Source organism: Helobdella robusta (assembly GCF_000326865.2).
Source record: "Helobdella robusta unplaced genomic scaffold HELROscaffold_5, whole genome shotgun sequence".
Lineage (NCBI taxonomy): Eukaryota > Metazoa > Annelida > Clitellata > Rhynchobdellida > Glossiphoniidae > Helobdella > Helobdella robusta.
In genome coordinates, this window is record NW_008705254.1 from 2,021,312 (window position 1) to 2,093,400 (window position 72,089).

At 32.7% G+C, this 72,089-nt stretch overlaps 9 protein-coding genes across 9 annotated transcripts in view; 4 read left to right on the top strand and 5 right to left on the bottom strand.

Moving 5' to 3' along the window:
• Positions 1-8,365: 8,365 nt before the first annotated feature.
• Positions 8,366-15,965, top strand: HELRODRAFT_189162 (hypothetical protein; the record flags this gene model as incomplete). Its single annotated transcript, XM_009027194.1, has 9 exons — positions 8,366-8,390; positions 10,426-10,577; positions 12,820-12,906; positions 13,549-13,713; positions 14,101-14,286; positions 14,471-14,683; positions 14,811-14,930; positions 15,009-15,149; positions 15,771-15,965. The coding sequence occupies 9 exons, from the start codon at positions 8,366-8,368 to the stop codon at positions 15,840-15,842; spliced, it is 1,161 nt and encodes a 386-aa protein (XP_009025442.1). The 3' UTR covers positions 15,843-15,965.
• A 1,649-nt stretch (positions 15,966-17,614) lies between these two features.
• HELRODRAFT_163279 (hypothetical protein) lies at positions 17,615-18,918 on the bottom strand (the record flags this gene model as incomplete). The annotated part of the gene is made up of 4 exons (XM_009027195.1): positions 17,615-17,773; positions 17,903-17,995; positions 18,225-18,398; positions 18,874-18,918. 4 exons carry the CDS (start codon positions 18,916-18,918, stop codon positions 17,615-17,617), a joined length of 471 nt encoding a protein of 156 aa, XP_009025443.1.
• Positions 18,919-19,634: 716 nt separating this feature from the next.
• HELRODRAFT_189163 (hypothetical protein) lies at positions 19,635-22,302 on the top strand. Its single transcript, XM_009027196.1, has 8 exons — positions 19,635-19,995; positions 20,436-20,480; positions 20,554-20,689; positions 20,752-20,859; positions 20,926-21,010; positions 21,117-21,261; positions 21,454-21,593; positions 21,889-22,302. The coding sequence occupies exons 1-8, from the start codon at positions 19,746-19,748 to the stop codon at positions 22,195-22,197; spliced, it is 1,218 nt and encodes a 405-aa protein (XP_009025444.1). The 5' UTR covers positions 19,635-19,745; the 3' UTR covers positions 22,198-22,302.
• Positions 22,303-22,730: 428 nt separating this feature from the next.
• On the bottom strand, positions 22,731-23,591 carry HELRODRAFT_163281 (hypothetical protein; the record flags this gene model as incomplete). Its single annotated transcript, XM_009027197.1, has 3 exons — positions 22,731-22,865; positions 23,022-23,166; positions 23,350-23,591. The coding sequence occupies 3 exons, from the start codon at positions 23,589-23,591 to the stop codon at positions 22,731-22,733; spliced, it is 522 nt and encodes a 173-aa protein (XP_009025445.1).
• Positions 23,592-26,172: 2,581 nt separating this feature from the next.
• On the bottom strand, positions 26,173-33,633 carry HELRODRAFT_67579 (hypothetical protein; the record flags this gene model as incomplete). Its single annotated transcript, XM_009026860.1, has 3 exons — positions 26,173-26,276; positions 26,722-26,805; positions 33,450-33,633. Coding segments are annotated over 3 exons (372 nt in total), but the record flags the coding sequence as incomplete, so codon positions are not given.
• Positions 33,634-42,906: 9,273 nt separating this feature from the next.
• On the bottom strand, positions 42,907-45,604 carry HELRODRAFT_189164 (hypothetical protein). Its single transcript, XM_009027198.1, has 3 exons — positions 45,508-45,604; positions 44,137-44,509; positions 42,907-43,817 (listed from the first exon to the last, which is right to left on the bottom strand). The coding sequence occupies exons 2-3, from the start codon at positions 44,443-44,445 to the stop codon at positions 43,311-43,313; spliced, it is 816 nt and encodes a 271-aa protein (XP_009025446.1). The 5' UTR covers positions 44,446-44,509; positions 45,508-45,604; the 3' UTR covers positions 42,907-43,310.
• A 1,094-nt stretch (positions 45,605-46,698) lies between these two features.
• HELRODRAFT_67965 (hypothetical protein) lies at positions 46,699-47,574 on the top strand (the record flags this gene model as incomplete). Its single annotated transcript, XM_009026922.1, has 2 exons — positions 46,699-47,188; positions 47,255-47,574. 2 exons carry the CDS (start codon positions 46,699-46,701, stop codon positions 47,572-47,574), a joined length of 810 nt encoding a protein of 269 aa, XP_009025170.1.
• A 5,843-nt stretch (positions 47,575-53,417) lies between these two features.
• On the bottom strand, positions 53,418-57,575 carry HELRODRAFT_163285 (hypothetical protein; the record flags this gene model as incomplete). The annotated part of the gene is made up of 9 exons (XM_009027199.1): positions 53,418-53,528; positions 53,815-53,875; positions 54,575-54,705; positions 55,256-55,382; positions 55,498-55,593; positions 56,614-56,708; positions 56,986-57,115; positions 57,274-57,341; positions 57,495-57,575. The coding sequence occupies 9 exons, from the start codon at positions 57,573-57,575 to the stop codon at positions 53,418-53,420; spliced, it is 900 nt and encodes a 299-aa protein (XP_009025447.1).
• Positions 57,576-71,516: 13,941 nt separating this feature from the next.
• Positions 71,517-72,089, top strand: part of HELRODRAFT_189166 (hypothetical protein) — a gene marked incomplete at both ends in the record, with an annotated part of 8,956 nt that continues 8,383 nt past the window's right edge. The window contains 2 exons of the mRNA XM_009027200.1: positions 71,517-71,657; positions 72,054-72,089. The exon at positions 72,054-72,089 is cut by the window's right edge and continues 101 nt beyond it. Of these exons, the coding sequence (XP_009025448.1) occupies positions 71,517-71,657; positions 72,054-72,089 (177 nt within the window). The remainder of the gene's footprint in view (positions 71,658-72,053) is intronic.

The window sequence follows — 72,089 nt, forward strand, 5'->3', positions numbered from 1 at the left end:
GTTGGTGTCTAAAATTTTTTGATTGACTTCTCGGATAGCACTTGCTAACTTATGAAACAGTTGCATCTTCTATATAAATTCAGTAGGTACATCAGACAATTTTCTAGAGTGAGTCTTGATTGCCTAGGAATAATTTTGACGTCTTTCCTGCTTAGCATGAGTGCAGGGCCTGACTGCAAAGTGTTTAAGTACATATACTTAAATAATCATCATCGTCGTCTTCTTTATCGTTGAAACATCATCTTCATTATCATCATTTTCATCATTATCATTTTATTCATCGTTACTACCATCCTGACGTTGATAATATTTAACTCATACATTATATTATTATTATTAATATTATTATTGTTGTTGTTGAATCTCAATTTACTTTTAAATTGTTTTTAATATATAATTAATAACTGCATGCAATAGAAGTACTTGTGAACATTAAAATGTGTTTGCCATCCCATCAATCAATCAATGAGTTGATAAATAATTCAGTATCCAATTTGGCCTGCTTACATCAAATGCTTTCCTTGATTAAATTTCACAAAATTGATTTTATTTATTATGTTGATGTTGTCTGACGTGTTGATGTTTTTTAAATGTTGATGTTATATAAAGTTGGTATTATTTAACGTGTTAATATTATTTAACATGTTAATATTATTTAATATGTTAATGTTATTCACTTTTTTGTTGCTATGTAATACGCTGATGTTAATGAAACTGTAATGTAATAAGTTGTGATGAAGTTGAATGCTGCATTATTATATTAACCGTCCATTATGATTGCTGATGCTGTGTTTGTTCAATGTTTTCCCATTTGTCCGTGGGGATCAATCCATACTTCGTTATAGTTCTGCGCTGTGTTGTACTTTGTTGTTCTGTGTTGTACTCTGTTGTATTGTGTTGTTTATCGTACTGTTTTGATACATCTGATGGTAACGTGTCATGCCTAATTACATAATGTTCCTTGTTCGTTTGTTTGTTTATTGCAGACAGCCTGGTCAGTACCAGCATCATCATCAACAACAACATCATCATCATCATCAGCAACGTCACTTCTCACATCAGCCGCAGCAACAGGCCACTGAGAATAGAAGCACATCATCAACACTTCATCATCATTACAGCAACAACAGCAACAACTTTAATGATGACACTGACAACATGGCAACATCAAGTAAGGAAAATGTGGAAACATTAATTATTATTTGTTCGTTGCTCTCTTTCTCTCTCTCACTCTACCCTCTTTAATCTCTTCCTCTCTCACTCTCTCACTCTCTCTCTCTCTCTCTCTCTCTTTGCAAATTGGTTCCAGTACTTAATTTGATTCATGGAGCTCGTCATGTTGTAACTGTTTTTTAATGTTAACAGCGTGAAGATGCATAACTTTGAAATTTTTAAGCATACATTTTGTTTTCCCTGCCAACTTTACGGTCAGTCTGGTGTGGCGTTAATCATCCTAATGACCATCCAATGTTATTGGAGGGGACCTCCAATGCAGTTCTTTTAAGCGGTTTTTACATTGACATTTGTATTTATGATGGAGTCATTTTAGTACATTAAACAGCCCCAGTGAATGGATGAATAGCTCTACTGCAGGGCACTGTGTGAATATTTTCTTTTCAATTCATCACTTCTTTACAATTTATAATTTCTTTACAATTCATAATTTTTTACAATTCAACATTTTTTTAAAATTCATCGTTTCTTTACAATTCATCATTTCTTTGCAATTCATCATTTTTTAAAATTCATCATTTCTTTACAATTCATCATTTCTCTAATATGTGGTCGTGAAAATTGATTCCATTTATTAATTCACATTCATAGGTACTGTTTGTATAGGTTACATTGAATGGATGCATTAACTTGATAATGAATTTTCGAATTATTGTAATAAAACTGCTTGACTAAGTATACAGAGGATTGAAGAATTGATTGATTGATTTATTGAGTGAACATAAGAATGAATGGAACATCTGATAGATTGAATGATTGAATGATGAATGAATGAATGAATGAATGATTATTCGAATGATAAAATGATGAATTATAACGATGTAGATGAAGAAAAAGAGTTCTTGGAGAGGCAGAGAGACGACGGCAGATTGGATGATCAAATCATGAGAGGTTGACTGCATGTTTGTTATGTTCTTGCATTAGCAACTAACTCATCAGCAGTTGATCTCATCTGCTGTTTATTTTTCATTAATCCTCTTTTATTCGTCACAATGCATCCTGTGTGTTATTTATATTACATTTATCTATCGTTACATTTCAACAATTTCTACGCATGGCTTGTTTTTGTTTCTGTTTTTTATTAATTTCAGTTTTTAAAATTTCGCTATTTGTTTTTTGGAAATTTGTTAAGTTAAAAATTAATTTTTATGAGTTCTGCATAATTGAAGGCTTGTGAGAGCACACCTCCTTTAAAGTTCATTTCCAAGGGTGCTGTTGCATAAAAAGTACACTTTGTACGAGGCGTTAAGTTTTTATTTTGCATGTCTCCGTCGTTAAGTTGCATGATTTTTTTGATTCAGTTTATTTCAATTGCAGTGATGATGATACATTTTTTGAAATTTAATTTCGACAATCCTTCTACCTTTACTGATCCAACTCAGCCCTCAGTAGAAAATGCCACACACATGATATACTTACATTTTCTTTCATCAGATGATACTCTCTCAAACAATTGTAAGTGACACACGCAGTACACGGTATTTTCCAACACCACGTGATATCTTATTTTAGATACGAGTACGAAGAAGGTTGGTGGCCAAGGCAGTAGCGACACAAACAACAACCACAAAACGTTCTACAATGCCAACATCCCCGACGGAGGTTCCTGGCACCACTGCCCTGTCCACGGATACAGGAGAAATCCATTTAATGATGACGACGATGACGTTGGTGATGGTCGTGCAGATCGGAAGAATGATTATGATGATGGTGAAAGGAGTAGGACCAAAAAGAGAATAGATGGAAGGAGAACATACATGAGGAGAGATGTAGTAGGCTGTGGACCATCAGTGGACCATTATGACGATGCATCATTGCACACCATGCCTCACCAGCCACACAAATGTGAACGCTATGATTGCCACGAGTGCAGAAATCTTCCCGATGAGTTTGATGATGAGGATGAGGATGATGATGAGGATGATGGCCGCGTATGTGGCGATGGGGAATACGTTCTCTATTATGAAGATGATGAGAATGAAGTTGATGAGTGTGAAGGCAGTGTCATTCATTATGGCTACCATCCAAATGTTGTTGACATCGCCAGACCGAGCCACTTTCAAAATGCCTTCCAACAGTTAAAACTAACTCACAATAAAAGTGATGATGACGACGCTGCTGCATTGAAAAGTTCAAACAAAGGAAAGGAAGTCGGCCCAAACAATGTTCACAACAACAGAAACATTAACAACAATACTGGCAACATTACAAAAAATGTTGAAAAAAGCGAAAACATTTTTGTTGAAAAAGGAACAAATAAAACCGGGTCTGCAGTATATACCAAAGTGCCAGGTACATATATTTATTTTTGTGTTTGTATTTAAACAGGCTTATGTGTTTTTTGTTTTTAAAAGTATTCGTTGAAAATTTTGTGCAAGTGTGCAGCCAGCATCTTTTGATCTAGCCAATATGATAAACACATTAAATGCTTTTGTTTTTTGTCTCAGTAAACTTGCCAACAGCGGGGTGCCTCTAACAGTTTAAATCACAAATCAAAAGTTGAAATGTTGAAAATGTTTTGGAAATGAGAAGCTTTTGAAAATAAACAAAATTGAATGATACGTGCATATGGATGCTGGTCCTGGTTATGACATTAAACTGACCCTCACTGCCTTGTGAGTGATGTTGGATCATCAAAGGCTAGGCCCACCGCTTATAACTGTGGTTGCGTAAGGAAGGGCGTCCTGCGTAAAAATTAGCCAAATAAATTACTTATTATGGAATGGCGTCGAGGGGTATTTCGGTTTCATCATAGGTAGCCAAACGGCAACCCCCGATCTCGGGGAAAATGTCGTCTAAACGTGTGTTGTTGTTGTTGTGCATATGGATGCATTTGGTTGGTCGGTGTGTTATAGTAGTAATTGTGTGCTTGCGATGTCAAGTGATGATAGCTTGCATTTTGAATGTTTTGATAAAGTGCACATGCGTTGTTTGCAATTTTGTTTCTTGTTGTTGTTGTTGGCTGATGTTGAATCGAGGTTGTTGTTGTTGTTGTTGTCGTCGTTGTAACGTGAGCCCAATGTCTGGCCTCCCTCCTAATTAGACGAATCACTGCACTTTCATGCCACACCAGTTCTTCATAAGACTGAATCTTGCCATCAAGGTTCATTTTTATTCAGGGCGTTCTTTTTATGCGTGAGACGTGTTTGTTGTTTCCGTTCATTCGTCCACCCATTCTTTTATCCATTATTAGACCTAGCAACCAGCCAACTTAGCAAGCATTAGTGCATGTTCATCGTTCGTTCTATCTAACAATGTTTGTTTTGTTGTCTGTTTGGTTACATTTTTATTAGTATTCCACTTTCTCTAGATGTTCCTTATGTTTCGCCCGTTAATTTTTTAGTTTATCTGTTTCACGCTTTCCTTTTCAGTTTCACTTTTTTTTATTTTAATAGAATTTTCACAGGACCAACATATTTCATTTAATCGCACATTGTTATTTCAGCGTCATCATCGTCGTCATTATTGTCATCAGTATCGTTATCACTTTCACTTTCATGTCGTCGCTATGTTAAGTTGGAGAGCATCATCAGCAGGAGGAGGAGGGATCATTCACCCCCACCCAACAACATCATCATTTAAATCATCCTCATTATTTGCGTAACCATCGCATTATCTACTCCACCATCTGCTATGCTATATCATCTACATAGCTTGTAACATCATCTTTGTCACATCATCATCATCGACAACCTATACTTACCCACATCATCATAGTCATTATCGTCATCGTCATCATCATCCTCTTCATGATCATAACGTTGATAGAGTACAGCACAGATGAGGAGACGGACAATTTATTGAAAAAGGATGTTGCCAACCCATCGTCATCATCGACATCAACGTCAGCAGCAGCAGCAGGGTCGGCCATTCACCACCAAACGACATCAACGACTCCCGTTACTGTATCAAACGCAAGTGGTGGTGGTGGTGGTGCAGTTGGTGGTGGACAGGTCTGTGCGTGTGTCTGTGTTTGTATGTGTGTGTGTGTCTGTGTGTGTGTGCCAGTGTGATCTCTTTGTATTTTTTGTGTGCTTTTACTGGGCATCTATTATTTTGTGTGAATGTATATGCGTTCATTTTTGTCCGTTCTTTAAATGTGCATGTTTTGTTTATGCATTTAAGTAAGAATATACATTTGAGTGAGAATATATATTTCTAACTAAGTGTGCATGTTTTTATTTATGATACATATGTTTGCGTGCACCACCCTACACGTGCAATATCTTTTGTGCATACGTTGCTTTTAAATTTTTTTGGGGGGCTTTAGAGTTTCAAAATTTGATATAAAGAGAGAGAGGGAGAGAGAGAGAAGGTAGATAGAAGAGAGAGAGAGGAGGGGAGGATCACAAGCACAAGCATAGAGGTTTTATATATTTTGTACAGGCGCAAAGTGTTAATTAGCTTATAATCACAAAAAGTTTTCTCTTTGTGACTTGCTTCTTTCCCTTTGTTGCAACTTGTAAGCTCCCTGACAGAGTGTCACGCCACAAGTTGATGAAACACGCTTTTAAGCATGTCGACTTAATATACTCTAATATTTCTTATGCACGGTTGTCTCCAGAAACACTAGAGTAAAACTAAGTTGAGCATTAAGCGATAATAAAAGGATGATGAATTGATGGTAAAATGATGATATTTCATATAACAACAATGAGACCTTGGCTGATTATTTATTGAGAAGATTAATCAGGACTAATTCTACTGGTTGCAAGACCTACGTTGTTATTGGGTATTTATTTAAAAGAGAGAGAGAGAGAGAGTGTGTGTGTGTGTTTGTATATGTATATATATGTTTTTGTGTGTAATGGCGTGTGTGGTGTGTGATGGGTGTATGTGTTTGCATGAATATTTCATAACATTGGAACAGCGGAAGAATAGATGAGTAGGCATAGACGTATGGAGGGAGCACCTCTACATGACTGGCAAGTAGCAGCAAGTGTCAGCTGAGACACTTCATATTTCTTGCTTCTGTCCAAGTAGAAAGTATGAAAGGGAAGAGAGAGGGAGAGAGAAAGAGAGGGAATGAGAAAAGGGAAAGTTTTTTAAGATGGGTTTTATCATGTTTAGAAAGGGTAAAAGAGAGAGAAAGAGAGAGAGAGAAAAAAATATTTTTAAGGTGAGTTTTATCATGTTTTATTTTTTTTTCCTAAGTAAATTTTCTTGTAATGCTTTTGTTAGGATAAGTTTGGATGGAAATTTGTAGTTTCATCGAGGACGAGGAGGATGTGGTGACGAGTAAATGTTATTGATTATGACAGTGATGATGAAGCTGTTGAGGTTTTTCAGATGATGTGGATGGATGTATGTTGACAATGATGATGAAAATGAAGAAGTGAGTGAACGTATTATCGTTCATGTAAATTATTTGTTTATTGTGTTAATGTTCTTGAACATGTAAATAAATATTTGTTAATATGTTTATGTACATTGAACTCATGTTGATTTGAGTAATTTTAATGATTCCTCTCACATTAATTCATGTTTTTGTTTGTATTGCTTGGCAGGTTGACCAGAAGAGGAGCCGTGCCAGGGAAGGTGGTTTGTTGTTGTTGTTGTGCTGTGTTAGATGTTGTTGTGTTGATTGTTGGGTTTGTTGCTGTTTGGTATGTTGCTATTGTGCTACTGCATCCATGTTGATTGTGTTGCATCACTTGTGTTATATGTTGTTTCACAATGCCGCTGCTCCGTTGCTGTGTAAAAAGGTTTTTTTTAATTTCTTTTAATATGACAATGCTTATATCATCGCTTGCAGTTTATTGCCAGCCTGCATGTTATTATCAAGTTTCATTTTTTCACTTATCACTGCTGAGCTGCTACTACTGCCGGTTTATTAATATTTTGATATTGACCACGAAACTGTACTTCAAAAGATTTGATTCTTTCAAGTAATTAGATAACTTAAGTTTATTGAGCCGTCGTATGGGACAGTTATTTTTAAGTATCCTTGATATTTGTTTACTTGAAATCGTAATTAGTTTGTACTTTGCTACGATGGAACTCTTAAAAGTCACGATCGTAACAACTTTTTGTAACTTTCACTGCTCGGTAGATATTTAAATAATTTATGATGCCGCTTGCATGTGCAGCGCGACTTTTATGAGGCACACAGAAAAGGCGTTCATCATTTCTTCTTTGAAGGTTTCTTTAATGTTGCTTGCAGTATGCTCTTGAATACGAAGTGTTAGTAGTCTGTTTTAAATGGAGGTGGTTGAATTCTGTTGGAAGCTGGTTGGATTGAGGAACGAATGAGTCGGTAATCACTGTGTTGTATTTTATTTTGCTATCACTTGCTGGGGAAATTGGATGCTAATACCTGATCTTTCCATTGTAAGATTATCACTCACCCATTGAATGTTAACTTGAGTGGCAGAGGAATGCATGCGAATTTGTTGTTAGATATCATTGTGTGTGACGGTCCCGATGTTGGTAGGAGGACAGATTGAAGTTAAATGGAAAAAGAAAGAAAGAGGAAGTATGTTTTGTATGTAGTTTGGTTATTAAAAGGTTCAAGTGCTTTTAAAGGAAATAAAACTTAATCCCATGGATTATTTGTTGCTGCAGTCAATTTTTGCAGTGTTCTCTTTTAATTTTCCCAGGCTAATCTCGAACTAGATGATACACAGAGCGGTGTACGACTTCAACGTTTAATTCTTCTTGTGTCTGCCATTCAGAAATGAGATTTTTTTTTATAATTTTTGAAATTTGTTTTTCACATAAAATCGATTTTATTTATGGTATTAATCACCAGTTATTCATATTCTTTTGTGCTATCACCTGTTGGTTGTTGGCCGTACGTACGATGTGTGTGATATATGTGTGTGTGTGTATTACACGTGTGTACAGTGTACACACAATATGTTATGTGGTGCACTATGAGTGTGTGTGTGTGTGGTGTGTGTGTGTATGTATATATGTATGTATTTATGTGTGTGTGTATGTGTATGTATATTCAACAGACAATATAATATGGCTATGCATAACCATTTTGACTGTTTTGCTTAGACAAATATTTGAATGAATGAATGAATGAATGAATGAATGAATGAATGAATGAACGAATGAGTGAATGCCACGAAAGCGTTTTTTATTTGCGAAGTTTTAAAAAATACTTTTCATCATCATCGTCACAATGCAAAATGTAGTTTCATTTTATGGTGAGTAAGCACTAAACAGGGTGGCTTGAGCCTCTGAAGGATTCATTCAGATTTCAAGTTTATCATCTTGTGTTGATGGATGTTGTTTTTGTTGTTGTTGTTATTGAAGCATGATGCTGTTTGTTTGTTGGTTGGTTAGTTGTTGTTTTTGTCGTTGTATTTTGTTAAATGTTGTTGTCGTTGTGTCGATTATTCTTTTTGTTGATGCCACAACTGAATTTTCTTATACTACATGCTGTTGTTGTTGTTGTAGATGGATGTAATTGTTAGTTGCTGTGCTGGCTGACGATCAAATTGTAAGAAAGATGATTCCGTTAATGTTATGGGATGGGATGATAGCGTGCTTTGTTGGTATATATTTTTTTTTTTCATAACTATTGTCGTTGTTTTGTGCTATCAGTCGTCGGTCGGTATCGTGGCTGTTGTTGGATTTTGGGTAGGTGGGTGGATGGATGGATGGTTGGTTGGGTGGATGGATGGAGGGATGGATGGATGGATGGATGGATGGAGTGGGTTTTTCATTCCTCGTTTTCATATTTTATATTTCTCATTCATTCAAGTGATTCATGCAGATTGTAAAACTCACAACATCGTTTATATTGATTTATTTTAATTCAAATTAACCTTCCCATGCTTACTTGGACAATGTAAACCTCACTGGTGAGCATTAATTTATATTTTGGCTTGAATAATTTGATTCAATTTTTCATTATGTGATTGTTTTTCTGTTTTTTTTTCTCCATTAGAGATTATTTTTTATTATTTTGCATGTGCAAAACAGACAGTGGCAAGCAATAGACAACTTAAATTTTTTTGGTAGACAATAATAATTAGCAATTATGTACGTATAAACTTATATACATCTTGTGACTTTTCTTCTGAATTTTCGAAAGCAAATTTTTATTGGTTTGTTGTTTCGTAATAATGATGATGACATGACGCTAATAATGATGATGACGACGATGATGATGATGCAACCATTAATAGTAATGATGATGATGATGATGATGATGGTAGCCCAACATAATGAGGTCTCTCATGTTAGTCTGACGTAAAGCATTGTAAGCGCTGCACTTATAATTACGCTGTTGCATTGCAATTGCTGGAAAGTATTTTAAGTTCTAAAAAAAAACAGTTTCTTAGAACAATTTTCATTAAAGTCATCGTCATCGTTGTTCTTGCTATTGTTAATATTGTTGTTGTTATTGTTGTTGTTGTTGTTATTGTTGTTGTTGTTGTTGTTATTGTTGTTATTGTTGTTGTTGTTGTTGCTATTTTATTATGGCTATTTTTATTGTAACGCCATCATTTTTACTGTCACTGACTTTCAACATCATATCATCATTACCAACGTAGTCGTTATAGTCGTCGTCGTCGTCATCATCATCGTCATCGTTGAGGTCGTATCATCATCATAATTGCTCATGCAAATTTTCATTATGTTGATTTTGTAAACAAACTTCATGAGTGTAGGCTTTGTTGACTGCAGTTTATCATCATCATTATCAACATCGTCGTCATTGTGATCACTATTATTAGTTATCATCGCCTTTGTCGTCGTCATCTGTAATTGTTTCTTTTCAATTAGTGTTAATTACTTTTCTTCAAAACTTCCCATCTGCATCATCTGCATCATCACATATGTTGATGTTGGCTCTTGGCAAACATTTCTTTATTGACCATTATGACCGAAGATTAATTGAAAATTCTCAAGATTTCGTCTCTCCTCTTATTAAAATTCTTCATTCCTCCTTCCTTGCAATAAAACATGTTTATTGTTTTGTATTAAAACTTCAATTGTTCGTCTTGCGCTCTTCTCCACGCTACATCATGCTAGGTCCATCTCATCATCATCGTCGTCGTTGTTTTGTTGCTGTTGTTGTAACGTAATTGTGAATTATATACATTAGGTTTTAACATTTGGGCACTTAGAAGTTTAGAAACATCGTGCACATAATAAATAATATAATAATAATTCGTACAATGCAATGGAAATGTCTCCAATGAATTAAACGAAGATTTGTTACGATTGCAGTTACACTACGTGACCCGTGCAACGAATCAGTCCTGATTGAAGGGGTCCTCTTCAGGGCCAACTACCTCGGCTCCACGCAACTGATCTCTGAAGGTCAACCCTCGAAGGCCATGAGGATGATGCAGGCACAAGAGGCTGTCGGCAGGATCAAGGTGAGTCAGGTCACTCAGGACTGACCCTATTCAATGTTTTCATTTATTTTACATTCTTTAGGAATCCAATTTTTAGTTTCGGTGCAATGGCTTGTAGAGCGTACTATATCATCTCCATACATAGGTTGCAACAACCACAACAACATGATAGGTTGCAACAACAACAACAATATCATAGGTTGCAACAACAACATATCATGGGATTGGATTATCCTCTGGCGTTAATGCTGTGTCCGTCTAATTTTTTTTTCAAATAGAACTTTATATATTATTAATAATACTTTGATGTGACAAATACGTAGACGAATAGTACCATGCTGCAGAGGTGCACATTCATGCAGACACACTCATACACGCACAGACACACACACACACACACACACACACATATATATATATATACAATTATTTATAAAGATCACTGCGTTTTCGGCATTATTCAACTTGTAGTTGAGTTGAGAATTTTTCTTCGCATTGCATTTGGCTACATAATAGAAACACAAGGTATTAATTGTATTTATGATAGTCTAAACCTAATATATATATATATATAAATATATATATATATACAATTATATGTTTATACACGTCTGTATAATTATATAACTCCTCCGTGTTTCTTGATATTTATAACGCATTCCTCTTCGAAAGTTACTGGAGAGCAAGTCTTAAAATATGGCATTCAATAATATGCCAATCACCATCATTCATTGTAACAAGCTGAATTAATTTGTATTTGTGTGTGTGTGTGTGTGTGTCTGTGTGAGTGAGTGAGAGAGAGAAAGAGGGAGAGAGAGAGAAAGAGACGGTCAATGCAGCGGGTGCGTGCGTTTTGTGTGTAATGGCAATGGATATGACCATTATAATGGTGATAATGTTTTTATAAAGGTCATTGGTCACACATTAATTTTTTCAAAATAATTTTTCTTCGCATTGCATTTGGCTACATAATAGAAACACAAGGTAATGTAAAAGTGTGTGTATGTATTTGTGTGTGTGTGTGTGTGTGTGTGTGTGGTGTGTGTGTGTGGTGTGTTTATTTATGTGTCTGTGTATGAGTGTATGTGTGTGTGTGGTGTGTGTGTGTGTATGTGCATGTGTTTGATTGTCTTTGTCTTTTTTAGTTTTAGGTTGAATATTTTTTACGTTAAACATTATTTATATTTAATGAGCTCACATAAAAATTCGAGCGTGATGTTACATTAGTACATGTTACATTAAGAGACATTAAGTTCTCATTTCATTAAGTTTTCATCCTTCTCTGTTCATTGCGTAATAATTTTACCATGTTTTGATATTTCTTTCGTTCTTTTGTTTAATTTTTTATTCTCTTCTATATTCCAAACTTGATGTCTTTCCATGTTCTCCTCGTTAATCCTTGCTCTCATGATTTAGGAGCGTTAATGTTGAAACATTTCATAGGACGATGATCATTCTTTCGCCACTGCCGGCAACACAATGCAGCACTGTTTAATGAACGTTCTAATGAATTTATGAGTCTTTCGGCTTCTCCACTGGCCAGTTCACATCATGCATTATGCAACACTACTACACACACATTTTCTGTTTCGTGTTTATATATATTATTATATATAATTGTTGATGAAAATCACAGCATGTTCCGATTTTAATATCATGTTTAAAATAAATAAAAATTTTGATTTGCAACTCAAGAAACTTGACAATGATTTACGATCTACCGTTAGAAAAATCGAAAAATTAAACAGGAAGTTAACTATCGCGGGACACATGCTGTCTTAATCCAATACACACACACACATATATATATATATATATATATATATAGAGAGAGAGAGAGAGAGAGGAGCATATTTTTCAAAATTAAATGTTAAATTAGTTAAATTAAAGCACTTTCAGTGTTTTTATAAATCTGTTTGTAAGTGTAAATGTGGCAGGTGTTCGTGTGTGTTTTGTTTGTGTGTGTGCACATGCAACTCTACCAGTATCAGTAGTTTCTTATTTTTGTTCGTAGAGTTATCATCATTTTAATTTATTTTTTTCATAACATTTGTGTTTCTCAGTGTCATAACTGTTATGTTCCAATGGTCTCTATCATTAGTTTAATAATAATTGTAATGGTAGTTCAGTGGGTGTTGATATGGAATGATAGGTAGGTACTTTGGTAAATCATAAATGATATGCTGAGGTAATGCGATTGAGCGCAAATTAAGAAAGAACAAAATCATCAATAATTTTTTGTTTGATGAATGTTTTTGGACAGGCACCTCTCGGCGAATCACAACCTGCCACTGAGGTTGACCTGTTTGTCTCCATTGAGAAGATCATGGTACTCAACACGAATCTTCAAGTAGGTCTTTGCTTGCTACTCATTCTTCATTATCATTTCAGCCATTTATGTTCTTCACCAATATTTTTAGAAGCATTATTTTTATCATCATTATCTCTCATGTTTCCAGTTTTTGACTTTTTTGTTTTATTTTTTCATTTGAACAGTTGATAGTTTAATGTTTAATGCTTTTTTCATTCTATTAGCCTTCTTACTTGTTTTATGGCGTAAAAAACCCATTTTTATGTCCATTGATTTCAACTTATCTGCTCCTCCATTATTCATTCTTTATTTGGCTGCTGCTCCTGCTATCTCTCTTTTTTTGGTTCCCCGCGTTTTTTTGTTGAACGTACATTATCCACTCCTGCAATTTGTTATCGTATCTTTGCTCTGCTGCTTTTTCTGTCGGTCATCTTTTTTGCATGTGATGTGCACGATGAACATGTATATTCCGTGGTTTCAACAGGTCTGTCTTGTTTCTCTGTTTTTATCTTTTTTCCTTTTAATAAATTAATATTTTCCCACAAAAATCTTTTATTATTATTTTTTTATTATTTGAACTGCTTCATTCCATTTCATATTCATGAAAACAGTTGAAGGAATTCACTTTTTAAGACCAAATAAATAAATAAGCTGAAGTAACATTAATAAAATGCGATGCAGGAAATAATGATGGACCATGCACTGCGCACGATCTCGTACATAGCGGACATTGGCGATTTGTTGGTCATCATGGCTCGTAGGGGCTCCACAATTCGAAACGTCGGTCCAACAGGTCAAAAGAAGACGCAGACGAAAATATGCTGTCACGTGTTTGAATCTGATGAGGTTGGTTGGCCTGTCTGTCTTCAATATGAACATTTGTTATGTTGCCGCTATGTTCTGGCTTTGGCTGTTGGTTTCGTTTTATGTTTGTTAGAGTGCTCGTATGAACAAAAACATTTGTACTCTAAGTCATTTGTTTTGCAATTAATTGAGTAATATATAAGTAATTGTGTTTTGCAATCAGCAATTGCATTTTAGCAGTTTGCGTTGTTAATTTAGCTGTAATTTGCTCGCCCACTTTTTGACAACATTTCTTCTCACACGACTGTAAAGTATGAGTTAAAAGGCATTAAGTGGAAAAATTTTTACAGAGAAACTACTAATTTGTTCCAAACTGATGAACTGATGTTATTCATGAAAATCAATAAATTTAATAAAATTCTGAACCAGGCGCAACTGATAGCTCAGTCAATAGGACAGGCATTCCAGGTATCGTATGTTGAATTTTTGAAAGCAAATGGAATCGACGAGGGAACGAACATGATGAAGAATGTTGATTACCAGGATGTGTTGAATCAGCAGGAAGTCTATGGAGAGGAGTTGTACATGTTCTCTAACAAGGATATGCAAAGAGAGGTTGACCAGAAATTCTGCTTTTACTGTTGTGCACCTGAAATTGTTTTAAGATGCGAGTGCCGGTCAAATTGTCAAAACATTTTTGCAGTTCAAGCTTGCCTACAATCATATTGGTATTTTCTTTTGATTATTAAATTTTAAATATAAAATATCCGATGATCTAATACGGAATTTATGAAATCAGGTTATACTTACCAAGTCTAAGGGAGAGCCTCTGGGTGTGGTCATAGTTGAATCAGGGTGGGGGAGCATGGTGCCGACTGTGGTGCTGGCCAACATGTTACCTACTGGGCCTGCTGCTAGGTGCAATTCTTTAAACATTGGAGACCAGATCATATCCATCAATGGCATTTCACTTGTTGGTCTGCCTCTCTCCACCTGCCAGAGTTACATCAAGGTACGCCTGACGTGATCTGTTGTTGATCCAGTTAAATGATTATTTATATTACTTTATTTTACAATTTTCTCTTGGTAAGATCTGGTTTTCGTGAACGTTGAACTTTGCATGCTATCGTTCGTAACAGGCAGCTAAGCATCGTTCCACCGTAAAGTTGGCTGTCGTGTCGTGTCCACCTGTTGTTGAAGTTCTCATCAAAAGACCGGATATCAAGTATCAGCTGGGCTTCAGTGTTCAAGATGGAGTCGTTAGTTTTGCCGTTATCAGATTAAATGTTTATTTGCACATTCTGCTATGACATTTACCTGTTGAATTTCGCATAAAGATTTGTAGTCTTCTGAGAGGAGGCATAGCGGAGAGAGGTGGGGTGAGGGTGGGTCACCGAATTATTGAAATCAATGGACAGAGTGTTGTGGCAGTGCCCCATGAAAAAATTGTAAACACGTTAGCCCGGTCGGCCGGAGAGGTCAGTATTTTAGATGATTAGAAAATTAGAATAGCATCATTTAGTCATGTCAATTAACACCTATTTGAAATATATCAATAACCGTTTCAATGTCTATTCAAACTATTTAATTGCAGCAAATGTTTATTAATCAAACAATACGGTTTTATATTACTTAAGCTAATTATACGTGGCAATGATTGATCCCTTTGCACTGTCTAACTTGATGTTGTTGCTTCTGTTGTCAAGTATAGGAATAACATTTTTAATAATTAATTAAATTATTTGCATGCCGTTATGATTCATTCTTCATTCGTGTCCAACGGCGCAGAATTTTATAGCGTTTTAGGCCGGGAGGGGCAAAAGAAAAATTGTCTTAAAGCTTATCTAGGGCTGTAACTTTTTTCTTGTGAACTATTAAGGAATTTGAAAATTGCCTTCTTAGCTAAAATATAACTTCACTCATATTTGCAAGTGTTTTTTTATTCGTTAGAAACTAGACTGACAGACAGCTGTAAGAAAAATTGTAGTAAGGAGGCAGAAATGCCTCGCCCCTCCATGTCGGCGCCAGTGCATGCACCTGTATGCCTTTTTGTATTTTCCGAATTGTTAATTTATTGAATATCTTAACCATTTTTACAGATTCACATGAAAACAATGCCTACATCGATTTTTCGACTGCTAACTGGCCAAATAATACCTCATTATATTTAGACATTTACAACACGAAACTCAACAGTTCCATTGATGCATGGTTGCATTTGTCTTGCAATTTTGTTCAATTTTAAAATTTATAAATATTATTTATTTACAATATACAAATATATGTATATTTGATTTTGTTGTTTTCTTAATTAGTATTATTTTCTTAATCTTATAACTTGTTGAAAGAGTTTTTTTAGTTATTTTTATGACTTATTTTTAATTGGTGGCTATTATTGGACAATGGTGTAAAAGTTTGTTTTACATTTTACTTGAATTAAATTTATTTAATTGAGCATATACTGTTTAACTTAATGGAACATTTTCATTCCTTTCATTAACTATAAAAAACTGATGAATATGTATAATTATATATATATATATATATATATATATATATATATATATATATATATATATATATGTGTGTGTGTGTGTGTGTGTGTGTGTGTGTATGTGTGTGTGGTGTGTGTATACATTGATATATAATCATACTTGTACCAGAGAAATTACATAAAACACTTTTTTGAGCAGTTATCGTCATCATGGTATATTATTGTGCATTGTGTTTTTTGTTTTTGTGATGTAGCCATAGTGTATTATACTTTTCAATATATTTAATTTCACGTGTTAGTAGAGCTTAACGTTACTTATTTGCTTGAGTTAAGTGGCGTTTCAATTTATTTATTTGAATGTCGCTAACTTTAACGTTGATTTCATATTTATTAGATTTCTTACTTTTAACATGATCTGTTTCTTCAATTAGTTAGAACTTTCTGTTAAATAATCCGTGAAGTTGTAATAATTTCTCTAAATGAACATACACAGATACCCCACAATTGAACGTACAATAACTTACAATTGACCTCGTCACATCTGCTATCGTTCATTTGTTTGCATCAATTCCTCCATCACATCATCCTATCAATTAATTAATTAATTAATTAATGCTAATTAACACTGGTTGTGGATGCTTCAGGTTTTGTGATTGTGCTGTGCTTTCATTTATTAACATCAGTCACCGTTATAATTCGAAATTCTTATTTGTCTAACCAATACATTAAACAAAGCAACATCTTTATCGTTCAGTCGGTCTCTGTGCATTCTGGTTGGCATTACGTTTGATTCTTTGAAGATAGATATAACGTTTTTAAGCATTATAACTTCCTATGATTCATTATAAATTACATTACATTATAATACAATACAAAATGCCTTGCACTTCATGGTGTGATCCTTCAAATATTCTTATTTGCACATAAATTTTTACATATTTTACAGAAAATGTATACTGAATATTTTTCTATACCATATTTTCCTTTTAGCTAGCTTTACCTATTCGATACTTAATTGAGTAATTTGTGTTTGTATCTAACGATAATATTGTAATAAATTGTGTAATGTGGATTTCACGCTATTTTTATACAAAAAACGAAATTATTTCTATAATATATTTGACTAAAAATTATAAAATCGATTAAATCAAAAAATAAATTTCTTCTGGAAGTAGGATCGACTAACATTGAAATAATAAGGAAGCATCATAATTAGAGCTTGTAATGTTTCACTCTGATTAGTCATAAATATATTATTTCAATTGTTAGTGCCAAAGAACAAATCTCTATTTGAACGTGCAACAAAAACGGTACTTGGTGGTAAATCCAGACAAAACAACAACAATCACCTAGCAGCACGAACATGCAAAGGAAGATAGCTAACACATTGTCTATTTGAATGATATAAACTTCAGTTTGATGCATCATAAATAATACAAATAGACTGCATTAAGATGATAATCGTTCCTTAAAGAATTCTTCTATAGAGTCGGTATTCCACTTGTCGACGCCTAACACCTCAACAGTTTCTCGGTTCTCATTCATGAGTTTAACTGTAGGGTCAGCCCCCCTCACGTACCTTATCTCGAGGCCGGGGAACTGTTTGGGCTTGTCACTTTTGATGAAGGCTGGTGATGTTATTTAGTAGTGAAGTTGGATATATTAACAACTTAATTAGGATTTGTATTGTATCAATAATTATTAAATTGAGATTTATAATGCTGGATCAATGCTAACCTTCAACTTGCGGATACCGACCCAATTTTCATTGACATACACTAAGTTCAGCAAATGGGTAGGACTACAAAAATATAAAATAATAACATTGTTCTGAAAATAATTATTAAACAGTAAGAATATAAAAAGCTGTTAAAATCCACTTTAAAAAGTTTTAGAATAGATTATTAATTTTATTCCATGTAATTTCTAAATTGAAAAAATTCAACTAATATTTTAAGTAAGTTTATTATTTCCAGTGAATAGATTAGATAGGAAATCTATTAAATATAAATCATATGTGCATTTGCTTCAAAGATATTTCTGTTACCAAATTATTTACCGGTTTTTGAGGTAACTCATCTTCGGCTGCACAACAACTATTACAATCTTCAACGAGGAAATCTAATCTGTATCTAGGCAGGTCTTTGCAAGATCTGCAAGTGAGATCTTTTGTGAAGCCAGCACTCAAACAGTGATCAAAATCAATTGTCTGACACCATGTAACTACTGCCATCTACAGGAATAAATTATACATTACAATTGCATTACAGTTACTCATTTATTAAATGGTTTAAACCTTTATCACTTAATTAACAATACAATAATATGATGACATGAACAGTAGCAGATAAATAAAATTGAGGCTTAATTTTGATTTTTTGATTAAGATTCTATTGAGATAAAAAAAACAGAACTTAAGGCCAGGTCCAACTTTAGCTGAACCTTTTTTAGTTTTTTGGAATAGTAAAAAAAACTAAAATGCATCACAAATATGTACTATCTGACCTTACTTATACTTATAAAATTTAATTTGTTACATTTAATAATTAAATTTTTTTAAAAATAAAATTAAAATATAATCAAAATTTTCCAAGATAAGCACAATAAAATAAAATAATAATTGTTTTGTTAAATTTTAAATTATTAAAATTAAATATATGAAAAATAAAAAAATTGTGAAAAAATTTATAAAATCATAAATAACTAACACATAACGTAATAGCAGGCGACAAAATTTGAGCTTTCAACTCCATTTTGACTGGGGACAACGTCCCTAGCCGATACGAAAGTTTAAATTAAATGAACAAAGACGACAGATCATCCAAAACAAAAAACAAGGCTGATTAAAAGTGAATTATTTTAAAGGAAATGAGTCAATTTCGGTTAACCAAAAATCCAATAACTACATCTCTAATAAACCAATTGATCAACATATACAAAGAATATACAATATTCAATGAATAAAACTATTGAAACATTTAGATAGCAAGTAACATAAATTAGATTAACAAAGTATATGATAACATCTATACATGAATTTGATTATATACAAAAAATAAAATGGTGTTTGATGGGATATGAGGGTATTTGATGACTAATTATTGCAGGAGACGTCAATCCTCTTCTTATATGTTGCGGGCAAAAATTCTTTTTGATTAAGAATTTCAAACAGTTTTTTTTATATTAAAATACCCCTCCTTTCCTCTTAATGTGGAAGTAACTGTCTCTTCTCACTTCTGTAGACGTCCCCGCAAGTAGTAGTAGTAGGAGTAGTAAAAACTTAAATGACAAAAGTTACAAGCTATATATATAAGTGAATTAAGGCTTTTTAAGTATATGATTCATTATAAGATTCTAAGTATGTAGATTAATATTTCACTAATTCTCTAAAGCCAAAGATTTTGTAATACATCAAAATGTCTTTGTTTAAAAAAACGCCTGCTTAAAGCTTGCTTTTAAAGAGATTTTGTAATATCGTCTCTGTTGTTATGTCTGTTTTATAGTAATAGTAATTATAAATTAAGTGATCGAATGTGAATGTTTAACTGCGAAGATTTCAATTTCGGTTTAACAGCCTACAATGGTTTCATTAAAAAAATTAATCTGTTTGCCCACAGCACATCACAGGGCTTGTTATTCCACTTTGTCCGCCAGGTGTATGATTACCATTACTTCCAGTGCCACCAACAATGCCAGCAATGATGGAATTCGACGGCATGTTCACTTCAGCCCTGCACCACAACCCGCAAGTAGTAGTAGGAGTGGTGAAAACTTAAATGACAAAAGTTACTTGTTAGAGTGCTTGTTAAGGAATGTTTTATTCAAAAATGGTCGGTTTTGATTCAAATATTTTTAAATATTTCTGATTTCAGATAAAATTAGTTTTTTTCTAGAATGGATTTTGGACATTTAGTTTTATTTTGACTTGAGTTGCAATTTAAAAACATCTTTCTTGTTATAAGATTTTTAGCTATTGAGTCATTGAGAAAACATTCTTCATGTCTAGGATTTTTAGGATTCAAGTACTTGCCTTGTGGCATAAATGCTTTAAAAATAAATTTAAAGCATCTTAAAATTTTAATTAATTTTAATTCTAATGTAATTTTTTTGAAGCACTACAAAAACAGAGGATGACTAGGCTAGGGTGTTACAAGTTTTTTTTACCTATGTTTTTTTATGTGAAAATGTGATAATCTAAATTTTTTTCTCTTCAAATTTATAGGTTAGCATAGCAGATTATTATTAAATTAATTTTTTAAAATATTAACAGAACATTGCATTGCCATAGCCAAACCAAATGGTTTTCCAATGCAAAGTATGTCAACTTTACATGCGGTTTGAATTCAACTAAATACACATGACAAATCCGTCCATAATTTTGTTCCTAGGCATCAAATATGAAGAAAATTCAGATAAAAAGATTGATATAAGAGCAGAAAATTTCTTTTCGATGTCTACATTAAAAAATGATTTAAAGAGGTACTTGAATGTACCAGATTTGTTTGAAGTTTTCACGCAAAAGAGGTGACTAGTTTAATTTTTTGACTGAATTAATTTCATGACAACTATTAATTGTTTTTTCAAAGGGAGTTTGGAGGAATTGTGTTGTTTTGTTTTCAAAAAGATGTTCAAAATTTATTATCAAGATATTTCAAAAATGCAAAAATAAACAAGCTACACATTTCTGAATACAAGTTAATTGTTTTCGGTTTTATTCAGTTTTGATCGTGTAATAAAAATTTGCATGTAAATTTCTTCAGAGTAATATCTGTAGGCAAAATGACAAAACAGGAAGGAGTGGATGAGATGACCATTGAACAAAACCAGATCAATAACAATGTAATGGTGAGTTAGTCTAAATGTGATTCTCAAATGAATCAAATGCATTCCAGTGCAATGGTTTATGGCCATCACTGAGAGCCTTGATAATTTAAACATGATCATTTACTAGTCTACCCTGGTGAGGCAGCCATCAAAGAACAAACAGAAAATGCATGGCAACTACACTAATCTTGCCGTCAAATTCAAAGTAACACAATCCTCCAAAGTTGCATTCAACTGCACATTAAACAATGTGACTGTTTGGCCTACAACAAGTAAGCTAATTTTTTTGTTGTTGACTAGCTTTTGTTTTTATCAACAGTCTTTTCATTTTTATGAAACTTTTTTGCTACTTTATTTTTATATTTTAAAATATGAATTATTTTTGAAACATCATTTACCAAGCCTAGAAAATATTAAAATTAACTTTAACACATTCTGCCACCTTGTTGATTTTTGATTGCAAGCCAAATGGGATGCCTTGGAAATGTTTTTCATTCATAAGATGTCAGCCATTTTGGGTGATCACAAGTACAGTAGCCGAATAAGAAACTTGCTAGACAAACAAGTTTTAGTGAAACCAGAGCAAGCACACCCTGAGCCGCAGGTATGCACAACATGCATTATTTAACAATGATGTTGATCGAATTCAATTGTTAATCATTGTTTTTATTAATGAATCAAATATTTTGTCTAACGCCATTTTGTTTTATTCAACTTCTTTTCTGCTTTTTTCTTCTCCATATATTGAGAATATGCTTAAGTACATGATAAAAATTTTAAATTAAGCTGACAACTTTGTTTTTATTTTTTAAACAACCAGTGTTATACTCTAAACTGTTGTTAACTATGGCTTTGAAGCTATTAATTACAAGACTAACATTTTAATTCCTTTGATTCAGGCTTTGCCAAAGGAGGTTTGCAGCTTATTGAAGGTTCCAGAAAGTGATACATCAAATATTTTAAGCCACGTTTTTTGTACTAAGCTCATCATACCAAAATTGTTTTATGATGGAAATAGAACTTTAACATATAATAGAATGTGCAACAGAAAATCTCTTGGGCCAGATTTTGGAACATACGCTAAAGAGAACATCCATAATACAGATGAACAGACAATCAACTGTGATCAACAAAAGTCATTGATAATTATAGAAGCGGCCTTGCCGACTTTTTTTCAAGAAACCGTTAATTATTTTAATTTAATGTAGATTGAATTCTTGATAACGTAAGTTATGTTTGGTAAAAATCTTGTTTCATTTGTAATCACATACATTTAATGTTTGCTAAGTAAATAATGTATCGTGACTCGTGATAACACAAGGTCTTAAATTTAATTGATGAAATTTAAGTAGGACAACCGTATTGAAGTGAAGATGGCGATAATTAGTTTCCTCTGCGCTTCTGTTTAAGCGCGTAAATTATGCTCATACATTGGCTCTAAGTGCTGATGGAATTCACAAATTTTGCGCAAATAACTACACAGAATTGCGGTTTGTGTACTGTATACAGATTAATAAAATTCATAAAAATTCTCACATTTCAGGATCAATGAAAGAAGTTGTATTATGTTTGGTTGAACAGTCATGAATATTGTCATGAGGTGACATCAATATATAAAGTTCTCAATAAGTTGAAATAAATATTGTCAATGGAGCTGTGGGTTTAAACAATAAGAACTGATTTTGAGAATGTTAAAGTAGAAGTTGAAGCAATTCATTTGGCTGGCTGGCCAGAATCCATTTCAGAGCAAGTTGTAACGCTGAGGACGTTTTTTGCCTCTTTCGGCTCCCATGTCGCTGAAGACGTGCTTGAATGTTCCTGTGAAGAGCTTGGCATCAGTCAATCTGTCGACGGCGCCGATCGTAACGTCTGGTGGCTTTTTGTGTGATTGTTTTTATGTGGTTAGTGTCGTTTGTGGTAATAATCATCTTATTGCATGTTGACATCTTTTGGCATTTTTATATAGATCGCCATATAATTATTAAACTTTGCAAGACATTCATGGTGCCATTAAACTTTGTTTTGTACTAACTGGTATGTTTTTGAAGACTGGCACGGCCACGCTGAGTTTGAATTTGAGGTGGGCTAGAGCATGTTTCTTATCCAGCCATGTGTCATCCACGTATTTCACAGTCAGCAAGTCAAGCAGAAGTAGGAAATCTTTGAAAGTTACTACGCTTCAATATATAAATTCAAAGCAAGTTATTTATATTTATCAATAGTGTTTTATTTGTCTTTATTATAAGACTTTATTATTGAGTCAATTATGTAGTTCAAAATGCAAACGGAGAGAAGTTGGCGTTACATTAAATTATATTTATCTGCCGTCATAAATAGAAGACTGAAGAACAAATTCTTACTTGGTTCCTTTTTTTTTGATTTTATAGAAAGACACGTCAATGTGCGTTTGGTTCATGTGCTTGCCGATCACAGCAGCATCGGTACACCAGTGCTTCAGTTCGGTGAGTGAAATCACGTTCCTTCTGTTTGAGAACTTGTGGAAAGTTTCGTGCAAGACATCATTCAGGTTTTCGAGGTTGGCTTCGAGAACGTCACTGCTATCGCCACATTGTTTCACGTTCTGTCCTGTCATTTCGCCCATCGTTCAACGGGGACAAGGACTTTCGATTGCGAAACAGCTGATCAACCAGCAACAAATTTCTGTCAAGTTGCGAATGCACTCTATTAAAAAATGGCCTTATAATATTTTTGAAAGTACGCTCCCAATAATTTTCCAACAATAAATTTGATGAAAAAATGCAACACAAAACCACGTACATGTTAAGAGGCGCGATGTTACAGAGGTTGGTGATGTTTTAGCCTTAACTATAACTTTTGTGTTGAGAGAAAAAATTTGATGTTGGCTTAAAGCAGCCGAAGATATTTAATGCTAGCCACAAAATAGTTGTTTTGGTGTTCAATAAATAAATTTGCTTATTATGTCAACGAGACGTCATCTGTTTTTGCATTTGCAAGGCGCTAAGTATTTTGGTATGCAATTGAAAATTTATTTTGTCTGTTCATGTTTTCATAAACGTACCTACTGCTTAATTTATAAATAACGCCGCTCTGGATTTTTCCATTAAAAAATTGTATTTTTAAGTGGTATTAGTCGAATTTTGTTTAAGTGATGGTAATGGATCAGTTAATAATCTAAATGACCTCATCCGTTTTATCTATCGCGTCATCGATAATGATTCAATTCAGACAGTGGCGGATCTAGCTGGCCGGGGGAGGCCAGTGCATCCCTCGTTGTGAATCGTATTTGTTAAAGTCATTATTTCAACGAAACAGTATTGTTTTGAAGAAAAAAAAGACATTATAAGGCCAAAAAATGAAAAAGAAGGTCGTCAGTCAGATTTCGACTACATTACCACAAATGTTGGCACCCCCGTGATAATATATCGGTTCTTTCGATCAACAATTAAACATTTAAACACTTAGAAATCCCCCCTCTCAGTTTGCTTGTTGACGATGCGGACTGAGTTAATTTGGTCGCCATCATCTTCGTCTCGAAGTACTGTACATAAAGATAAAAGCTGTAAGTAGCTGCACACACATCAAATAACGTACGTTGTCGAACTGGTGAATTATAATTATGCGTGCGCGTCTGTTTGAGTGGTTGGATGAATTATTGCCAACGTCGTCATCGTCGTCATCATCAAAAGTTATAATTTGCAATAACGTCAGATCAGAAACATCAATGCAACCAGCAAACAGTCAACAAGTAATTAGAGCAATAGAACTATCAGGACAGTTTTGTCTTTCAAATAAAACATCAATCAAAGGACGATCAAAAGATAATAGTCACAAATGTATATCTATGTATATAATGTATGTCTATGTATGTATATAGACCTACAGGCAACATACATTTAGTAAGGGTGTCAATGAAACTGCAACTCGTGATGGAAGTAGTGGCAACTTTATCGTCGCCACAAACGCTAGGGTGATGTTAATAGCTGCCATCTCTTACTTGTTTTTTCATCGTTAGCACACCATTCCACGCCACAAGTTGTACAACATTGACGTAATCATTTCAAACTTAACATTACACCACGGTAGTCCTATAGAATTTATTCAATTGAAATTCTATCATGCTGTTGTCATCACCATCATCACCGTCATCATCATTGTTACTGAACTGAAATCATCATATCCATGATTTTATATCCACTCTACAATAAACGACGCGATTAACTATGAAACCACCGGCGTATTGTACAGTGCGGGAAGAAAGTATCTGCTTAGTTTCTCTGTCTGTCCAGCATACTGTATCTGCTCTGCAGCCATCGACTGTTGCTGGGTGATCTTGCTAGAGTGAAATGGTGTCGTGATGTCGTGGTGTCGTTGGAGCAACTTCTATTTTCTAAAAAATAAAACTCACAAAAATTTTAAATGTTATTTCCAAAGACTGATAAAAAACATCGTCAAGATTTAAAAAAATGAAATGTGAAAACTGTTCGTGCGTTGTAGCGAGTTGAAAAAATGCATCGAAACATTTGAAACAATTGAACGCTTTATAACAAAATATTGTAGAAATGATTAAAATTGTAAATTATAAGATTCCATCATCATTTACAATGCGATAATAAACTCGCGATGGAAATCAGTTGAAAACTTGGGATGCATATATCCTATTTACTAAAAAGTTATAAATTTTAAGTTAATTTTTCACGAGCCAAAAGTTATAAAATTTAAAAATATTTAAAAATATTGCAAATCCAACTGGTATGGCATGGCAACATGATAACATGCAAACAACGTTTGCAGAGGTGCTTAGGTGACGAAAAGTTGAATACTGTTGAATCAATGTTTTGTTACTTCAAATATTGTTTCTTTAAAAACGGCTGTTTTAAATACTGTTAGTTAAGTTTAAATACTGTAACATTGCTCAAATACTGTCACAAAATACTGGGGAATTGAAATTGAAAGATCAAAATACTGACAATATCAATAAATTACTATGTACTTAGGTCTGTACCTTTTTATATTTAATTTCACGACTAATATTTAATCATTTTAATAAGTTATGAAATAAAATGATCAATAAATAATAAATTTATTAAATGCAGTTTATAGATTGAAATAAATAAAAGTGAAAAAAAACCTCAATTAACTGATCAAATGAATAGTTGTTAATGAGTGAATTAATTAATTGATTAATTAATTAATTAGTTTGTTTAATTATCAGTTGGATGGTTGTGCATGGTTTCGACGTGTCTTCGCAGGTCCACTTTACGTTGGAACGATTTGGAGCACTGGAGGCAGGTAAATGGTTTGAAACCTGACGGGTAACATTCATTCATTCTTTAATTCATCCATCAATTCATTTGTTTGTTCGTTCGTTCGTTTGTTCATCCATTTATAAATTAATTAATTCATTCGTTCATTCATTCATTCATTTGCGTAATTGGTCACCCACAACTCAGTAGTAACGGTAGAACCATAGAAATAAGTTTACGACCAGTGTAGAAAAACAAGGAACAAGACAAGCATCATTATTGATCACTAACTTAAACAAAAATCGTTTTAGCGCTTGACCTGCGCGGTGGTGTAGCGGTGAAGTGCATGGCACAACTGTTGCAGTGACCAGGTTCGATTGTAAAGAGAACCCCGCCTACCTACTACATGCAGTTTGTGTGATGCGTTCTTTCACGTGTATTTACTTTACACGCACTGCGTCATTGTAATAATAATAATAATAATTAACAGCAATAATAAAGTCAAACCAGAGTGCTTTCTGCTGTGTGTGATGAGGTTGGATGACTGACTGAAGGCCTTACCACACTGACCACAGACGTACGGCTTCTCACCTGTGTTGCAGAAGAAGTTGCCTCATAATAATGCAACGCAGTGGCGTGATGATGAAGATGGTGGAAGCGCCTGCCCGCTGTGACCGTGTTCAAATACAGATCCATCCCGGTGTATCACATTCAAATGCGTGTCACGCATACATTCATTTACATATTCACGCATATACACGTGCGGTGCGTGTAACGTTTCAATTCACTTTTGAAAAAAATGAAGGAAAGAATTGTAAAAAAACCTATCAGAAAAAACATTTCTTTAATTTTTGTTATTTATTTGTAAAATTTTGTGTTTATTGGTTTAATTTGTTCATTATTTCAAATGTTATTTATTTGTAAAATTTTGTGTTTATTGGTTTAATTTGTTCATTATTTCAAGTGTTTTACATGTGATGGGGATGTTCATAGCGTTTGTGTAAGTGATGTTTGTTCAAGTGCCTTCATCTTCATCGGCTTTATCGTCATCACCTCAAAGACTGTAAATCTCATGTCATATAGATCATCAAAGCCGAAAATAACAACAACTTAATTAGCAACAACCAAGTAACAAAAAGTTGACAAGCAGAAGTAGATAAAGACTTATCATAGCTACAACAACATTAATAACGAAAATAATAAATATCAATAAAAAAAACGGCAATAAAACAATAAGAATAAAAAGAAGAGCAACCGCTATAAATAAACAAACATGAAAAATAATAATATCAATAGACTGCAATTATTTGTTATTCAGTTGACATTTTACGTTTTAATCAGCGTTTGATCGTAGTTTTGTTTGTATTGAGGCTGATTGAAGCTGGTTCGTTTTTATATATACACATATTTATTTGCGAGATTGTGTGTGTGTGTGTGTGTGTGTGTGTTTGGATTGCAAGTGAAGTGCTTATGTGTGAATGTTTGTTGTGTGTGTTTGTGTATGTGTTTATGTAAAACTAAGTGTTGTTTTTGAATCATGGTCACATGCTACGTCTGATCTAATAATCGTGATAATCGGGGTAGAATTAATATCCTTTCTTGATGCGCTGCTCTGTTAATTTTGTTATTTTCAATTTTATTAATTTGTTGTCATCGTTAGTAATTTAAAAAATCAACCATTTAATTTTGTGGCAACTCAGAAAATATCGATTTTTGACTGATTTTGTTGTCAACAGCCCTCCTCTCAGATGCAATTTCTTGAAAAAAAAACTCAAAATCCTGCTGAGGTTAACAAAACTCGATAAATGACCGGTCATTTTTTTCAGTCTAACAAAATCAAAGCAGTGACGCGATTTTTGCAATATCGTCGGCTTACAGTAGCCTATTCTTTTTTAATAATCAACTGCAGTATTCCAAGCTCCTACAAAATCATCCAACATCATGTGTACTCTACAGATTGACTTTTAAGAGACCTTCAATAATTTTATTTAACCAACGTTAAAGCTAACTTTAGTTTTAGCAGTCCTTCAATGAATATTTAGAAACTTTTTAACACACTGCCAGAGGAAATTGTGTCATGTAATAATCTATCTTGGATATTTTAAAACACAAATAATAATTTCTTTCGATAATAATAAGTGTTTTTTATCGTTTACATTTTAATTATATATGTTCCTCTTCCAAAAGTGCGTGTGATGCTTCAGCCTTCATTGAAAATTTTGAATTTAAATGTTTGATCGTTAACCTGCTTGTTGTTTGTTTGTTTGGTTGTTTGTTTATTTGTTTGTTAGCTTGTTAAAACAGTTGATGGTGTTTGCAGTGACTGGTGCGATAAAATAATTTCACGTAATGAAAATGGATCCTTAATGCACTCTCTTCTGAAGTGGAACATCAGCATCTAATCAACATTCAACTAATTTGCACGTATGTATCGAGCACAATTGAATTGAAACATTCATCTTTTAAGCGATGTGAGTGCATGTGTGTGTGTTGTATGCATATGTGTGTATGTGTGTACGTTTGTGTGTGTCCATGTGTGTATGAATGTGTGTGGGTGCTTTTAAAAAGAATTCGAGAATGGTTCGTTTAGACATTTATTTGTATTGTATTCACATATTGGCTAACATGTTGACATGTTTAGAGAGTTATTATTGTGGACGTGTAATTTAGTCAGTATGACTGAAAGAAGTGTGTTACGGTGATAACACAGCAAAATAAATGGAAGTCTATTGTAATCTCATTCATCATCACCATATCAAAATTGTGCGTGATGACTTGTCATGATTTTATATCGCCATTATTTTCTTCGAAACACGAACGCAAAATTAGTTAAAATATTTACGTTAATAATTTTGTCGTTTTCAACATAATTAATGTCATCCTATTCAAGGGCCGTATTTTCGATTAAAATAGTTCACAGACACGCATAAACATTCACATACACGTTCGCGTACACATACATGTGCACGTACACATGCACACATGGCAGTTGATAGCTTGAAAGGCTGCTATGGAAGCATTTTGACTGAAAGCTAAAAAAAAATTAAAATGACTCTTTTTGTCAAAAAAATTTCACCTAAAAACTACACTCAGTAAAAAAATAGTTCAAAAGTTCAAAAGAAGTTAATATTTTTGAATAGAACATCGTTAAGAAATCGTCGTTAATGAGGTAGTGTTTGAAATATGATCCAAAGATATTAGTTGATCATTGTTTCAAAAATAGGACATTATTGAATGAGCCAGCGCACATTAATAAATGAAAATGTTTTCAATTCTTATTGGGAAGGAGAACACAGAAAAATATACGTTGGTGCTTTTAATCTGATGGCGGGCGTCCTGACATGTTACGCTGATGTGTAGGTACCATTCAATAGATGTGTTTGTTTGTTTGTGTGTGTTTGTTTGTATGTGTTTGTTTGTGTTTGTTTGCTTGTGTGTTTTTGTGTCTGTGCCGTCTGTATATCAATAAACATTATAAACATATTTGATACTAATATTATTAATAATAATTATTTTTGTGATAAATTATAATAATAATATTTATTTATTGTTATTATAACAGTGATAATTGCAATAATTAAAATATACCACAAACAATTAAATATATCTGGCAAAGTCGAACACGGATTTATAAATGTAACTAAATAAATTAATATATATATATATATATATATATATATATATATATATATACATATATATACATATATATATATATATATATATATATATACAAAACAAAGAAGTATAAACAAAATCACATATACATTACTACACTATACAGTGCTTGCATGCACACTGGTACAGATGTTAAAACCATCAATGAATGTGCGATAGTGAACCTGCAGCTGGCCTACCTCTTGAACGAACACTGACATCCAAATTATGATGATTAATAAAAATACATGATGACAAATAACACGGACAGATGAACAACGAACAAGTACAAACAAGCAAACAAAACAAAGAGGTATGAACAAAATCACATGTTTATATTACTACGTCTAACATTACGTACGTGCGCATGTGTGTCTCTGTAGCTAGCCATCACCAAACTAACCATTTTAAATAACGGCTATTTATCGCATGACGTCACACGCATCCCAATGTCACGTGTTCATACACACACACACACACACACACACACACCACACACATGCACACATACATGCACACAAATAAATACACACATATACATATGAATATACATATTCGTATATTATATAATAATGTTACGTTATCCTTAGTTCGGCGCACTGGTGTATCTCTTTTGTGTACTCTAATCATGATAGAATGCATGCATGTAGGCACATTAACGTGGCTTGGATGGCTGAATAGTATTTCGACATACGTCCAGAAACATACGTTTCATGCTGTCTATTCTTATTTTTGCGAACACATAGAAACCAGCAAACAGGTCCCACACATTTCAACGACCTCAACTATTTTGTACTTCAATAAATTATTGACATGATTGCTTGTTTATGATATTTTTCTTGCATCTTAGTACTGAGAGCTCATGTGCATTTGTTGCTTGATCCTTAATACTTGTCATGTAGCTGCGCCTAATTACTCTCATACTTAGCTAACTAACCCAGACCGTAGAAACTTGTTTATCTTAAAGAACAACTTAACCTGTTTGCAAAAGTGTATGATGACCGGTCAATATAGAAATAAATTATAAAATATAAACATTTCTTCCCGTTTTTTAGGTTACAAACACATCACACAACACACACACACGCATACACACACAAACACACACACAAACACATACACATGCATACTTATACACATAAAACTTGAGCAGTTATGTTTGCCTTTCTGCTTGTTGGTAAACAGTTGCAATTTGTGATTGTATGTTGATAAAACTCCAGGGGACAAGTAATGCGATGCGTGAATGCACACGTGTTTGCGAATGTCTGTATATACGTTTGTATGTTTGTATTTTTTATTTGTTTCTTGTCGTTGTATGAGCTGATGAGATTTTTGTATTAAGTGTCTTTCTATTCTATAAAATGTTATGATAAACTTCTACGATATTTGTTAAACCTCTGTTGTTAAATGAACTTGTAAAAAGCAATCAACTGCCCGATTTAGTTACGCAACAATAATTTCCAAGCACTATTCAACTGTTTCATAAACTATTCCATTGTTCCACACACTATTCCATTGGTCACTACTCTGTCATTTAGGCAGGATATAGCTAGCTATGTGACGTAAAGAACAACCTTTAAAAAATATTTTAACTTGTACCACGTTTATAAGTTCGGGTAATTTTCATTACCTTTTTAGTATGAATAGGGTCTGCTGATAAATTTTGAATTATTATTATTGCCTTCTGGCTGCTCGCTTACGAACATTAACTTGCTTAAGTTTTAAAAGGGCTATACGAAGATTAAAAAATGGCATGAAGATGGTGCAAAACTTGAAGACAGTACAGTAAAATACAGTTCCTCTTACAAACACACACACACACACACACACACACACACACACACACACACACACACACACACACACACACACACACACAAACAAACAAACAAACACGTATCGGATAGCAACCACAACGAACACAATAACGATGATTCGGTTAATAATTATACTGGCACATCCTGCTTGACCAGTCCACAAAATTTTGTTTAGACTAATTGAAATTATTTAATAATTATTGTTGTCTGTTGAAAAATAAATACCATTTAATGATCTTATTTGTTCATATTCACAGTCTTTGGTATGCTTTTCAGACAATGCAAATAAAAATAAATGCTGAAAAAGTTAGTCAACTTTGCTAATTAATAGTTTAACATTTTTCGAATCATTGATAATTTTCATGTATGTATGTATATATTATATTTGAGTTTCATGCTTCGTTCCTCTTCAATTAATTTTTTGTACACGCTTCATTGACTTTTGTTTGTTCAGTTTCATTGCTATTTGATGCCATTTGGTATGTATGCGATCCGTAGGCGATCCGTAGGCTATGTGTGTGTGTGTGTGTGTGTGTGTGTGTGTGTGTGTGTGTGTGTTTGTATGCGATCTGTTTGTTGACTGTGCCCACATATGTGTGTGTGTGTGTGTGCGTGCGTCTATATTTATGATTGCATGTGCGATATTAAAAGTAAATGTGCGTTGTGACTTGTAGGTCCCTAAATACACATTTGCAGTTTTCAGATGAGTGACAGTTGTTCGCTTTACGATAGCGAATGTTTTGAATCGGAGTCAGAGTGAGGTTAAGACAGCCAAGTAACGAGAACAGAAATGCCAATGAGACTTTTGCATACGAAAACCTGGACATTTATTAGACAAATAAACCTTTAAAAGTTCTATAATGAAGATTGTTTAATTTTGACCTTTACAATGATAATGAAAATGTTGATTACATTTCAAAGTAATGTTCACAATGATGATTGAACTGAAGATTACGATGATAATTACACTGATGATCACAATGACGACGATCACAATGTTTATTACAATGATGATTACAATTAGCGAAGCTAGGGGAAGGAAGCCATGTCTTTATGTCTTTGCACAGAAAAAGCACTATTTTATATTAAAAAAAGGTCGCCAACCTAATTTTGGCAGCACTACCACAAATCTTGATCCCGTCATAATTTGAAAAAAATTTCAAAATTTAAACATTTTCAAGAGTTCTGCGTTTTCCGTCATAGTTGTCTAGATCCGCCACTGATAGCAATGATGATAGCAATGATGATAGCAATGATGATAGCAATGATGATAGCAATGATGATAGCAATGATGATAGCAATGATGATAGCAATGATGATGCTTGCGGTTCATGAAAGCACAGTGATACAAGCCATCTAGATATCATGCCATTTGTTTGGCATCTCACAATGATATAGAAAACAAAATGAATGTCTAGCGATTGTAACAGTTGATTGCACAATATTATATAACACAATATTACAACATTTAAAATGTCTGACTTTTACCAATTATCATTCATCGCCCTCACACAAGCTATCATTTACGTCGCCTTTACTTATCGTCACGTGTGGCACTATCATTTTCATAATCATTATTATAATTGTGATCGTGATCATCTTCAACATTATCACCGTAAAGATGACACGATTTAAGAAGTAGCTACTCTTCCCATATGAACATGGATTATTGTTCGGTATTAAAACCCTGACATCTTGAGGCCACTTACATTCAACACCAACTCGCATTCTAAACATATAGACACATTCACATAGACGCACCTGTATGTATGTAGGTATGTTTCTTCATGTCTGACTTCTGATGAAATCTCTTGCCACAGTACTGACAGGGGTATGGTCGGGTGTCAGTGTGGATGAGCAGGTGGGTCGTAAGGGTGGAGGACCTCTTGAACCTCTTGCCGCATATGGCACATGGGAAGTTGCGCTCCAGTCTGTGCGTCCTCAACTGTGGCGTGTTTTGTTAGGTCAAAAATTTTGTTTACTTCTACAAAATTATGTATCTACACTGAAATAAATAAGACAATAAAAAATTATGGTGTTGCAAATTGATAAAACAGCAATATGAAATATTAGGACAGGCATGTTTTAAGCTTGAAAGGTCTTGAGATTCGGGCAGACTTAATGAGGCGAGTGAGATTAACGAATCCGGATCTCAGTGCGCCTCTAATAATTAACGAGAACATCAAATAACAGGGCATTAAAATGAAAACAGACAAGTAAAGAGATGCCACTTGTAAATCAAGTTACAAAATTTAAAATTAACAACCTTTGCAAAATTTGTTTCTACATAAAAGTATGCAAAACGCGGTGGGGGTGCTCAAATGAGTTAATACTACGTAAAATACACGCTAACAGCATTCTTGTCAGCTCTTGAGATCTTTCAACAGCATCTCTTGATGTTACTTTTAAATGTCATTTCAGCAATTAGTTTGTTTAATTATTGATGGCACAAATCAACTTATATAGAGATATAAGGATATAACAAAATTGCTCAGGTACACGAACACACACACGCACAAGCACGCACATATTTGTTGACATTTGGTTCCCACACATAATGATGCTACTGCAAACATGATTTGATAATCTCTTCTGCTCTCAAACACCGAACAGAAGAGTAAATATAATTTTCTGCGAAATGATTTGCTAAGTTGATTGCCCGATATTTTGTTTGATAGTTGCTGCAAATATGTTTCAATTGAAAATTGAACTTGACTACACACACACCACACACACAAACACAACACATACCACATACACACGCAGGACGAGAAACAACAAAGTAGTTTGTAAAGTTTATTTGTGCTAACTTTTTTAATATTACTTTCACCATTATTATTTACAACTTTACATGCATTGATTTGTATTTATATTAGGTTTATTACTAATATCACTGAGAAATGAAAACGAAAATTCATGTAGTGTAGTAAGCCTAGTGTAGTAGGAAAACCAACACAAACCACCAAACAAGCTGACATCAACATTAAACTAAAGTATAACTATAATAGTAAAAAATTGCTTGAGCTTCATTATTATGAACGGAAATTGTTTGTTACTGGTGCTAACTTAAAATACTCATAAATGAATGCACGCATTAAATCACGAAACACATTTCAGTTGGAGAAGAAAAATCTAATCTGACTTGTTAATACAAATTGTTACATTGTTTCGACGTGCAAATATTGAAAAAAAATGACTAATTACAGCGGCATTAATAAATTAGAGACAGGATTGAACAGCATTGAAGCGCTGGTAAAAAAATTAATGACTGCCTGATAAGAAAATGAACTGCAACAACGCTGGTTGTATCAACCGTGGTGACCTATTTTGATCACCACGGTTAATACTATTAAAAGAAGTGGCGGTAGTTGAAACATCAACAGCAGCAGCAGCAGCAGCAGCAGCAGCAGCAGCAGTAGTAGCGGCAGCAATAGCCGCAGATGCCTCAGTAGCAAAAAGAGCAGTAGTTGTAGTTGTAGTAATATGACATTAATAGTAGTATAGTGGTCGTAGAGGTAAAAATAGTAGTAAAAAAATTTATATTAAGAGTACTTGTGGCAGTATTAATTAGTGGCAGAGCAAGCTTTACAATTAGCTTTCATCAAACTGTACACTTTGTAACAGTAGCTGCTTTTGCTGCTTCTATTTTGGTTTCTGTGAAAGTTTTGTCAATTTCGTTTAATGAAAATGACAATAATTTCAATAGCAATAATAATTAATGACAAAATCTTATAAATGATAATAACGCTAATATATAATCAATGTAAATGTTAATGGGAACCTTGTGCTGGAGCATGGCAGAAGAACTTGGAAACTGTATGGAGCACATTTCACAATGGGAGAGTCCTTTTGAAAAATCCAAGCTGTTAATATTGTTGTTGTAGTAGTTGTTGTTGTTGTTGAATTTCGTGTTGTGGTTTGAAGTGTTGTTTTTGTTGCAGCTGCTTCTGCTACTTTTTTCAAAAATATTGGTGTCCTCACCGTGGAACATTCCTACGAGGTTGTCATTGTTCGAGTCAGGATTGGTGTAAAGTTCGTCACTTCTCTTGATGTACTCTTTGTAATATGTCGGGTTGTAAGCTACATGGTCTGTGGAGCCAACCAAACGATTAACATCAGTAACATTGATGTTAGCAGCGAATGTAGACACAAATGGATGGGTTTTCATGCATTTCAAGTGCTCCAAGTCAATGAAAGGTTTTGCCAACTTGCTGTCTGTTAAGAGTCCGCTTGAACAACCGCTATCTACGTCATCATCTTTTGTTGGCGGCGCATCTGAATTGTTATCATCCGACTTGTTGGAAATTTGAATATCATTAAAACTGTTTATTTTTATGTCTTTATCAAAAACAAAATTTGCGAACGGGTGAACGTCCTGCATGTTCGATCTGTCGCTGAGCAGGCTGGCGTTTGCACACCTGCCCGACTGTTGAAAATAATTGCAAAAATAATTGTATTTATTCCAGGAGCTCATCAGTTTGGAAAGCAGGCCTAGCGTCATCGGGGACAAGGATGAGTTTGAAAATGGTGGAAAAAATGATTGTTCGTTGGTAGAATAAGCATCAAAATTTCTAAACTGTTTGCCAGGGAGGTAGTTGCTACATTGTTGCTGGTGATGGGGGTGGAAACTGTTCACGAGTTTATGGGGTGGTGGTTTGAGTTTGAAAGAACATTCAGAATCCTCTGCAAACTGTTGTGGCGCTTCAAATTCTGTATCGTAACAATCATTTGAAATGAAACACTTTTCTTCAGTTTTGATGTTGAGTAATTCACATTTTTGGTCCCATTTAGTTTCTAATTCAGTTTTTTCGTTTAAAAAATTCACACAATCATTACTATCATTTTTCAACCTACCGTTTAAACACAATTTTTCCACTTTGATATTGTTTCCAGGAAAATTAAAATCACGTTCATCGGATGTTTGAACTTTTTTCGTGCAGTAATTAAGTGGAAGGAGGACTTCCTTAGTGTTCGACTGCTCGCCTGCTTCCAGCCAGGGATTCCAAAGTTTGTGCCGAACTTCAACAAAATTACTCATGTCGTGAATCAGAAAAACTCGTCCATGAATGGAACATTAGACGTAAATCAATTGAAACAATTTGACATTGCAAAATAAATTCAGTCAATCAAATGAAAATTAGATACATAAAGAGATACAATTAAGCAAACAAATCTGAAATATACGCCGCTAAAAAGGCAGTAGCGGTGAAAATATTCAACTTTAACACAATTACAAAAGTAAAGATCAACAGACTGCGTGCACTTCAAGTCTGATGTTCACTCTACGACGGAAAACATTCAGGCAGCTAGCAGTACTGACAAATCTAATGATAATTATTATTATAATACAAATATAACGGCGAAAGAACGGGTGCACTTATTCTGTTTAAGTTAGCGCGAAATTAGTAAGAGACAAAGTAAATGATCAATTAAATCATAAACAGACATCAATAGTAATAATTATAACATCAAATATCCTCACACAGACAAGCTGCTCACCAAACGAGGACCATGCTAATTTGCACAACTATTGTTAATATTGTGGGAGCAGTGTAGCTAGAAATAGATATATTTACAACTAAATCTCTTGAAGAATTGTTCCCTGCCAAACAAAACTATTATATATATATATATATATATATAAGATGTATATATATATATATATAATGTATATATATGCATATACCCACATACACAATGTAATGAATTATTTTCAATCCCTGAGAATGATGTGACATAGAACGAGTAAAAATAGAAACGTGGTCCACATCAAATACAGACGACGTCATCCCTCGATGCAACCAATCACCGATGCATGCATCTTCATTGAAGCAGAGGTCGTGTTGCTATTGGTTACGTGGAAAGATTTAATTTTTTTGAACTGCCCAATAGGAATTTAGAAATTTTGTTATCCGTTTGGTTGACGTGCAATCATGCAGACAATGTTTAAACAAACTTTCATTATTTGTAAATTAAAAATAACATTGTTTCATTTTATTGTCCACCTGTGGAAGAAATTTGCTAAATTTGCATTCGTTCTCTACTCCGATTGTCCGTGACTTGTTCATAACTCGATTAGATAAACTCTTCATCTTAAAAAGTGAAGGCGCGCTCTTAATTTCTAAATGGGGATGCACTAACTAACGACAAATAAAACAAGCAATTGAATATTTTACAAACGACGATGAAGCTGATGAGTTATTTGATCATATATTTTGTAGTAACGTATTTCAATGCACGAATATTTAGCTCAAAAATAATTTGTTAACGAATTTAACGTGTTTGAATTCATTTCATTGTCATTCAATTCAATTTTATTTAATTTTGATGCATTGGAGTCAACTTACTTACTTTAAAAGAATTTTAATAAGTTTAAATAAAATGATCATTGCTTGAGAATGAAAAGTTTATAGTAGTTGTTTCTGACTTAGAATGTGCGCGGGAAAATTTTCCTTTCATGCAATGTTTCAGGTGTGCATTTGTAAAATATTGGAAAATGAAAATGGAGATAAAAATGGAGATGAAAGTTGTGATTAATTTGTATATATACATTTGTATGTCGAAGAATGACAAAAAAAATATTTGTTGGCGGTTCAGTTTGAATTGGTTGGGAAAGATTTTTTTTATTTGTCGTGATTTGTCTGCCATCCGAAAGTATATTAATAGTTTTATTAATTTGTAATTAAACTTTTCTGAATTAATTATTTATATTTTAAAATTAATGTTAATATCGTATTTAATTTTGTGTTTTTTCTTGCGAGGTTACTTTTTCGCTTCTTTATAAATCTATATGGTTAGGTCAACTCTGGAATATGATGTGGTTGTGCGGTACCCCCTTTAAAAAATACCAAATTCATCACTTAGAAATGGTTCAAAAACGAGCATCCAGAACACCACTCCAATGCAGAGGATTAAAATATGAGGATAAGTTGAAGCTTCTAGGGTGGCCTTCACTTGTTTACAGACGAAAAAGAGGAGAAATGGTACCAACTTATCAATTGCTTAATGGACTGCTGGATGCCAATATCAAACCAGACAACTGCCTTGAGAGTGACTGCAGTCTTTACAATTTTTCAAACATTGTGCATATGATCATTAGAGGGCAATTATACGAAAAAATAAAACAAAAAGTTATGCAAAAAATATTTAAAATTCAACACAAAATTTTTGAAACAAGAATCATTGTGTAAATATGACGCGATGAACGTTTGCTAAACTTCTTCTTCTTCTTCCGCAGTTTTAGAGCGCTTCAGCTCTGATAGGCTATCTTTACGCCTTTGATTCCTGTTGATTCTATTTTGTTCTTTGTTTCCTAAACTGTTTAATTAAAATGTTAATATTCAAATAAAAATTATATAAATTTGCAATAAGGTTAGTGTCTAAATTCGAGCCCCTAAAAATTACAGTTCCTAGACCTTTGTCTATTGGTCAACCTATCAATCAGCCTTTATAAAATTATTTCAAATTAGTCGCACGCTTCGGATTCACAATCTCTAAATTTTTGAAAAAAACATTTAATTGTATCAGTATCTACTCATCAACTGTGTATAGAAATGTTATTCGGAGCTAAGTGTGTTTAATAGGAAGAAGCATATATATCTCAAAAGCAGTTATTCATGCAGTGTTATTGATATTAATCATAAACCAATCGTGTTTAACGCTTCAGTGAACACACTTATAGTTCAGTTGAATATTACTCTGCATGTATTTTCCTCGTCTAGATGAAACTAAACTCATACAAAAATTTAAATCATTTGCATGTCGTTGTACACACGCAAAGTTGTATTGCAAAATGAATTGAAAGCCATCTAACTCACGAATAAAACAAAGCGACATACAAAATACAATCGTAAGATATTAATGAGATGACACGACAATAACAATAAACACATTTTAATTAATAAAACAAGGTTCAGTTGTCTAGTTACCTTAACTAAAAGGTTTCATACGATAAGTTGAAATAAAGAAGACGATCAGTAACATAATTTTGATTATTTTTCATGGTTCAAGAGATGCAATTGTGACAGAAAACAGTAATAACAAAAAATTATACTTTACAAAAGAAACTAAAATTTGAAAACTTTAAGAAGCAAAAACAGTGGGAGCTGTAACAACGGACGAACTACTTGAAAGGATGAAAAACAAAATTTTGTTAAAGATTTTTACTCTAAAGTAAGAACCAAATTTCGTTGAAGATTTTCACTCTAAATCCTAATTAACTTTCCATCCCAGCTATTCAATGGATGTACAAGCGGATTTGTCGGTATTATTTCAAAGTTTGAAAACGAAGCAATGTAAGTTACAACAAAGAATGTAAAATGGCAGCGTTAAAGCTTGATTGACAATGTCCTTAATTATTTTAAGACAGGAAGAAAAATTGTTCCGACAAGAACCGAAACAGAAGGGAAACATCTGCTTCGCCACTACAGAGCGCAACAAAAAAAAGGTGAACTGTGAATTGGTAGGCCGCACTTTATATCCCGATAATGTTATAGAATCAAGGCACGAAGGCAGCCTAATTTTTATTGAGATAGTTTTCACCCGATAACCGCCTAAAATTATTTTTCTTATATTCGGTGAACTTATCTAAGATAAAACTCATTAATGCATTTCATTTGCTCGTATTTATAGCTTAGCGAATTTTACGCAAATTCAGAAATAAATAAATTTGTTATATTTATATGAGAAACAAGACGACATTAAAACAAAATGTTATAAGCTATTGTTATTGTTCAAATGAAATTACTTGACAATTGGATTCTAATAAAAAATTTATATATACAAATGATGATACAAACGAGAAATCTCACTACAAAAATAATCTAATAATCAAGCACAGCATAGATCCTCCAGAACTTAACATAACAACCTACTAGATTTACACACACACACACACACACGCACACACACACACACACACACACAGACAGACACACACATCACATCAGAAACCTTGTTCGTGTTATGTAAATAAGTAAATAAATCTATAAAAATATCAATGGGGATGTGGATATATATATAGCATGCAGTGAATAAACTGACTACGCATGCTTAAATAGTGTGAGTTCGTTTGAATATGTAAATGTCTTTAACGCAAATAAATATAGCTATATATACAGCACAAGTAGGATTTTTTCTAAATTGTCCAAGCTAACGTAGTTCTCAAATTCTCACAAACTATTAACAATATAGTATTAATATATATTTATACTATTATATTATATATTTTATATACTATTAATAATATAGTATTAATATATAATTAATAATTGTTGGTGATAATACTAAATATATCACCAACAATTATATATATCAATTATATGTATATATATATACACAAGAATGACAGAAAAAAGATGTATTAATGCAAGTACACGCGTACCCGACAGTCAGTACTTTCAACGTCATCATTATCTCACGGCATGCAGATGCACTAAAAAAAAACTTGAAATACTGAAAATGTGGCATAAAATAATATAAAGTATGAAATCAAACTAAATAATAAATACACAATAAACATATATATATATATATATATATATATATATATATATATATATATATATATATATATATAGATTTTAAATGCAATTAACGGATGGTTAAGTGAAAGAAGCTCTGGCATGGTTGTTAAGATGAGACAGTTGACAGTTCATCGTCGCTCTCACCAACATCACCAGGTGGGAGCAGCCAGACTGAGCAAGACGAAATGAACAACCGTACTGAGTCAGCATAAAATAAAAAATACTTCACTGTGGTATACATACATGAAAGTTTCCAGAGAATTCTTCAAAAAATGAAATTCAGTGTCGAAACATTAATATATAACATGGCAAACAGTGGCAGAAATACGGTGCTATACTACGCAAACCAGCGGTGCCAATATAGAATCAAGCTGCGCCAATATGTGGAGAAGATGAAATTGTTACCAATCCCAGTTCATTAATTAACACAAGATGAACAGTCTCCGAAGAATAACAAAAAAACAGAACATTTATGATTACGGCACTGTTGCTTCTCATTTGCCAAATAATTCTGATAGCTGAACTTCCTCCTCGACCTATTTATACAAAAACGATATTTAAAGACCGTATTCATAGTATGCCGATGGTCTATAGAAAGAGGATAACATTATAATTTGCATGCACACAGTGGTCGAATCACAGATCTACCATCCTCATCGTCATCGTCAAACAAATAAGGATACAACGGCATCCTAATCAACAATTATAACCATTCAACAGTATGTTGAATATGAGTCGTAGAAATTTTTCGTTAAATTATGATTTTTTTTTACAAGATATCAGAATGTCTACATAAGAACAGAATTAATATCACCATATTAATGCAATGTAATATCATTACTCACACAAACTACACCACAAAGCAGTAAAATTAATTGAGAAATTAACAATAAAATATACATACAAAACAACATTTATCTTTATCAATGACATGCTGATACCATGGACCCTATCTCCAACTAACTAATGCAATAAAATAAATTTCTAACCAGATAAATATAAATAAAAAATAGTTTTAACACAAAGTCCTCGTCCAAATACCAAACCAATCTTGTTCCTCTTTCCCAGTTTTACAATAAACTGTCTTTTTCAGGAAAGTAGTGCCAATAAAACCAAGTCATAATATTTATAATAATATCAACTCAACTGGCAAGCAGACGACCCGATCCAGTTTACAAAATTTTGTCCAGCATAAGTCTTCTAAAAGCGTTACTAAGACCAATCAATTGAGTCAAAGTAAATTTTATAAAACTTAAATAATTAGAAATAAAATTAACAATTCCACCATCTGATCATTAGTACATTGAATAACTTTTATATTTTCCACCACAATCCACTCTATTGGATGATGTATTATCATTTAATCATTTCGCCAATAAATTATCTTATCCCATGCCAATTTTTTTTCCTGGCCACTTCATACTACATAAAGTTTTCAAATTTTAAGCTAAACAAATTTAACGTCTCCAACATGAAAGAAAACCAAGTGGAAATATAAAGAAGGGAGTTCATAAAGGCCAGACCGAGTATCTAATTTACGATTTATTATTGATTTGAAGTTATATTGCATGCATTGATCAGTAATTATGATCTAGTTGTGCACCCAAACAACATGAAAGAGAAGATTACTCCTAAAATAACAAAATCTATTAAAGATTGCTACTAGCTAAATATTGTGTGTATATATATATGTATATATATATGTATATATAATATACATTTGTCTGATTTGCAACATTACTTAATACTAATCACTAGACGTAATACTATTTCAAGAAATACGTTATGTGTTTAAATATGCAGATACAGTAAGTTATCCTAAAATTGAAATTTGTGATTTAAAATAAGTCAACAAAAACGATGTACAATACACACACGCACACACACACTTGCACATACTTATGTACAACACATGACTAATGCAATGAATGAAATGAAATATGAATAATGTAGATAAAAATAATAGTCGCATGGAAATATGATGATGGTCTTTGAAAAAGAAAATAATATCTCAATGTTTACAAATTTTTATTGACAATTTACAAAATATGACGTAGATAGATAGCGTAGTAAACCGATCAGCCAGCCAGCCAGCCATTCATCCAACAACTTGTGCAATGTGTCCAACTTCTTCCAACTTGTCAGAGCCGACCAGCCTCTCTGAAGCCATCCTCTGATGACTGTAGCTGCTCCTTTCCCTGATCCTCGCCCACTGACGTTCCAACGAGCTGAAGGGAGATTTCTTGGCACCCCTCTCACCCCCTTGGGAGGTGATTCGACAGAGTTGAGTTAGAAAGATTATGCAGCCCAACACAAGAGCAAGAGACGGCCAGAAGATGCTGTTGACCACTTCACTGAGCATCACAATTTCAAGTAGAACAAAATTTACTTCACCATTCTGGCTGCCTGCCTCTGAGGAAGGGATGATGTTGCTTGTGTTGTTGTTAGTTGGGTCAACATCCGAGGTGTTGGAAGTGTTCAAATCTTCAACATTTTTATAGTAACATTTGAACGGCTCGCCAAATTTTTTTTTGACTTTTGAAATGAAATTTGCAACTGCTTCTTTGTTCTCATTAGAGTTATGTCCACACTTGTGATAGGAGCACTGGAGAGGAGGGGTGCAGAAAATAATTTTTCATTAAATTGTTAGTTGTTACTTTTCAATTAGTTTTACAAAGATTTATAATATGGTAAGGGTAACAGAAAGTAAGAATCTCACTATAATCACTGCTATCATATTTTTTATCTTTATTATTATTTCACACAGCTATTATTATTATAGAAACAAACAAACAAACAAACAAACAAACAAACAGGCGGACAAAGGAACAATGATCCATTCTTATTAAAAAATGTCACTTCCATTTCTGCTTTATGTTAGAAGTAAATGCAATTTAAACTGTTCAACAAACAAACAAACAAACCCCTGTTATCTTTTGTGCTTCATAAGTGTAGAAAGTATTATAGAGGGTTAGATTTTTTGTTTTGTCACCATACGTCAGTAGGTTGACGAGGACATTCGTGCATGGATAACTCGATATGCATCCACTGGTCTGACACTTGCATGTCACTATCGTATCCGACATATCACAATGAGTAAGATTGCAGACTCCTTCCATGTAGTGCCTGGTAGGAATGTAAGGGATCACGTACATGATGACAAGGGCAGCCAGTAGGGATGCTCCAATCAGCGAGAGTACAATTCCAACTCCAAGCAAGTAGTTGACCTTCATCTCTCTTTTAAACTTTTATCAGTTCTTTTAAGTGATGTCCTTTTTTCAATTTTAAAGTGATGTCCTACATAAGACAATAAATTTAATGCAAACTAGTTTGTTTTATCTCAATTATTTATTAATCAGTCAGATAAGCATAGACAAGATGAGAAGGTATAAATAATTAATTAAAAATGATGAGAAGGTATAATTAATTAATTAATTAATTTAGTAACTGAATTAATTATTAATACCTTCTCATCATGTTTAGTTTAATTCAATAAAGTTTAATTATCAGAATTTAAAATCTTCTGAAATACAGTTGTTTAAAAGTTGAATTTTAAAAAGCTAATTTACTGCATACATTTTTTTACATATATTATAGAAAATATAATATATTATATAATTTATAATATAAAAAATATATATCTACAATATATGTTATAACATAAACAAACAACCTAATTAAATTTTTGAAAATGTAAAATTATATTATTGCACATAAATAACTCATCACATCACTTCATCATCTCATCTGTCAGTCAGTTTCAAACAAATAATTTTAAAGACAAATGACTAATCACTAATTAACAATAGTATTAAATAATTAATTACATTAATTATTAATCTAACATCTAATTACTAAACAAATGAAATAAAATAAATAAAAATTTATCTATTACTGATTATTCATCATGTCTATTATTAGGGATTACATAAATGAATAAAAAAACACATTTAGAACAATTTACCATTAGAATAGAAAAAAAACCAAAAACACTCAAAAAATACCAAACAGGCAGATCAACAGTAATGCTGAGGTTCAACATTCAATGAAATGAACCCAACAATCAACAATGAATCAGATTTATTTCCGTTTGTCAAGAAATATATAAAATTAGGTAAAAAATGTGGAAGTTTTTAACTCTAACTCAAAGAAAGCCATGCAGAGCAGAAACAAACAAAACTTGAATGACAATACAAATACACAGAAGAACACAGAAAAGAAGAACAGTGTAATTTTCTGTATTTTTTATAAAATAGGCAAATAAATAAATCAAAAGAAAAATGCAAAAAATGTACCTTTGATCTTTAATATTCATCCGATGAATAGAAAATTTTAAATTACACTAACTAAGCCAATTTACTAAATTCATCAGGATCCAAGCAACATTTTGTCTCTATAAAATAAAAGCATAAATAAATAAAATCTTTACACAAACATCACGTGATGCAAAGATAAATTAAAAAGGTAAATGGATACATACATACAAACATACATACATACATACATACATACATACATACATACATACATACATACATACATACATACATACATGCATACATACACACATACATACAAACATATATACATACACACACACACATACATATAACATACATACATACAAAAATACACGCATCTATAATATATATTAAGTCTTTAATATCATATTCATATATATGTACTTGTGTGTGTGTATATATATATATATATATATATATATGTGTGTGTGTGTGTGTGTATGTACGTATATATATGTATAAAATACTAGATCATATCTATAATAATCAGGTCCCTGTCGTTATTATTCTATACTATATATGTTAAAAACATGCCTGGATAAATTCATGATAATGAAATCTTCAATATTATGACGTAAAAGTTTGAGTCATGTGGTATAGTTCAATTTTTCTTTCTAATTTCTCAGCTTTGACTCCAAAACATTTTCCCCTAATTGTAACTACTGAAATATGTCTTATATTTATTGCTCAGTAAATGCCTGACCGTACTGGTTTGTTAGTCATGTGGTACACGAGCGGGGTACTTTTTTAGCTTTAAACGGTATTGCCCCATAGTATTCTTCCCACTAAAAACATAACTGGAAGCAAGCGCAGCAATGACTTCCTCTAAGCAAAATCTGTATATTGAACCAATTTATTATATACGTTCTGTAATATAGGTTTTAAGTATATGGGTTCGAGTTATCAGAGAGATCCTGAGATATACAATATAATGACTTAAACGCTTTTTGATCAATTTTTAGATCTAGTGGTATACTTCAATTTCAATTCAATTAATTATAATAGCCAGCAATCATAATTCACTTACATCGTAATATTTATCCATAAAAATTGAAAGTTCTTTGGTTGTGAATGTAAGCGATCTAACTAAACTGAGTTATTCTTGTCTACTGCTACTGCGGGAGCTGTTCGTTCGATCTTTAAATCACTTCCGTCCATCGATTATTTTTAATCTTAAAAATAAAAATGTCAAATTTTGGTTATCCGGGGCCAGGAGGTGGCTACCCTCCCCAACAGCCCGGTGGTTATCCACAGCAGCCCGGTGGTTATCCACAACAACCTGGTGGGTATCCCCAGCAACCTGGTGGCTATCCCCAACAGCCTGGAAGTTATCCGAATCAGCCTGCAGGAGGTCAAGCTGGTGGTTACCAGGCTGGAGGTTTTGGCTTCAACCCCCCACAAAACCCTTCTAAGCCTGTCAATCCAGCAGTGCCTCCTCAAGGGCAGAATTGGGGTGGTGGCGTTGGTGGTAATGCACCCTCTGGAGTTGATCCAAATGTGTTTCAATGGTTTCAGGCAGTTGATCGAGATAGGACTGGAAAAATCAATGCTAATGAATTACAAATGGCTCTTACAAATGCAAACTGGTCCAAATTTAATCTGGACACATGCAGATTGATGATAACAATGTTTGATAGGGACAAAAGTGGTCAGATTGATATCAATGAATTTCAAGGTTTCTCATTAAAATATGATAAATTATAAAATAAACCACTTAAAATGTTCATAATTATAATTGTAGGTTTGTGGACTTACATACATCAATGGAAAACTATATTTGATCAGTTCGACAGAGATAGATCAGGGACAATTGATGGAAATGAATTGCACAGTGCTTATCTCCAAATGGGTTACAGGTTGTCACCTCAGTTCTCTCAGTCAGTTGTGTACAGATTCGACATGAGTGGTCAACAGCGTATATCACTCGATTACTTCATTCATTCATGCATTCTCATAAAAAATATAACGGAGCAGTTTCGTGCAAGAGACACTGCAAATAGTGGCTTCGTTCAGATCGGTTATGAAGATTTTGTATCAGCTGTTGTGCTCAATAAAATTTGATATTATCAAAGCTGAATCATCGTTAAATATTTAAACTTCAAATGCAATTTTCATATACATTAGTTTTTTTATGTTTAATCTTTAATGCTTGGACAACTTGCGCTTTTAAATTGTGTAGTAATTTTTTGAGTAGTTTCTCCTTTTAAAATATTTGAATATATATATTTCATTTGTTTGTTTTACATTGCCATTAATTATTTTAGTTTAGTGTAATTGTAAATCACTGACATTGACATTATTTTTTATTTGCTTCTGCTCTGATTATATTTTATATCTCTTGTAATCAGTACAGATTTTTAATATTTCCCATCATGCATGTGTCTAGTGAAATTTCTATACAAGTATCTTTTACATTATTTATTAACATACATTTATTAGATGCACATATACATGTATATTTTAATTTACAGCATATTTAACATCCAGGTAGTCTCAAACGCCCTACATTAAATTTTTATTATTGTGTAATTCTAATGAACACGTGCATACTTTTATTGACTTATGTGTTCTTCGATCTGTCAGATTCAGAAATGGTGTATGCTTATTTTAGGTGTATAAAATCATATGGTCACTCTTTAGTCTTTAGAGATCCTTAATCGCTCTTTAGAGACCTTTAAAAGAACGTTACGTAAATAAATATATCGCGTCGCCACTGAAATGTATTTGTAGCAACGCGCCATGCAGCTGAAGCTTGTGAATTCCACTCAAGCACTGTTTGGCATTTAAAGTGCATCATACTATATTTGAATGCGACACGATGTGCTTTTGTGTGGCTGGTTCTTTCCACAAAATCATCCTTGCCAGGCTCTAGCTTGATGGTTCTGAAATGTCCTCCCTCAGATGTTTCTGGTTCTGAGATGTCCTCTCTGATGTTTCTGGCCTGATCAACGCATACGCACGTGCGTGTTTAATAACTGCGCGAATCAGAAATTCATTTCTTACACAATGCTTGTACTGTTTATAGTATTATATAAATGACTGTTCACGTATAGTTTAGAAAATATAAAAAAGTGAAAGCAAATTCCCATATTCATCATTTTAATTTCATCTATCTCTCCCGGAATGATTATTATCCAACAACAACAATCAACTAAAAGTAATAAAACAGCTATGTTATTATCTATTAATAACAAAAATGTTTCTCAATTCACATTCAATTAACAACAATTCATTTTTTTGAAAGGTTATGAAAATGAATTTTAAAAAAATAACACCTGTAATGGTAATACTAATTTCGAACTTCTGAACAATGACTGCTCAAATATACATGAACGAGTCAATGAAATTAAAAATTCCAACATAAAATACGATATTTTCATTGCAAGCAATTGTCATTTTGTAATAAATAATGTGCTGTTGTGTGACCTTGACTTAGAATGAATCAAAAAAATATGTATTGGTCTCCATCGTTTAAAAAGTGGCAGTAGTATATTAGATTGAAATCAATGGATAGGTCTTCTGTATAAATATAAATAAATCAATTCAAAGTTCGGCCATTTGGTCAAATGAAATAGTCATTATTCAAGATGGATCGCTAAATAACAATTCAAATGTATAATATAAATAATGTACCTCTATACGTAAGAGCTATGTTCTAAATATATATTAACCAATAATAAACGAGTGGACGTAGATGACATCAACACGAAAGCAAACTCCATAACAAACTGTCAAGTCATGCAAACATACGACAGATTAATAGTATTCGTATCTTTTTAGGGAAGACTATCAATTTTATTTGATATTGAAAAAAATGTCACGGAAAACAAGTTATGAGAAACATTGCAAGCTCAAACAAAACAATTTTAACCGACCCATAATAGCATTAGTGGTAGTTTTATTATTAGTAGTACTAGTAGTAGCAGCAGCAGTAGCAGTAGAGCAGCGGGCTCTCAAAGCGCAATTTACTTAGTTAAGTGATAATTGCACAGTAAACATTCACTGATTTGCCGGTACACAATGAACGAAAAATATATAATATCATGTAGTGTAATGTACATACAAAAAATGACTTAGATTGAACTTGAAATTAAGCAATTCATAAATGAGACTATCACGAATATTCACTCTTTAAATTAGTTAATGATAATAATTATTAAGTTATTAAATATAATTTATATGTTGAAAAACGCACGTTAATGATACTAAGATATCACATTAATCAGAGTAATTCAGAATTATAATATATTAAGTAAATTAATATGTATAAATTTATCATTATATAATAGAAATTTAACTTTGTTGAAACGTTGGCTTGAACTTTTGCAGTGTATGATGGGTGCGCGGACGTACACACACGCACACACACACGCACACACACGCATCACGTACTGTTACTTTGTACTACAAATGTGTATACGAATGACTTGTTAAATCTGACATAATGTGTATAATAAGCTGATGATCGGATGAATCATCTAGTTGTTTGGCCTGAAATGAACCAAATAGGATTCAAGCAAAAATTTTACATAACAAACATGCTCCCATTCATGTGTCAATTAACACTTAATTTGCGTTCGTAACTGCAAGATAATGAAAACGAATTAAGAATTATATTAACAATATGAAAATATATATATGTAAATAAATATATAATAGATACATGTAAGCTGGCATAAATGCATAAAACAAATGACCAAATAAGTATATATATATATATATATATATATATATATATATATAATGTGTGTGTCAAGTTTTTTATTAACAATTAGTAACGTTTGCAACGTTTTGTAACAGTAGCAACAGTTCAGATATCATCGGCCTAGTGATAATATCGATGGGTGACTTATTTCACGGTCACAATAACCACAGAGAATTTCGATCTAAAACTTCGCGTGACAAAAAATATAAACAACAAAAATTGTAATAAATAACATTGTATAGCATTTAAACCAAAAATCTAGTAACTTTGAGATCAGGGAAAATATAATGAAGTTATGAAATGACTAGAATTTTCGATATTGAATTAATTAATTAACAAAATACAAAGAAACAATTGAACGATTGTGATTTTTTGCGACAGAATATTGGATTTAAAAGTTTAAATGAAAATCAATCATATTTCGTAATATTTTAAGTAAAAAAATTTCATTTTCAAATGAAAATACAAAACATGGGATGACACTCGATCGTTACTAATGGTTACAATCTCCATTACCAAAGCCATATACATCTCCATTTACATAACGTGGAGTGATGCAATTGGAAAACATTTACAATACATGTGTAAATGTGCTCGTTCTACGAATGTATGTATGATATGGATTAATTTGAATGGAAACCTGCGGTGTAAGAAGAGAGCATCTAATATTAATCTAACTCAAATTGGATCTCACTCGAAACCGAAATCTCAATTTCAGAACTCGTTTTTATAACAGAACATAGGATGATCAACAACGTTCAGCGTAAAATAATAAAATTGCGAATTCGCTGAACGACGGAAACAACAAAATAATTCCGATATGATTTCAACAATAATTAAACTGACTTCTCAATTTCCACTTTTTCGTGGTCAAAAAAACTTTAAAAAATGTTATATGTATATATATTGTATAAAAAGAGATAGATGATTAGAACATACATACGTACATGTTACATTCTATTCATTATATATATATATATACATATATATATATAATAACTATACAAATAAATAAATATATGTATATCATATATATAAATCCAATATTGGATAAAGTGACTGTCAATAATATTTTCAACAATATCTAATAGTTAAAAATAGATATAAATAGATTAATAAACACAACAATAATATAAAGCAAAAATATCAATGATAAAACAATCTTTTAAACGCAAATATATATATACCGTTAGAAAAATTAAACAGGAAGTTAACTAACGCGGAACATGCTGTGACTTTCATAAATAATTCATTTCTGAGTCTTAATCCTATATATCTATATATATTTATTACACACACACACACACACACACACATATATATATATATATATATATATACACAGTAATTTACGAAATCTATCGACTTTCTAGCAATGAATAATTTTTGTTACATTTCTCATTATTTCTAACCAAATTCTTATCGTCATTATATTATAATAAAATTAGAATAATATAGTTCTTTAATTCATTCTCGCTAGAAATTCGGTAGATTTCATAAATTACGGCATTAATTATGGTCTTTTACCAGCACATATATATGTATATATATATATATATATACATATATATATACGAAAAGCGGAGATCATATACTAGTATAATGTTAATTAGTGTTATGGTCATTCATTCAATCTTTAACTCCTTCCGTTATAAATACAAAATGGCACATTCGACTGTTTCGGTACAGTGTATGTATATTGCATTGATAAATACGTTATGGTCGGTGGTACTCTATCATGTGTGCTTAAAACACAGCGGTAAAGTCGAAGATCAGTCCTGTGTTTAGATGCATAGGCTCTGACCACTAAACCATACCGTAGCTCAAATTTTTTTGTTTCAATGTAATGAGAGTTGCCATTTGAATCAAACAGTCCAAAAAATTCGTTTTGATTTATGTTAGGTTTCTAAAAATTACTGCAAACCTGTCAGCCAGGACGGATCTCTGACCTGACTTTGCCCAACATCTTTCGCCGGTTGTTCGTAATTACGGTGTTAAAGCAAGTTGCAATACACGTACAAGTAGTAACATATCTCTCTCAGAAGCATTAAAGCTCTTGTACACGGAAATACTACAACAGTAGCACAAAAATATATGTACATCTAATTAAGTATTAAATACGAATATTTCTGATATAAACGACTTTAACAGAGCATTGACTGGTGGAAAAGTTTGAAAATTCATTATAACAAATTGGCCATAAATAATTCAAATGTAAACATCTCTCTTTTAAATAATACACACAACTTCTCTACTGAATGGTGAAACACATCTTCGAATGACACACACTTTCTTGAAAGGTGCACGCGTCGTTAAATGATAATACACAATTCAACGAATGATACAACACTTCAACGAATGATACAACACTTCATTGAATGATACAACACTTCAACGAATGATACAACACTTCATTGAATGATACAATACTTCATTGAATGATGCAACACTTGCAAATCTTACGACGTCGATCGTTTCCGGCAGATGGGATGGGCGTAGCAGGAGTGAAGTATGCGTGAACTTTCAGACCTGGCAAGTGGCACTTGAAGAAAAAATTCAACAAGAGAAATAATAACCCTAATAATAATATGATAATTACATGCACTTGCATTTTGACCATAGTTGTAACACTACAAAAACAAATAACAACCTTGGAGACATAAAAATTTACGAAAATATAAGATACAAGATAAAAGAAGAAGTTTCGAAGACATGACAAGCGAAACGAACCAGCAATCGATGAATACCATTAGGCGTGATCAGCTGGCAATCAATCAGTTCTATCCTTCTCAGATTCTGACACCCAAAAAGGTGCGTCAAACAGTTGTCCGTGAGTAGAGGACAGTTTTCTCCAGTTCAATGAGACACAGGGTTTCCTGGGCGCAAGGACTCGTTCCTAACGGCGCTATGATATGCTCCTATATAATCACACAGTGATAAGAGCTGGGGTTTTGTTGTGTTATCTTGATTATAAGCACTCCTAAAAAAACTGGAACACAATGAAAAATAGAAGGAAAAAAAGGTAAATATAGTTGATGTTTATACAATAAAAATATTGATTAAAAACATTTTTTTATTCAACTCTTACAATGAGAGAAAGGCGGACAATTTAAGGCGAGGTTTGTCACTGTACTGTCTCCAAGCGTACAAATATCACAAATTTATTTTTAAATAAAAAATAAAACTATTAAAAACATAGTTATTTCAAACAAACAATAGACGTCCATAACGCATGAACATTTTTGAAACGGGATGAAAAACCAACCAAGAGGCATTCTTCCAAATCCAATCTTCTCAACATGTGACAACTCTGAATTTTCATTTTAATTTTTTTTAATATTCTAATAATAAACATTTATTTATTTTAATTATCGCATAATACCGCAAACATGACAGTAAGACATTCAAAATAAAACATTACTTTCAGATGTTGACATTTTGAATAAGTAACAAAAAACTCGATGGACAGGTTTTATATAAAATTCGTTAAATATTTAGTCGATTTGAATTGACAGTTTATCAACAGTAAATAAAAACGAAATGATGAAAATTTATATTTGAAGAAGTTGCGGAAAATGAACATAAGAAGGACAAACCTTGGTCAAGGCAGCAAAGCCAACATCAGTAAGTCGGGAGCAACCAGAGAGATCTAGTGTTCTGTTGTGTGTTGTGATAATGTTTTTTTTTTATGGCATAATAACATTTAAAAAGATCAAGAGTTTGCAAAGCAAAAAATTTTAATAAGAACAATCGAATGCTGAGTTCACATTGATATTTTATATATTTTAATTACATTATGAAAAATTTGAAAAAAGAAGATAAAATCTGAATGTCAGCAGCATGAAAACGCAGATCTAAAATTTAAACAAAAAATAAGTGATAGAAGAAAATAGATACCACACAGTCATTATGAAGAATAGGAAGAGATGAAAAAATGGGATCAGAAATAAATATCAACGTAAAGTCAGCTTTAACATAGAAACAAGAATCGACAATCTAGAAGAAGCACTGAAAAAGCAGACAAAAGTTGTAAAACCAAAAAAGAGTATTAGAAAATGACTGACGAGGTACAGAAACTTGAAGAAAAAAAATCTAAAACTCAAAAGAAGAGAAAGTGACAAAAATAGGATAAAGTACAAGGAACTGTGTCTCTAATTAAAAAGGAGTGCTTGTTGAAATAAATTAAAATATTTAAAATATCAATGAAATACATGAAGAACAATGAAAGCACCAGGAATGATAGAATGGTAAAAAAAAAGGTGAAGCAGATGTATTTAAAATATTCCCAGCTATTGTTCAAACATGTAGTAGTAACATTTAGTATCAACCTAACAAGGCACAAACACAAAAACAAACTCAACATCCGGACAGTTCTTAGCAATGGCAATGAGTGAAACATCAGTGAGTCTAGGACATTTTGATAGGCACAACAATTTCAGATGAAGACATCCTTCAGTTATCTTCATCACTGCTGAATCTGTCGTTCTCTGTAACAGGCAGTATACTTAACTTTATACACGCCAATTAAACTGAGATATAGAATAACCAAGTCACTCCCAATCATAAAATGAAAAATCTTTTTGAAAAAATGTAAAAGAAAGATAAACAAAATGTAGTTAAACGAACCTCACAACCAAAAAGAGTAAGTGAAACCAACTGACAGCATGAAGAAAGGTTTTCTAGGCCCTGTCCTGAAAGCTTCATTCAACAATTAGTCAATTTTTTTCATTTTCCATTTTTTCAAATAGATATATTTTTAAAATAACATTGAAACTTTTGAATAATTTGTAATTGTTTTTTTTATCAGAATTGAATATGAAGCTTAAATGTTGACTAAGGTAATAGTTACTATTTTTTGTTGTAATATGCTGAAACATTTATTAATTAAATTAATTTTGATAAATTTTACTTAATGATTAATTGAAAAAGCAAACTTAGATTAACAAATGATAAACCATTGTGGAAAAACTCATTCGACTTTTTAAAATGCATGAAATGATTTCCAAAGAATATCACAAAAGAAGGCATGACGCCAACCTGACTGCACCCCTTGGCATTGAAAACTTCAAGGTTGGATAACTTTTTGAGCAAATGTTGTAGACCGTTGTCAGTGATACGAAGGCACCAGGATATGTTTAAACACTTCAAATCCTCACATCCAAGACTATTCGTCAGAAGGAAGCAATTAAAAAATTAAAAAAAATTAAAAGTTAATCTTGAAATTTACAAGCACTTAATCACCAGCAGTAAAACCAACAAGACACTTCCAGCAAGCCAACCTCAATGAAATGAGGGATAGGTCAGTTAAGTTGGAACAGCACTCCAAATCTAAATGTTGTATACTGGAGCAGTAAAGCCCTATGTTCTGACAGGCACTGAAGTTGATACAATACAAAATAAATAAGAAAAATAAAAAAAATATAGCTTAATTCACTACAGGAGATAAATAAATGTATTACAAAAATTAAAAGTAAACAAGCAATATAGAATTTTGATTGAGTTTTCTAAAATTAGATCAACAGCTTATGCAAATGAATTATTTCATTTTGATATACATGCATTGGTTTAGCATCTAAAAAACGTATTAAGAATCTAAGTTAGTTAGGACAACTTGCTTTAAAAAGTGAGCAGAAAGAAAAATAACTAATATTCGTTGTTGGCCAACTTTTTAAAAGTCTCTTCTACATATGCGTGTTTCTTCGGCTTCACACACACACACACACACACACAGACACACACACACAAACACGAGCGCGCGCATACACTCACACGCAGACGAACGCACACACACACACACACAAGCACACGACATGTCAAGAAGGTTAGTTGAGATAGACAGATGATTAAATAGAGAAGATTGGTTAGATAACAGTTATTACAATTTAAATGAAATTCATTATTTACAGTTCAGTAATGTACACTCTGCAGAAAGACTTAGCTGATTAGTATCACAACCTCAGGTTAAATTATTATATCTGCCTCTCAAATTCAGATTAGTATCACAACCTCAGGTTAGATTATTATATCTGCCTCTCAAATTCAGATGAAATACAAAAATGATTTACATGATTCACATTCAATGACTTCTAGCTGCAAATAATTGAGTTTATTAATTGCAACTCACGCATCTCCCAGCTTTGTGCAGCCACTTAAATCCAACATGACCAAGTTTCGACAACTCATCGGAATGTATCTTATTTTAGAGGAAAAAATATATTTTCAATGCCTACAACGAGTTGTGTCCATTTGAGAAATATTAGTGCTAGCATTAAAATTATCATTATCATCATCATTATTATTATTATTATAAAAACTAAGATTTTATTATAAAACTGAATTTATAAAAAATCCTCTAAAAAATTAGTTAAAATAAAATGAGAGTGGAGAATGCCAACTTGAATGAACTATCTGTGATTGATTTACATCCTTTTAAACTCAACTTCCTCAGAAAATTTCCTGATTTGAAAGCCAGGGCCTCCAACATGTTACCCTTAATTTGAAGGTCATTTTGCTCATAATGAATATTTATTATATTTCTTTGTGTTACATAAATTATAGATAATGTTGTCATTTGGATGTTAAAAATAGTCATTGATGTAGTGACAAATAGTATATGTCAAATACACAAATCTAATCTGAAGTAACTAATACAGATGTTAAGTTAATAAATATAAAAATTAATTCCCCAAACCTACACTTGTTAAAACAGCAGAACATTAGCAATTTACAATGATTTGATTAATAATTATTATCCTTCTTTTACTAACATCAATGTCAGTTTGAAATTTACAAAGGTCAATGGCCTGCCAAACACTTCCGTCAGTAGCAAGGGCATTCCATATCCTGGATACGCAGGCACATCTGCACAAACTCAACAGATCCAGGTATGAAAAAATTCTGTGGTGAAAACATTATAAAATTTGTCAACTAATTATTAATTCACCCATGGTGTGAAGTTAAGTTTGATTGAAATTGAAGGAAGATAGAATGAAAATACAATTTATCTAAATTTTTTTCAATATAAATAAATTAAAAAGCAAAAGGTTTTGTTCTACCTCAGAATGAGCTCTTTAGGCAGAACTTTCATAATTAAATTTTCAGTTAATGGCAAATAATCTTTGATCTTTAAATAAAAAATGTTGTTCAATTAAATTAAAATTTATTAAAAAATTAAAAGGGAACTGAAATTTGAATTTTAAAATAGTAAAGAATTAAAATACAATATAATAATTAATAATCAATAACAAAATAAAAGATTAAAACGGTGGAATCATACTTTATATCCTTTGCCAAAAACGACCATCTCAACCTCGCCAGGGATGAATTCAATGTTCACATTTCTCACAACACTGACCATTTTTTGTTGATCATGAAATCAAGAATTTCAATTAGAAAAATTCCAAGTTTGTTGAGAAAATCATCTCCAGAAATTTTATATTATCATTAGTGATTATTTAAATTATTATTAATAAATTAATATTAATAGACAAATAAGCAGCAATAATAGAATAATTTATTCAACAGATATCGGCTTTATTAACTGGATTATTAAATGGAATTAAATTGTTGAACGTCGGGTGGAAATTTAACAAAAAAAGGAATATAATAATTGTTGTTATTTGTTATTGCATGGGAAGACAACGAAACCCTGAAGTAGAACATGAACATGCTAGGTAAGTAAACTGATCAGCTGAACGGAACAGTTATGCTTCCATATCGTTGAGAATTTCAACTTTATAAATGATGTAATTGACTTCTGGCTGACTTCAGCAACCAGCAGACGTTTCTTCCTAACGCGCGAGAGTCACCGACGATGGGGAGAGCAATTAAAAGGAGAGTCTAATCGTTATTTCACGACAAGGAACAATTATTTAGATTATTTAAAACTACAATAACATCTTTAGGATGTTTGCATGAATCTAACCAATCGGAGCTAAGTATGTCAATGATATTTAATTGGGTCGACCAATCACATTACGAAGATTTGTCTAATATGCCCTGTAATGAATGCATAATGAGTATTTATAAAATGTCGTTTAAACATTTAAGATGTGGCCTGAGGTCCTATGCAATCATTTCAACACGTAGTTTAATTTATAAACAAAAATCAGCGACTTCGACAGCAGCAAAAAAAGTTACACGTCGTTTCAAGGATTTCGTCTTTCTATTTTTGGAAAACCCTTGTCATGAAATCATTTATAAGCCGCAAGTAAAATGCAAATACGTGCGTATCATATATGGAAATGTATGTACATTGTATATGTATATTTTTGTTTATATTTACACATAACATAATGTATTTGTATGTATATATATATATATATATATATATATACATATATTTATATTTTGTATTTGTTGTGTGTACATGTTTGGTTTACGTTATCACAAATTACAATTACACAAACATAGATACGTTGTCGCGTGTGTTTTTGCACATACATTTTTTACATCTTGTTCTTCGTGAGGTAGGCTCCATATCATATACATACAGGCTCCACGGGCTCCACAGCGATACATGAATTAAATCGTTAATTATTATTATTATTACGTTAAGTTTAAAAAAATTTAAATGAATTTAAATATACCTTTTTGAACATTAAAATAAACTGACCACGTGTGGCGATAGAACTTCACAAACACACACACACGCACATACACACACACCACACACATACTCTCTCTTTATCTCTCTCGCACACAAATTAGTAAATATTATATATGCACACATATTATATTACACATACACACATGCATTTATGTATAATTTTAAACACATAAACACACGATGCACGCACATGCTTTATCTCTGTTCTCGTACATGAACGAATTCAGCGGTTATTCACTCCTTGTGTTCGCTTGCAGCTCCACCATATATTTCTAATCAGTGCGCGTTTGCACGCGGCTGAATAAATAATCACGCGCTTCATTTTAATCTTTAATTTTGCAGAGTGAGCATTGGGTACACGAGCATGAGGTTTATTAGCTTCAACTTAACTCTCAGTGTCACAAAGATTAGGCTACGTCTTATCAACGCCACACGCAGTTTCATGTAGCCGCGCAGTCTCAAACGCAAGAAACATATATTAGTTTTTGCAATTTTGCGCATTTTCAAAGCAGGTCATTGCGCAACAACGTAGGCTTGAACAACAACGTAAGATGATAACGTTGTTAAGCTGCAAAATGCGTGGTCAGCGCGTATCACCTTATGCCACATCAAAAAACATGGCAATTCCAAAAGTAATAATTTTTAAGCAACGTCTGATCGTTTTGTTTTTTAATATATTTTTATGTAGTCCTCAACTAGCTTAGCATCTTATTTGTATGATGGATTTTTCAGCCAATGAACTCTTGTACACGATCGTTCAATTTATGTTTTTCCAACTCACCTGAAAGTTTGGAGATGCGTTGTAACCCAGGGGTGGGCAAACTATGGCCCGTGCACGCGGCCCGCCAAGCCAAATGAAAAATAACATTATAACCCAAAAATGGCCGTCAGCCAGACATTACGACCAAAGAAAGGTCATCAATCACAAATCAACTCAACATCTTGAAAAATACTCCCCCCCGTCAACTGAAGTAAGATTTTTCATCAATTGTGTTTAGCTCAACAAGCAAACTATGGAATGATGATGGTAAAAGTGTCGTAAAATTATTGTTGTTGAACTTGCTTATGATTAAACTTGTTATTATTTGTTTAACTTTATTTTATTTATTGACTCATGTCTCCAAGGTTTCCAAGGTTATTTATTAAATCATCTTTCTATGGTTTCCAAGAATTAGTTTTTCATTTTGATAACACATTGTGCTTTACGATTTTTGGGCTTGAATATAAGTTTTTTGAAGCAATAATTGATAACAGACGCTTGTAGTTTGTAACGCCTTTTAGTAAATCGTTTCGATGATATGCGATATGTATTTTTTGGGAGAAACTTATAAAGATGTTGAAATGTGTATCATATTAAGAATTTAAAAAAAACGCATAATAATGGATAATTTTTATTACTTCATGTGTGGTTGATTTAATTAATGGGTAGTTTCCACGTTTTGAGAAATAATAATGAAAATTGTTTGAGGATGACGCTTGAATTTGTGTTTTATTTCATGGTGAAATAATTGTGCAACAAAAGATTGTCAGGAAAATAAAATGATCGAACTTGATCTTGAGGAAATTCATTCGTTACTAGCGTTTTTATTGGCAATGCTGGTCATCAGGTTGTAACCAAATAAACATAATGACTAATGAAACGTGCGTACAAAAACTCAGCTGCCAATGAAGAAAAATTATTAGAACAGTTTATGATTCAAATGAAAAATATATTTCAAATGAGATTTTAAATACATAACAAAGCAACAATAAACAAATATTTAATTGCAATTGTAAGGCTGAATAAATGAGAGCATCAATATATCGACGATGCACCTTATAGAAAGCAGTTGAAAGCAGTTCCGATCAGCAATCTGCCGACAGGAGTCAGCACACGTTCAAGAATCAATTGATTTGTATGACGCACTGTGATGGATGGATCGATTGCAGGAGTAAAATGAACGAGATATCTAGAGGCTAAGAAACAACAAACAAATTAATCAATAAAGTGATTGTCGAAAAGAGCAATTAATTGTGCGTCAGCAAGCAAGCATCAGTACACGAAAAGACGCGCAGACAGACAGGCAGACAACAATCACCTGCTTTTCTTTGTCAGCTGAGAGCGACAGGTGACAGAGTGAAAGCCAACATTAGCCTACCAACCGAATTGAACGTGAATGGCTCACGATCGCAACACGTGTTCCATCGATTGTTAAAATTATTTTTAAATTCAAATTCATTCTATTTTTCAATCTCACCTTTGTACGCAAGCAGTCGAGCTGAACAACTGTGAGAGACACAGGAAAAACAGAAGAACTTTTATTTCATGAATTTAAATTTCCTAACAAAATCACAGCAACATCACACCATCATCATTTTTTTTTTCATAAATGCGTTGGAAAACTCTGAGATATCTTTCTGTTTATTTTCACAATCGTGTGCAAACAGATCAATGGAACCAGGGTGAATCAAATTAAATGATAATAAAAAGAGTGGAGAGTACGTTGGGTGGAAGCATCCAATTAAAATATTATCTATAGCTAAAATATTAGCTATATTTTTATTTTTTAATAATTGAATCAACGGTTCTGAAAAAAAGGCTCTAGTTGTGGGAACATTTTTTTTCAATAATATTTTGAATAATTCTTATTGGTTTAACTTTAATTATATTCGTTTCGATTTTTTTCAAATTTTTTCATGGTTAAATATTTTAATTTATGTTCGATATTAATTTTTAAAAACTCAATTTTTCTAGTTAATATGTTTTTACAATTTTATTTTTCATTTTTCTAGTTAATATGTTTTTACAATTTTATTTTTCATTCTCAACAGTCGAAAATCCATTACAGCGATTCTGAATTAAAATAACACATAACAAAAGTGCAAAACTTTGAATTACTGAAACCCTGTAGAAAATGTCCTGAAATATATAAAACAAATACGAAGATTTCAGAGTGAAGATTTTATTTTCATTAAATTTTAAAATAAATTTATTAATTCAATATCAAAAATCACCTTTAAAAAATGAGAAGCATTGTTTCGTAACTTGTTATCGACCTTACGTTTCATTACTCTTCCTGCAAGAGCGAGCCTCCCCTCAAAAAATTGAAAAGTAATTTTGATTGGCTATGCGGGGTTCAGTCTTGCCATCTAACGACTCTGTTAACTTTAACACAACTTTTCCTCGTACTTTATTTCAATTACCGTTTCAATTTAAATAGCATCATAATTATATTTTAATCGTAATAAGCTAAGGAAAAAGGATACTCATTTATGTAAGCAAAGTTTACACACATATTATTCTGCAAAGTTTACATCACACATTCTACCCACTTCGAAACAGAACTCACATGCAGCTAACACCAAAGACCAAATAAAAATGGAATTGGCCAGCCAGCCAACCGCCTGTTCTAATAAAAATGAGTAAAAAAATATTTGTACATTGACATAAAATAAAATAATTCATTTAACTCTTGTACATACTTCGAAGTGTTCAATTAGCATGTGAATATACGAATCTAAGATATAAAAAAAATAAATAAATTTATTTTATAACTAATATTTATTAATACATGCCTATTCTATCACTGAATTTATAACCTAGGCAATAAAATTTTTTAAATTCAAGCTCACAATATGTTCGGTCAGAGAAATATACATCATAAATTATGCTTAGCCCGGTGTTTTTGCCATTTTCCGTTAAAATAGATTGCATGTTATATTATGTAAGTGTATAGGTATAGGTAGATATATATATATATAAATTCGTACATATATATATATATATGTGATGTTAAGAGTGTGGATACCATAGCAAGCACATGTACACTGAATGTATTGCACGCAGATGAGGCGAGTTTGAACGCGCATGCCTGGCTGCTGATGTTGCGCCGATGATAAAATTATGAAAATTCTCCGTACCCGTGTGATCATTTTCATATTTTTTTAGAAGGGATTTCAAACTGTGGATAAAGTGAGATTATCAGTTCTGTTTTATTATTTTTTAAATATTTGTTGTTTTCTTAAGACCATAGGAAATATGGATAATAATATTTAATAACAAGAACACAGCGCATCTCAAAGAATGTTGATGTTATTTGAAATGATATTCGCTACTAAACTAGCAATAAGAACAAATGCACCTGATATATAAAATGCGTATAACTCTAGATAGTAACATGCATAACATGTTTTAATGCAACAACGTATGTAGCACGCAGAAAAATGTACCAGAAAAATATAATATATTATTGAATATCAGATATGTAATGCGTGTAAGACAAGTATGTAATGCAAATTATGTTTTATACACATACATCACAGATGTGTAGTTCATGTAAGATGCAAATGATATTTATTTATTATGCATTATGCTGTCTCAAAAGGGGATCCCTCCTATATAATAAATGATGTGCAATTAATCAGATCAATGTCGTTAAAACAAGTTAAAACATTAATGCTAAAAGCGGAATGTGAGGACCCTTCATTTAAAAATCAACAAAACCATATCAATCAATCAATCAATCAATCAACCAACCAATCAATCGACCGATCAATCAATTATGTTCAGTTGTAAACATTGCAATTCAAAGGTAACTTTTTTTATAGGACGAATATCCGAAAATATAAACGACATACATTACATATATTTATAAATGCTCTTTATCAAACAAGCTACGCTTATATCGTCATATTACCTCTTTATATTTATTTCTAAATGCGTTAATGTCTCATCCCATGATAAGCTGTAAAGTTGTAATACGCTGTTAATAAAGTTAAAATACGTCCTTACTGTCATTCAGTTCATGGAACCACCCTTCATCGTTTAAATTTTAAAGTCTGTCTGTCTCTGACGAAAACAACAAATTCATTACTTCTTTTCAATAATTAAAATAAGAATTGTATATGATAGAAATTAAAATAAAATGTAAATAAATTATTAAATGCACGTACATTTAAATTTTCTACAGGAATCCTCACTGAACTTTCAACAAAATCTCATGTGAATCATACAACAAAAGAAGAGGGAAAGACATGAAGAGCATAAATTTGAAAAATGTTTACACAGAACAACTGACCAAATTGCAGCAGAAACATCACCATGAGTGCGATCTTCTCGAAGATTTGAGGCTTGTTGCTTCTCCTTTTTTTTAACTATTTATCATAAATGTTTACACGACTTCCGTTACAATTTAGCATTTTCGGAAAAGTCTGTAATGATTTTATTTTACATTGTAATTACAGACTGTTTGCCAAACAAAGATCAGCTATAGAAAAGGAGTATGCACAGGTGATCAATGGATGGATGGACGGATGGATGAACGGATGGATGGATGGATAGATAGATGGATGGATAGATGGATGAATAGATGGATGAATAGATGGGTTATATGAATGAGTAAATAGAATAGAATGACTGACGGACAGTCAAATCAGTGAATGAATAAATGAATTGTTGGATAGGATGGAGGGATGGACAAACGAATGAATGAGTGGATTGAATGAATAGATGAATGAATGGAAAGATGAATGAATAAAAGGCTCGATGGATTTACACGTGCATATGCTTAACAAGCGTCATTTGTTTATTGATTCAATATTTTATAATTTTCCTTTGCTGGATTATTTACTTATTGATCCAACAATTTACAATTGTTCGTACAGTTGTGTGAAGATTGTGCAAACGTAAAAATCTCAATCTAGATGTATATTTTAAATTATGACCACGTTTCAGTTTATTTTTTGTGTGTAGAACTTACAATTTTAGACGGGCTTACGTGTTTCAGTTATCATTTACGAATATAACTGAAGGGTGATCATTGTTATTAATCATTGATTTTGCAAATCCTTGTAGCATTTTGATAGATTTAATGTTTCAAATGGTAGGTGTTAGCTAGGCAATGACGATCTGAATGGCAAAGATCAAATGTGGGTTATCATACGTAGCATTAAGTTGATAAAATTAACGTTGGATAAACTATCATGTCATTAAACGAATGGCGCTATGGTCATGTTATTAAATGAGTGTTAGTTACATCATTTAGTTGTTAAAGTTATTGATGGTTCCTTGCAGTCACTTTCAAAGCTGGCTCAACAGTTCCTGACCAAGAGACCTCCAGTTCCTCCTCCCACGTTGGCCTCCCAAGAAGGAAACAGGGAACAGAAGTTTGTCTAGTGTTGTTTTGTTAAAGATTGTAAATTATCAATTTTCTCCGTGTGATGTAACATGTCAGTCATCATAATTTTCATCTCAATTACTTTAAATTAAGTTGAGCGTTGTAAGTCAGTAAATCTTTTGACACCTTAACCTTTTGAAATCTTCGCAACTTAATATTGAAGCCACGTAGCGGTGTATGTGTTGTTTGGAGAGTTGTTGATACTGCGAACACTCATGTGCTGCTGTAACTCTATATTATTGAAGTGCTAATTTATGAAATTGATCGACTGATGCTTGGCTCTGTCTGGTTACAATAAGACTGTCTGTTGTAATGTTACACTCACTGGCACGTAAATAACCCTTTTACAAATGGGAGTTATACATCTTACTCTTCCATTAAATTAATTTTTACATTAATTAACAACACAATTTAGTTTAGTAGCGGATATAATTATCGTAACTGATTGACCGTGTAATAATATTGGTAATAAAAAACCCAAAAGACGTCAGATCTTTGATTTAAAACATTATGAACAATTTAAACTTGACTCCATATTACTTTCCTATGAACTATGACAACTCACTCTCTCATTCTCTCTCTCTCTCTCTCTCTCTCTCTCTCTCCCCATTTCAACCAGATTATTTGTTTATTTAACAGTTGTTTTAAAATTGTTATTCTTTTAATAATTGCAGTTAGTGTAACTTTAAAATAGCGACGGGCATAAGTTCATTTTCGCTATTAAATTTTTGTGCATAAAGCAAATAAATAATTTTTCACTTCTCTAAAGTAGATGTAATATAATAATGTCAATAATGAATTAATTATTATTTAAATTGTGTCTGGTGTAATTTTTCACGAAGGCGCCAAATAGGAAGGTATTTGTTACGTATGCATGAAGGAACGTCAAATTATTTATTATCGGGTACAAACATAATGATGTTGGCCTGCTGTCTCTCTGTCAATATTTTCAGTTTATTAAAAATTACAAAATGGCCGTCGGAAATCCATCCTGGAAAGGTTTGTGGAAAGACTTATCCCAGCCGCGACCAAATTTTTTTCTAACGTTTGATCTAACCACCATGGTACAAAAAATTTAGGGTTGGTGTTACACAAAACGTGCGGACACAAAACATCTAGGACGGATCTCCGGTTTGGCCTTTAACAAAAATTTTTGTTCTTGTAGTTATTATACATTTTTTTTATCATTTTTTTACGTATTTTTTATGTAATATTTTTTAAACGTTTTTGTTTAGAATTGATCGTTATATTTTTCTAAATGTTCAGTTTTTTAAGATTCTTTTTGTTTACACGAACCGTTGGATTATCGTACGTGTTGATGTTGGTTGGTTGAAGCGGGTTGAGGATGTTGATTGAGACGATGGCGATGATGTTGGCTAAGATGACGTCTTACGAAGATTAAGATGAGAATGATTATCATGGTACAATTTCAAAAAATTTATTTTACGCTGAAATTATCTCAGAGATTATCTTTTTTTACTACTCTTTAATTGTATTCTTACTAGACTTCAATATTCAATAACACCAGTTGTTGCTGGCTTTCTTCTCTGCCTCTATTTATTAGTCATCATCGTCGTCTCGACATCGTCGTCGTCATCATCATCATCGACACCAATCATCACTATCATCACTGCCCTCCTATACATCATCATCGTCATCATCATCATTATCATCATTGGCGTTATCATCGTCATCATCATCGTCATCCTTCAGCCAGTTAGTCTTTCTACAATTCTGTAGCTACTGCTTCGAATGAATTTAAAAGTATAATAACTCTTAAGTTTTTTTTGCATAATTCCTAAAAAATAAAATCACATTTCGTCAATCAACGCACTGCTTTTTTTCTGTTTAAAATGTTCTTTTTTGTCGTCGTCATCATCTTCATCATCTGCTTCACCACCATCATCTTTATCATCGTCATCATAATAGTATTCATCATCCTCATCATCTTTTTCTTCATCTTCATCATAATTATCTTAGAAAATGCGAACACCATAATTTCTTCATAGCATCTTTATTTTTTGTATGAGGAACTGAAACGAATGTTATTAATTTTGAGGTTAATTGCCTTATCTACTCTCTTTTCTTTTCTCTCTCTCTCTCTTTTCCTCTCCCCGACTTTTCATTCCCATCATAAATTTACTCATTCATCGTCATGTCACTTACTCTACTTACATTATCATTTTCAATTTTAATATGTCAGACCCATTCATGTCTATGAATATATGTTTTTAAATTTTAATTATTTTTTCATTCGTTCCTTTCTTTCTTGGTTTTTCCATTTTGGAAAGTCCAATCTGGTGCAGAAGAGAAAGTTCGAATAGCTGATGTTGTTTTGTCCGTTCATCAGTGTCGTCTGCTTGTGTCATTTAACTACTTGAACTTTTTGCGTGTTTCTCAGCGCAATTTCTTCTTTATACTATCATCGTCATTGTTGTTACCGTTCTCATCACGTTCTTATGTCGTCATCATCGTCATTGTCATCTTCCTCCTCTTCCTCACCATCATCTTAATCACTATCCTAAACCACCGCATTCGTTACTTACTCACTACTCACTCATCACAGACAGACATCATCTCGTGTTATCATCAGCCTCATCAACATTATTACTGTTGTTCGTTTGTTTTTTTTTCTCTCTTGGGTAAACACAGGATGCCCGTTCTGTTTCCAACTTAATTGCTCCTTAACTTTCACAAGAATTATTTAATTATATAAAGTTGTTAAATTTTACACACACGCACGCACGCCTACACACACACATACACGCATACACACACATCTACACAATAACATCACACACACACACACACACATCTACACAATAACATACACAGAGTAGTCTAATTTATTTTTAGAGGTATATAATTTTTGAGTATAAATTGTAAATAATGGACAGTCAAATACAACGATGTTAGCTGGCAACTGATGGTGCAATTATAATGGTGTGACGGAAGTGTCAAATGTTGTCAAAAGTTTGCGAAATTATATTGGAAAAAATATGCTGAAATAAAATAAGTATGTAATGTTAATTTTGTGTCATCACATGCATCTAATGTCTATAAGACTGGTTTTTATCCATTCTTTTTAAACAGAACAAGTACCTGAACACTTTATATAAAAAAGTTTCACTTGGGAATATTTTCACCAGGCAGATGTGAGACGAGACGAATAATTATTATCGCAAACCTAATGAACAGTCTCTTGAATGTTGATTATTGTGGTGGTGCAATTAGAAGCTATGATCAAACGAACAGTTAGTCAGTCAGTCAGTCAGTCAGTCAGTTGTTCTCACGTTACGAGGGTGTGCAAATCACCCGACAGTTTGATACTATCAACTACTTGCTTCTGTTTTCTACTTGAAGATACAATTAAAACAAGTGCTCAACTTTTTTGTTTTGTGATAAAAAATACTTGTTGCGGCTGTAAGAAAGAAAGCCATTATAACGAAAGGTAGAATTGATTTAAGGTAGAGGTTGATTGAAACTCGTTGGTGAAGTTGTTGATGTAAGGGATTGAGTTGAATGTTGTTAACTGGCAACATCCGTATCTGTTCTGTTGCAAATATCCTAGGCAGTTAAAAAGTAAAAATACTGGAAGGAGACATTGAAAGAGGAAAACAAAAATTATGGTGCAGTCTCAGAGGGTGAGAATGGTGGTGAGGATGGTAGTTGTGCTGATGATGGTAGTGACGACGACGACGATGATGATCACCGTAAGAGATTTGATATAATATTCTTAAAGTTGTTGTGTGTTAGTTCACGATGGATGAATCAGCAATGAACTCGCGAAACAACAACTGCATCATCATATTACCTACCTATCTGCCTACCTGTCTGTCTGTCTGCATGTCTGTCTGTCTGTTTGTTTCTCTCCTCTGCTACTGCTGATACTGACTTCATCGCACGCTACAAGCACGCACACACAAAAGAAACACAATAATGTATTTACGCATACACATATATTAAATGCATATTTTAACATTTTCATTTGAATAAACGATAATATACACGCATATATGCTCTGCCCGTAAATAAATGCTTACATAGATAAGTATATTAGATAGTTTGCACGAAGATTGTGTGGTGTGCTGTGTTGTGGATGAGTGTGTATATGTGCATTCAAGTGTGTTTTTGTAGGATGTAGGATACATGCATTGGAGATAAGGCAGACTTGAGATGTGTTAATACCTTTCATTGAGCTCATTAGTATAATTTGCTGGTCATAGATATTAACATTCAGACGATCCATTCTGTTGCTGCCACTGGTGTTGTTGTTGTTTTTGTTTCGACGCTGATAAATTATATCCATATATCATTTTCATTATTATCACCATAACATCACCACCACCAGCGTGTTCATCGTCAAGACTTCCATATTAATAATTATTAATAGCTATAATTATAATTAATGCTACCTTTAAAAACACTCCTGGATTAAAATGGACACAAAATTCCAACCATAATCCCTGTCCAGTTGTCTGACGATAACATGTGACCATAGGTTCGTCTCCTGTACCCTTCGCATAGTCTGATCACTTCTCTTCCACAAATTAATACAACCACAATCTCAATATTTCTTTTGCAAATTTCAAGTCCAGTGGATGGAGTGTATCATCGCTGACGAGATGCACGTAGTCGATGCAGGCGGACTGTTATTTAAATGGATTGCCACTTGAGAGTCTTCTGAACTTTTAATAACGAACGCCTGTTGAGAATGAACGACGATGATGATAGAAATAATGAACATTTTGCTAATGTAGATCAGAAAAAAGTGAATGTGTTTTCAAACATTTTTATTCAAAGTTTCGTTAACAAGCCTAGCAATACTTATGAAATGCGTAATTTAGTGAACGTCAGAAGAAGTAAAAAGTCTTGAAAGAGAACGAAGCGTGTGAAACAAACTTGAAAATGCTAAGAAGGAAAAAGTTCAAAAATTCCCACATATAATAATTTAATTTGAACTTTGGATTGTGAACGAAACAATAACGCTCGTTAGTTTACTCATTGTTTTGACGTTAATAAGCAAGGAAAAGTGCAGGGAATGAAGAAATTGCATGAAAAAAGTATTCGAGTTAGCATTGCAAATTGTTGCGCGTATATATATTTATCCCGTGTGGCGCCTATATAGAAGTAATTTAGCAAGACAGCACCTAATCATTAACATCATCGTGCTTAGATTAAGTTCAGTAGTCCATGTAGTTAGTAATAGTAAGTCTTCTTCCGAAGTACACCGGCTAATGAAAGGCAGACGAATCAGTTTTCACCAAATTGTTATTGGGTTATACTATGCAACGTCTTGTACAAAATTGTGTGTGTGTGTGTGTGCTTGCATGTGGTGTGTGTGTGTGCTTGCATGTGGTGTGTGTGTGTGCTTGCACGTGGTGTGTGTGTGCTTGCATGTGGTGTGTGTATGTGTGCTTGCATGTGGTGTGTGTGTGTGTGTTTGCATGTGGTGTGTGTGTGTGCTTGCATGTGTGAATTCAAACGTGCTGCTGTTTTTTTGCACCGTATATAAATTTATAAATATCAAATGTATGCAGGAGTAGCCGAATATAAACATCTTTCTTTCTCTCTCTCTCTCTCTCTCTCTCTCTCTCTCTCTCTCTCTCTCTCTCTCTCTATCTCTCTCTCTCTCTTCTTTCTCGCTCCCTTCTCTTCCTCTCTCTCTCTCTCTCTCTCATTCATTTCTTTTTTCTCCTTTGCCCTCCTCGCTCTTCCCATCTTTCAATTTTTTGTTTGTATCTTCATCCTCTCATATTACTTTTTTGTTTCCAAAATATTTTTGATATTTTATTACATATTTCAAAAAATTATTTTTGTTATGTCTGGAGTTTTTATCTTGATGATTAAGTTCTTCCAACTTTTGATTTTTAACTGGAGGTGATTCATAACAATGACTCTCTTTCTTTTTTAAATATTTTTAGACAGGTTTTTAATTTAATTATCTGCGAGTTTCGTGTCATCGTTCTGTTGAAACATTTTGAATTATTTTAATTTTTTCTTATTTCGTGTTAAATTGTTTAACTGATAATATTTATATTTCCTCAAGAATTCATTTTTATTTATTATGTCTCATCGCGCAGTTGATTAAATTTTCATTTTCTTACAGAAATATTTATTTTTGTTTTAAAAACATTTTTACTTTTTATTGTTCAGTAAGTACTTTATTCACATTTGTTATAAGCATTAAATATCTTTTAGGTTTTTTAAATACATTGCATGCGTACGTGTGTTATCTATTATTTCACAGAGATCGATATTTTGTTTGTAAATATTCTGGAAGGATGTTTTAATCTGAGATGTTTTACACAGCATCAGTCTGTTTTGTTAATTCGATACGACCACTCATGTTTTGTTCAACATTTTCAATAATAAATATTCATTAAATAATTTCCATTTATTGGACTAAAAAATATGTTTAATTTATTTCATTTACAATTATTTCTGCATTTATTTTCAATTTTACGTTTAAAAATTATGATCAAAATTTAAATTAGAGATTGTTTAATTGAATGACATTGAATGTTATAGGACGATGCACGAGGTCTGGCAGACGCTACTCGAGGAAACTGATCGTGTTGGCAAGACTCGCTTGTCCGCAGCCGATGTTTATTCGCAACAAATCTCTGAATCATGCAAGCTAGTCAGAGGGGTCAAAGTTCAAGTGGCTAAAAAGGTGAGCCGTTCTATGTACGTTGTACTTTATGCGTGTTGCACTCTAAGTTGCGTGTGTATTGCACATGTCGTTGCATTATTTGCTGCAACACGTGTTGCATCAACTGTTGCATCAACTGTTGCATCATCTGTTGCATCAACTGCTGCATCAACTGTTGCATCAACTGTTGCATCAACTGTTGCATCAACTGTTGCATCAACTGTTGCTGCGTTTTATTGCAATTTTTTAGAAAGTTTATTTGGTACGATTAAGTTTTATACTAATGTTATTTTCATATCACAATTAAGGACATTGAAAATAAATTAGTGTTCGTTGAAATGATAAAATTTGAAGTTTCATTGAAATGATTTTAAAATCTGAAATAACATTTTATTGCGTTGAAAACATATGCTACAGGTGTTTGAGAATCTGATCGAGATCCAGAAAGATCTG

Excerpts from the sequence above, each read along its gene's own strand:
- HELRODRAFT_189164 (XM_009027198.1), bottom strand. The coding sequence starts at position 44,445 with ATGAAGGTCAACTACTTGCTTGGAGTTGGAATTGTACTCTCGCTGATT. Across the intron at positions 43,818-44,136 it reads AAGCACAAAAGATAACAGGG|TGCTCCTATCACAAGTGTGG; the intron begins GTTTGTTTGTTT and ends CCTCCTCTCCAG.
- HELRODRAFT_189163 (XM_009027196.1), top strand. The coding sequence starts at position 19,746 with ATGGTTTCATTAAAAAAATTAATCTGTTTGCCCACAGCACATCACAGG. Across the intron at positions 20,481-20,553 it reads AAATGGTTTTCCAATGCAAA|GCATCAAATATGAAGAAAAT; the intron begins GTATGTCAACTT and ends TTTTGTTCCTAG. Across the intron at positions 21,011-21,116 it reads AGATCAATAACAATGTAATG|TCTACCCTGGTGAGGCAGCC; the intron begins GTGAGTTAGTCT and ends ATCATTTACTAG.